The sequence below is a fragment of the Podarcis liolepis genome (genome assembly GCF_965112155.1).
Source record: "Podarcis liolepis genome assembly, chromosome: 12".
Taxonomy (NCBI): domain Eukaryota; kingdom Metazoa; phylum Chordata; class Lepidosauria; order Squamata; family Lacertidae; genus Podarcis; species Podarcis liolepis.
The window spans coordinates 46247005-46317579 of NC_139563.1; the positions used below are offsets into that span (position 1 = coordinate 46247005).

Consider the following 70575-nt stretch of genomic DNA (forward strand, 5'->3'; position numbering starts at 1 on the left):
AGGGAGATGGAATAAACTGCTGTGTGAAAGCAGCCCAAGACAGCATTTGTGCATCTTAATTGCGAAGCCTTTATTGCTCACTATTTTGCAGCCTGGTCACATGTGAAAGGATAAGGTTGTGTGGCATGGTCCCCAGACCACTGCCTGGAAAACAGAGTGTCTTCAAAAACAAATAAACTGTTCTAAGCAAAACTCATTCAGTGATGGGTTTGTTATCTCACAGCCTGGCTCCCGTTGGTGATCAATTGCCTATGGCAATTAGATACAATGATCTGCAGTGGCCAATCATCTTATAGACTATACACTTCCACTGAAGTGATAAATGCAGTTATCAAGTGAAGAACTTCCAAGTGTGAACTTAACTGAGTGTAATGAACCACTGTTCTGAATAGACAGTATGCCACAATCATTTTGCACATAATGGAAAGAAACGGTAGAAATGTACAGATGCTGTTTCTATCTCCTGTGACTTCCAATTAACTTTGGCTGTTAATCGTTGCTCATTTGATTAAAAAGAGTGAAGGAGAAATTAGGTATTTATGAACGTAAGGTACATTTTTAAAGAATTTAGGGGATACTAGTTATCTGACTAACCATTTCCTGTGCAGGCAAACGATTAGGGAATTTCATTGCTGATTTATTGTACTGATTAATGTGGATTTGTGCCAACATGTCCAACATGTCTTTTTAATTTATATTAATTTTTTGTTAAAGCAGTATTTGGCTCAGTATCTGCTGATAATAAAATTCATAACCATAATATCTGAAAGCCTTAATATAAATCTCTATTCTGACCAACATCTGTAAATAAAGTGCTTTGGGCACTTAGGAAACCTATTATTGTTGAATTATTACTATTAGATCAATACTGATGTGTTTTGCAAGGAATTTCCACCTAATCCAATTATCTTTGTTCAAACTTTAGGGGTTCTTCTGCGTTTATCACTGCTAAAACAACACAAATTTAGAGATGTGATTGAGCTGAAGCTAAGCACTTAAGAGTCTCGAGCCCAGTGCAGATGTAACATTCCCAATCTTGTATTTATGGCTAGAAGATAAGAGTGGTGGTCATTCTCCTTCACAAATTCTCTTCTCCCTTCCTGTGGTAGTTTTTTAACCATGGTGCATCCATCTGCCTGGATAAGAACTAGCTATGATGAATGGCAACCAGGGTAAATTTTAACCAGGGTTGGCAAGCCAGCCTCCAACCCTGGTTTAAAGCCAAACCATGGTTAGCACACAGCCAGATATAATACTACACCAGTGTTAAACCAAACAATTGGAAAGAGGGTGGTATCCAGGCTGAAGAGGAACAAGAGTAGGGTAAGTAGTGCTTGCAAGGTGCCTGATGAATCTCATTCCACCTGCACCGGGCCTCAACGATATCATAGTTAAAAGTATGTGTTTAAATCTTTCCCACTGAAAGCAAGGAGATTTTAAAATGCTTCATTTTGGCTCGGTTGCGCCCTTTGCTGGAACATTAACCATTCAGTACATTAACTAATAGTCTAGTTCTGTTTTTAAAATATATATATATAATAAAAAGAGAGATATCTAAGACTGAAAGTGCAGATTGCATTTATTCTCTGCATGGATGGTCCTCTGTAAGGTCACGCAAGTACTTAACACACCAACCAAATAGTTCCTACATTCAAATCACATTCACGTCAGTGAAATGTTAATTCTATACAAACAAATAAAAAAATGATAATAATTAAAACAAAACAAAACAAAAGACAAGTCAGCAGGAAGAAAAGAAAAACCCTAGTTCTAAGTTAACAATGGCAGAACGCTACTGAGACAACACCATAGAAACCTCACTGAAGCAGGAGTTAAATTCAGGCCACTTCTTAGCAAAGCTCACCACAGACTTTGAAAAATATTGTTGTTTTCTTTAAACTTTGGGTTTGGGAGTCAGATTTTCCAGTGTGATGCGTCATTCAAAAATGCTAATGCGGAAGCATAGCGATCCCACCTGGTAGGATAAAATATATTTCAATTCCTCTGAAAATTACTGCTGACTGACACCCATTTGCTGGTGATCGGCTTCCGCCTCTTCTTCTTCCACATCTGCATTGTATTCTTCAAACGCATCATCGTCTACATCTGGAAGCCCCAATAGCTATTTATAAAGACGACAGAAATAAAATTGTGAGTGTAATACAAAAGGGCAAAACAACCAGGCAACAGCACTGATGTTCCAAGTCCAAGAACAAACTGAGAATGTGGTTATTTGCAGCACCACATATAAAAGCATTTAAATTGGGGGAAAGAGTGTAGCAGCTCAGTGACTCGTGGGCCAGAGAGGGCCAATTCACACATTAGGCAGCAGTTGACTTGGTTTGTTCCTAAGATACTTATCAATAAAATGAGGCCAGCTCCAGCTCCATGATTGAGAACACCTGTAGGATGCTGAAGTTTGTAGACACCTCTGGTTCATTTAGTTTTCACACATCTTTGGTGTTAATAATAATTAAAAATGTGCAAAAAAAACAGGCACACAAACCTCCTTTCTTCACAGCAATGGGGGGGTGCCATGCCTGTTGAGGGAAATCTTCCCTTCAAGAGCTTTAGATACCAGAGTTAGCTCTGCAAACCTGGAGATCTGTTGATAATACTGGGCCATTAGTCTGACTCTAATGCATTCATGCAGCCTTGTAAATAAGCCTGCAGACATTACTAGCCTGCTAGGTGCTAGGCTGTGTCTCCAGCAGAAGTAGGAGGAGGAACTGTTATGCTAGCTTCCCAGCAGCTGAGTTCACTGTTGCTTACCAGGAGGGAGACAGGTGGAGCAGTTAGCAGAGTGCAAATGCACTATATTGCTTCCTGTAGTGCTCTTGCACTGTGCTGACCTCCCTGCCGCCTTGCCCTCCCCCTCCCAGTAAGAAACACTGACTCACCTGCTGGGAAGTTAGCCAGGAAGCCCCCTCTTCTGCATACAGCAAGGAAACGCAGCACACTTAACAATGTAGTGAAAAAGAAAGATGACATCTTTCAAGGGCTGGTGGAGAGAGGACAGAACAGAGGGTTGGATCAACAGGCAACCAGGAAACCAAGTGGACTGGAGGAAGAGGAAGAGAAATCCCTTTGCCGACGCCGACACCAGCCTGTTCACTTGTTCCGTGTGGAATTCCTGGTTGCCTGTAGCTACCAGGTAAGTTGTTAAAGGCAAGGTTGTGTTCAGAGCAGGATAAAAGGTGAATGTGATGTCTGCCCTTAAATGGCACTGCTGCCCATTCACTTTTAACAAAACTAACTTCCACGTGAGTGAGTTTTGGGGTTGTGATATTTTGATCACCAGGCTGGAAGCAGCCCTATGGAGAGCATCTAATGCAAGCCCTACAATGTCAAGATTGCCTAGGGTTAAACCATAACTGAGAGATGCACATTCGGGGCCAAGCTGGACTCCAGCTCCCATCAGCTGCAACAACATGTCAGCAACATCTTCAGGGCACCCCTGTCATACAGGATGGGTGCAACTATGGCTCCCTCTGTGCTTCCATCCTGCACTACTCCAGACACATGAGAAGCAGGGGAGATCACATGGCAGGGGCTGACAAGAGAATCACTTCTTGTGGCTGTGTGCACCTAGGGAAGATGCCCCTATGGAGAGTAACCACAGTTGTCCTGCTGACCTGAGGTTCCTAGTTTAGCATTACTGGAGCAGTGCAGGCAGAGAAAGACTGGGGAACCTGAAGCTCCACCTGTGGTTGTTGGACACCAAGTCCCATCAGCCTCAGCTGCCATGCCCAAAGGTCAGGGGTGATGGGAGATGAAGTCCTACGGTCTCTGGAGGGCCACTGCTTCCTCATTCTCTGGACGGAGGAGCAACACACCTGATTCTTCTTAGTGTAATGTTGTCTCAGGGGGAAAGAGCATGCTCAGTTCTCCACCCTTTTCAATTTCAGTAGATTGTGAAATTTCACAACAGAGGTGCCAGGAAATAATTCCACATCAGAGTCTGCCAGCACAGCCAACTACTCTAGTTCTTTAGATGCTGCATGCTGAAATAAAAAAACAACGTGTGTATCAATTCTCATATGGGATGGACGGGCCCTTTTGAGTTGCTTTCCGTCCCAGCTGGGAATGTCTGTTTGGAAAACGGGAGACAGAAAAATAAAGCTCTTAAAAATAAACTTATGTTTATACACATTTATGTGTGATGATGGGAAACGATCATGGAAGTGTGTGGTGTTTGTGGTCTGGCGTGTTGAAAACAAAACCTCTTAATGCAATAAAGCCAAAGGGTAAAAAAATGGGCACTTACAGGTCTGAATGATTTGAAGACTTTTTCCAGTATTTCATGCAGTGTCTTTTTACCACAGGAGGAGATGTAGTCCTGCGCCAACTGCAGGAAAGGCAAGCAGTCCTCGCTTTCACTCCAGACGTGCTGCAAAGGCAAGCCATGACAAAGCAGGGGTTAATCATGCTGGCAGGCAGTGAAGTTTAAAAAGCAATAAAACTGATATGGAGAGATTCTGGAGCTGTAGAGTGATCTATAGAGAGCTGTGGTGAGGAACAGGTTAAAACCCAGGGGCCTTAACCCAATGGCAGCCCCCATCTAACTCTCTGCTGTCCAGTGGCTATGTGGTTGCATACAAATCCTCCCTCTGCATAGACTCAGTGTTGCCACAAATGTTTGAAGGATTTCTACTCTGCTCTCCAGCCACATGGTGATTTACAAAGAGCAACAGGGAGAGGGTCACTGCCCTCAGGCTCATGACACAAAAGGAAAGGGGATGGGGAGGGGAGAGGAGAGGAGGAAAAGCAAACTCAAGCACCAAGTCAAAGTAGCAGAATTGTTATATTGGGTGGTGCCTCCAGACTGTCAGCATTTTGGAGGAAGGAGTCAAGGGCATACCAGAATTTTAGGTTTGTGCACCTAAAACGGATTAAAGTGCTGTGTCACCCTAGCGCAGAGGTGCAGAATCTCTCACCCACTGCCCAAAATTGGCTTGGCCCGGATCCCAATTTGGCCCATTTCCCCAGCCCATGTTGAAATTCCCTGGCCCTCTTCATGCTTGCTGTTACCCCAGAGGTGCAGGAAAAGCCACCATTGATCAATGAAGCCACTGCCCATCAGCTGACAGGCAGTGACTTCAAGTCTGATCAGTGGCAGCTTTTTCTGCATCTCTGGGGTAACACAGCAAGCAGGAATTTGGACACACTTCCCTCGTGCAATGCAGAAGTGCCTGCCTCAGTCCTGGACCTGCCTTCCTTCCTGCACTGGCAGCCAGGTGTCTTGGTGAGCAACGCAGCTAATGAGAGCTGAGGGCCAGCACCAGAGGTTGGCACTGACAGGCACCTGCAGAAGCCACAAGTCTCAGGATGTGGACCGCTGCCCATCCATGGAACCAGCAGTCCTGCTGCACCTCCACCTTGGTCTCAGTTACTGCTCACATGACCTCTGCAAGCAAGCAAGCAATGGCAGGGGCAAGGAGAATGAGCTGTAAGTTCTACTTGCCTCTTCAACCTTTGGTCCTTTGGTGTTGCTGGACTACGGCTCCCATCATCCCAGACTGCTGGGGACTGTGGGAGTTGTAGTTCAATGCTATATATGAGGAGCCAAGTTGAAGAACATTGCTTGCCATACAGACTGGCCTCCAACAAAGAGGGCAGGCAAATGGGGAGTGGTGTGGTGGACGGGAACTAGCTCCTTAAGTCTTCTCGCTGAAAGATCCCCAAAATTTGAAGGCAGCATTGGGAAATGACCAGGATGTGATCAGGCAGGAATGATTCCGCCCTCACAAAGAACCATCTTGATTTCTCCAGCTTTTTGATTACACACACAACATTTTACTCACATTATAATGTCCCCTCCAGTTATCACACTCAACCACCCTTTTATTCCCTATGCAACTCTCGACTTCAGATATAAATTCACATCCAATATGTCTGGGACAACACACAGCTACAGCATTGATCTAACCACACCTGCAGTCTTTCAGAACAAAGAAGCAGGATGTTAATTAGTGCAGGCACTTAATTAGGTTACAAACTGACTTGCTGGTAGGGTTCAAAATGCAGAGGGGCTAATCAGAGCCAGTGCAGTTCAGTGGATAAGAGTGCTGGATCAGGACTCTGGAAACCTTGAGCCAGTCAGTTTCTCAGCCTCACCTACTTTGCAGGGTTGTTGTAAATGTAAAGCAGGAGTTGAGAGACATGTGCACCACTTGGAAGAAGGCTAAAATGCAATTAATACCGTCTATGAAATATCTATCCATCCATCCATCTACCTACACACACACCCTCACGTTTGTGTGTCTCCATCCCTTGGAAGCAGAAGGCCTGTCTTATGTAGGTCACCTCAACCTCTAACAGCCTCCTGTATCCAGGAGTAGCCCCAAGCTAAGTACCTGCTCCCTTAGAGGAAGTGTAACGCTATCCAGAACAGGCAACCACCCTACCTTCCAGATACGTGAACTACCTGTCCCCAGAGCCTCCATCTTCCTAGGCATTCAAACTCAGATGTTGGCAGATGTCAGCTAAGTTAGCTGAAAATATTGGCACTGCCTCTGCACCAGGGTGGCCAGCCCACCATAACCGGGTCGCATGTTGTCTCCAAAAGGAGGCAGATCTAAAGAGGATTAATTTCAAAGTCGTTTCCGAAAGGTTTGTTACATAAGCACATTTGCGATGAGATTCCCAATGATAAAAGCATATAGGTATAAATAGCTATTACATAAAATCTGTCCTGTATTGCCAGTATCAGCTCTATACAGTTCATACAGTCAGCAGAAGAATTGGGAAGCAGAGATTTTCCTAGACTGGACCATCTCATGTAATCTTTGGAGATTGCATGTCTGAATTTGCCTCCATGAAAAATGCTGCATCATGGATGATGCTGAACAGGTCTCCCTGAGGTGCTATTTTCAGTTTCTTTAAGGATTCCTCCACCCACCCTACCAGGCCCCATCCCCACTGGTACAATCTGGAAAAAGGCTTTATCACTGGCAAATGTTTACCCCTCAGTTTGCATAAACTGGCTCTAGGAGGAAAGCAAGCAATTATGTGTGGAAAACGAGACAAAAATCTCAAGACTATGTTTTGAACAATGTCAATATATTAACTTTTACATGTTAAGAACCCCAGATTTTAGGTCCAGGGCATCTGCACATAGAATATTACAAAGCGGGACAAATCAGGTTACCCCCACTCTTCCTGTAAGCGTTACAGTCTAAATACATGGCACGCCCCAGGTACTTCTTCAGTTTCCGGTTTCTCACAAGGAAAAATAGGTGTCAAGCTATTTTTTATTAATACTTCATTGTGAATATTAGAACATTTAAGTTTGCCAGCTGCAATATATGAGCAAAATCAATTTCATGTCTCAAGCAAAATCCAAAGAACAGAAAGAAAATTACACAAGGATCACATCAAAGACCTAACTGAAAGCACGTTATACAAGATCATACGCAAACATTATTTAGCAGAGTACACAAACCCACACAACTATGAAATACAACAAATGCCACTCAGTCTCCACCCCTAGATTACCATGGTTTGGAGGTCAAGAAATGCCCTTTACTGTAGTCTTATTTCTTTGTTCTCCCTCAGATCTAAAGTATTTCCGTCCTATTTTTTGGAGCTAACATTCTTATGCATTCGCAATGGCATTTTTGCAAGCCATGGTTTGGTCCAACCGCAGTTTGCAAAGTGGTTAGAAGTGGGTCTACAAATTATGCAATGCTAAACCATGGTTAGCTCTAAAAAGGGAAAGAAGGGGAATTCACAAAGTTGGAGGAGGGAGGTGGAGAGGTATGAGACCCCACAGACCATCTCTGCTTTGCAAATCATGGCTAGGCAATTAGAAGACTCACACTACACTGTGCCCAAGGTGAAATACCGTACCGTATTTTTCGCCCCATAGGGCGCACCTAGGTTTTTTTTGGGGGGGGGATAAAGAAAAAAAATCCCCCCCAGGCGCGGGGCTGGGGAAGCCTGAGCTTCCCCCGACCCCAGCCCCCAGAACAGGCTGCTATCCGCAGGGATGCAGGCAGCTCTCTGCAAGCCCAGCGCGAAGTCATGCTGGGCTCCCACGGCTTGTGCAGAGCTGCGCGAAGCTCGAAGCCTGGAGTGTGCTGAGCTCAGCGCACCCCAGGCTTCGGGATGCAGGCAGCTCTCTGCAAGCCGTGGGAGCCCGGCGGGAACTCCCGCGGGCTCCCAAGGCTTGCGGATAGCTTCCTGAAGCCTGGAGAGCAAGAGGGGTCGGTGCGCACCGACCCCTCTCGCTCTCCAGGCTTCAGCGAAAGCCTGCATTCGCTCCATAGGACGCACACACATTTCTTCTTCATTTTTGGAGGGGAAAAAGTGCGTCCTATAAGGCAAAAAATACGGTAAATTAGGTAAATAAATTAGGTTGTCTATTGTACAAAAAGTTTATGAGACGCCTTAACAATGACCCATATTAAGTACCCTGAAATACCTAGAGATAGTTAGAATTCTTCATGCTGTCTGCTTCCTGACCACCTGTGGCACAGAAGCTCTGCTAGAAAACAAACTGGATCCCAAAGTGACAACAGAAGCGGGAACTCTGTTAACATGTTGAATCAGACAAGCTTCATGCTACGTTGAAGTCTTTGCCCACTGTATGTCCCAGTCTAAGCTCTCTGGCTCATCTATCACCTGGGGGACGTGTGCAAAGGGAGTTTAGCTTCATTCACGTCCAATTCACAAAGGAAAACTGTCAACCCAGCGTCAGAAAGACTTAACACTACACGGATGTAACAGGAGGCAGTTTTGCTAAGCAACCCACTGAAAACTGAACACAACTGCAACAGCAAAGTGCGAATAAAATGAGGGTTGTGAGAAAACACATACACAACTTTTGGTCCTTTATGAGATCGCTTTTCCTCTTACAAGCTGTCAGATGAAATGTACTCTGCAAGACTACACATCTTGTTAACTTCAGCTGACCTGAAATTTGAAATAATCAGTGGTGCATGCCTCTGTTCCATAGAAAATCTTCCTTCTCTTTTCTGAAAGCAAGACCAAGACAGTTCCCTGGCAGCTTAAAGGTTTCTTCTCAACTCTTTCAGGGCTCCTGAGTGCTGTTCTTTATCTGATTACTTATTTCTATTAAGCCCACCTATCTAGCTTGCAGACAGCAGAGTTCTCTTCATGGTTCCTAGAGCATTTGTGCAGTGGTTCAGCACAAAGAACATGGGTTGGATACAGAATTGATCATGTCTGAAACACAGCCATTGAAATTAACAGGACTTAAGTTAAAGAAAATGCTGTGTGAAATCCAAATTGGTGTTTTCATGAATGCCAGTAACTCGGCTGTATAGTCTATATTGTACAAAGCATTAACTGCCAGTGGAAAAGGTAGTGGGGGGGAGGTGGAACCTAGACACTTGAGGGGAGTCAAACTGAAAATTGGGTGATACATGATAACCTTTCATAACTTATGTCACCCAACAGCAGGGTCAGAATCCAGCCATGTGTGTGGCTGGATATGAACTCCAAACCTTATTGGCCATTGGCTTGAAAACCATAGATGCCAAGACATAAGCAACATATGAGGCTTGTAATGTGCTATTAATTTTTACTGCGAATCTGTAAAATGATTTCCAACACCCCTGCTTCTGTTGCAATGCTGGCGTTTGATGGTAGACACCTAGTCTGTGTTTCGTTTTGGTTATTATTATTATTCATTTCATTTCTATATAACTTTATATTTTTGGTTGGTGTTCTATGCTTGATCCTGTTAGTTTTCTATTTTAGTTGTTTGCATACTTAGCTACTGAAACTTATTATTATTCACAAGACAGTGTTTCCATATCAACTCTCATGCTGCAAATGCACACTTAAAAATGCAAAGAAACAAAGCCTCACTCTTGGAAGCACTAATGTGATGCAGCTAACTACGCAGCCAAGGGCAGGAACAGCAGAGTTGGGCCAGCAACAATCACTATCCCATCTTGGCAGGGGGAAGAATGAAATTCTCAAATGGAAACACTTGGGTTGGGGAAGTCAGTAGCAACACCCGTCTACATTTTCATGAGCCATGGTTTATGAAGGTGCGGGCCAAAGTCCCAATGACACCAGTGAGCAAGAAGACGGATCTAGCATGGAGAGAATGAGTGATATAAACATGCAAGTGTGCATAGGACCCAAGATGCTGCAAGAATGGAATGTTTTAGAGCAGCCAGGTCCAGTTCCCAAGAGACTGCGCTCTACTCCCAGCCTTAAAAAAAACTGACAGTGACCTACCCGTTGTCACTGGAGGGAGGAGGATCGTGGGTGGGGTGGGTGGATTGCCCAGAGCTATTTTTAGGAGAATTGCACAGAGTTTTTAAGCTCCCCCCCCCATAACTTTTTGTACACGTTAAGGATGCCGCAGTCTACTGGTTGGACATCCCTGTTTTAGAGGGTACTTGTGGTAAAAAGAGCATCTGATCTAGTTTGGCACATACAATGCTTCAGGGACGAAGAGGAATAGCTCTTCATGGCTTCAACATGTACAGAATGGTTGTGTGAATTGGCAACGAGACATAAGCCTTCAAATCCATGCCTTTAAGAAACAAGGCACAAAGCAGCCCAGATGTCGTTCTAGCCACTCAGTTGATTATTTTATTGTAAGACTGTTAATCAACCAAATATTTATTTGGCCTGGCTGCTGCTGTTGGGTTTGTTTGTTTGTTTTTGTTTCCAGTTGCCAGAAAAGCAATGGGCAAGGCTGGTTTTCCACCCTTCAGGCAGTTAAAAACACACAACAAAACTATATAACTTAGATAGGATAGAGACAGGTTTTGTGTGAACTCCTTTGGACCTTCCAAAACCACAACATCACCCTTGGATTCACAAAACTCCCATTAGGCTTTCACCCACCTCCAACAAGGCCCACACTTGGCTCTGCCCCCTAATCCCAAAGGTCCACTTAGTGGTTGAACCTTCCCAGGAACCACAACTTTTTATATCAAGATCTGGCAACCCTAGCCAAATATGGAGCCCTAGTTCTTAAGGAAATCAACTGTAGGCTGCTTTCCGTTAAGCAGATCCAATGTTTCAAAACTTTCAAATGAACTTTACAAAGCATAACCCACTAGACAGAACTGCACGATCATAGCAGTAACGTTTTCGCCTGCTCTCCATTTTTACCCTGCAAAAGCCCTGGCAAAGTGCCTAGTGTCATTGAGAACGCTGTCCTGGGGCCAGTTATTATTATCAAAAAAATAAATTTTATTATCCATTTTCATGTATGAGTAATTCCTCTCTTTGGGAATTCAGAAGAGGTCTAGAAACTAGGCTGTGATAATTGGCAAAGTCTCCAATTACACTTGTTGCTAGCCGCCCTGAGCCCAGCTTCGGCTGGGGAGGGCGGGATATAAATAAAATTTATTATTATTATTATTAAAAAGCCAAGGGCAGGCACGCGAGAGGCCTCCCATCTCAGACTGTCACAAGAACATAGGAAGTTACCGTATTTTTTGCACCATAACACTCACTTTTTTCCTCCTAAAAAGTAAGGGGAAATGTCTGTGCGTGTTATGGAGGGAATGCCTACGGGTGGCATGCCTACGGATTTTCCTCCTCTAAAAACTACGTGCGTGTTATGGTCGGGTGCGTGTTATAGAGCGAAAAATACGGTAGTTTCTACTGAATCAGGCCATTGGTCCATCTAGCCCCATATTGTCCACACTGACTGGCAGCGGCTTTCCAGGGTTTCAGGCAAGCGGACTCTCCCAGAGCTACCTGGAGATGCCAGAGATCAAACCTGGGACTTTCTGCATGCAAGACAGATGCTCTACCATGAGCTACCACCTTTCCCCAACTGTGCTGTACTGTACAATGTTCCACAGAACTGGCCCAAGACCAACACTACACCATGCTAGTTCTCTGAGTTTCAAGCTCTCTTTTAATTATTTTGGCCTTGTCCACAAAGGGGCTTTCAATGATCAGCTTGTCGCGAAAAGAAATTGCAATGAGGTGCAGCATGGCTTCTGAGTCATGGGCATACTTACAAAGCGGCAAGCCCTGTTCCCCCACGGGAATGTACTTAAGACAGCAAGGCTTTTCCAGTGAAATTGATGTGGCCCACCTTAAGTCCATGGGAGATGGTGAGCTAGAAATAAAAATCCAGTAATTCCCCTTAATAGATTAGATTGCTAAATTAAGACCTAGTGAGTTCAATGGGTCTCTTCTATGCACAACTGAGTCTGGCGCCACCAGCTCAAAGGGCCTCGTTCATTCCATACATTTAAGGCACTATGACACCACTTTAAACCGTCATGGCTTCCCCCAATGAATTCTGGGAGCTGTCATTTGTTAAGGGTGCTGGGAGTTGTTAGAAGACCCCTAGTCCCCTCCCAAAGTTCCCTGTAAAGAGGGATTTATTGTAAAATGACTTGGAGAACTGTAGTTCTGTGAGGGGAATAGGGGGTCCTAAGTTCAGCACTCATAACTGGCTACAGCTCCCAGAATTCTCTGGGGGGAGCCCTGACGGTATCACAGCGCTTTAAATGTATGGTGTGATTGTGGTCCTAGTGAAGGCCCATTCATTATTTCTGCCAGGAAAAACATAAGAAGCCACCACCTGCCTGGCTTCTGCTGCAGCCAAGAGGCCGCCAAAAGGGAAGAAGAAGAAGCGGCATCCCCTCAGAAAAGAATTTTCTCTAGATCCTCCAGAGTAACAAATTTAAGATATTCCTCTCGGGAAGCCCCTTGTGGAACGAAATGATACAAGGGTGCCCCTTGGGGAGAGCACAGTTATCCTACTGACTCCATTTTATCACAACACATTCTCCACTGGATATTCTCCACTGGATAGGGTGATAGCAATTCACGCCTGCTATTAGCCAAACTTCTGATGGAGGTGAAATGGGGCAGACCTACCCTTTGCTGCCCCATCCTTTGGTACCTGCCTTCTGAGAGAAAAACAGCAGATTCTGGGAAGAGGTTTTGAATATGCTACCTACAGGGCTGGCTCTTAATTTCAAACCACCATCACTCAACTCACTCCTTTCTATTACCTCTGTGGACAAACACCGGCTCCCTCAGCCTGAAGCAAGATTGAGCGCCGCACCCCAGACTGGACTTCACCATCCAGCGATCCTTTACCTATTGCCTTTTAATTCTGGCCAACCTGCCAGTGACCACGGGAAGCAGACTCCATTTTACATATGATCTGGAAAGGACGATGCTCCCAGCAATAGGAATCCTAAGGATTGCATTCTCTGTCCTTTCCTTCCTACATCATCATCCCAGGCACCCACATTTGCTATTCTTCCTGTTTAGTAGCAGTAAGTAACCCCGTCCTTGCTTATATCGCTGCAACCCCAGGCCTGCTAGGAGGTCCTTTCTTCTAGCAAGCCATGCACAGAGCGATGCTTGCAATTTCCCCCCAGCCCACCCCCCAGGGTAAATGCAAGGCAGGAACAACATGGGAACTGTACCGTTCAAGGCCTGGCATTTCCTCTGGGGTGAGAAGAATGTGCAACGTTTTCAGAAAAAGGAGTACCTTGAGCTTCACTATCAGATCTCTGGAACGTCAACGCTCTGAAAGATGGAGATGCCCTCAACGGATCACGTGAGATCCGCCAAACACAGCCCAACCACGGGACTCAAGACTCCTGGTTTGCCAACCAGTTCCTATAGGTAAATTCCAAAATTGTCTAATATGAAAGGGGAACCGCCTGCCCTCATACCTAGCAGGAGGTTACATACTGCTCAGGGGAGAGGCACTCTGCAAAAGCTCAGAGATGCTCTTCTCTTGTTTACAACAGAAGATCAGTTTCTGAGCTCTGGGCACAGTCCTGTGCCTAAGATTTCAGGTTAAAACTGCAGAGTGGAAGGAAAGGAGGACCTTTTTCTGCCTCCCCACTTCCAGCTACTCTCTGAAGACTGGAGATGAGACCCTCTTAAGAATATTAGGGGGGCAGACAGGGAAAGGACTGGACCATGTGAAAAACAAACACAGTATTTTTGCTGCAGTTCATTCATTTTCAGCTTTGTATTCTTATTATTAAAAAAGCACACCTAGGCGTTCCGTTGTGCGCCCGTAACCTTGGTTTCAGGTGCCATTGGGCTCCTAGTTTTCATAGCTCCATTTCTAACACAGCCCTTGGGGTCCCTTCCAATGCTACAATTCCATGATTCTAGGAGGGGAGAGTAACAACGCAGGTTTCCTTGAGCTCCTTGGAGAAAAATACCGGCTGGAATTGAAATAAATAAACATAAGGCCTAGGGGTCAAAAGAAGCCCCAATGTTTTAATTGTTCTGCTGCCTGGGGGGGTTCCTTTGGGAGCAAGGACGAGATATAAAAATAAATTAAGCGAGGGGCCAGTGCTTGCCAGAATAAAAGGATGCACACCTTGAGGCAGATGATGCCAGCTCTGAGACTCCTTCCAGGTGGGGAAATCCATCACTCCCAGGCAAAGGAGCCAATGTTAACCTCCCAGCCCTGGCAAAGATGAATGTGAGGCGGAAATGCACTTGGTGACTTAAGCTCCCCCCACCCCCCAAAAAGCAGGTGAAATCCCAAGTGCTGTGAGTGTGGATGGCCAGACTGGAACCATCAGGAAGGCTGAAAGGCCCAGAAGGGCCAAGACCCCCCTTTTCTCTCTCTGTGCCCCACCTCACTATCAGGGGTGCCAACTTGAATTAAATATTGGGGGCGCAGGGAAGCCCTGCCCCACATATCTGATCCCATGCCACCACTCTAATAGCAATGCCCATCAACAATATTTCAGATATTTGGGGGGGGGGAGCGAAGACACCTCAGCCCCATGGTTCCCAACATGGGGCACATGCCCCACAGGGGGGCAATTTGATTTTGGGTTTGTTTGTTTTTAGGGGGGGCAATTTGAGAATGAGTTAGTAACAGTGAACGGCCTTTTAGGCTTCCTCCATATGAACAATTCACTTCTTGAATAAAAAGAATTATATGGGGGGGAACGCATCAGGATTTTAGAGATGCTTAGGTGGGGCATGGCCCAAATAAAGGTTGGGAACCACTGCCTCTGACCCTAGGTCTTGGCTCCTGTGCCCACTCTTAAGAAAGAATCCCCCCTAAAAGGTGGGTAAATAAATAATAATAATAATACAAAATTGTTATTATTATTATTATTTCATGGGGGCGGAGAGGAAAGCGAAGACACCTCAGCCCAATGGTAATATATATATTATTACTACTACTACTACTACTATTATTATTAGAAAAAAATCCCCCCAAAGAAAAAAAGGAACACAGTAGGGGACAGAAACAGAAAGGGGCTCCCTGGTCTTTCTCTCTCTCCCCCATTATTTTGTGTGCGTCTTTCTTAGGGGTCAACTCCATGGGGCTCAAATACGTGAGAGGGGCCCCAAAAGGAAAAAAAAGTTGACGTCCGCGGCCATTCAAAGCGTGTCGCGTCACCTGATGGGGCGGGGCTGGCCTGGCCTGCCCCCCCACCTCAATATTTTATTCCAGTTGTGGGGGAGGGGAAAGGACACCCCCTGAGGGGGGTCGCCGCCGGTGGCTACTTACGAAGCTGTCCCCTCCGCAGCCGTTGTCCGGGCACAGCACGTAGAAGGAGACGCCCGGGTCGGCGTAGAAATCCATCCTGCGCTCCGTCTCCTCGGTGGCGATGAGCTCGAAGGGGGTGCGCGAGCACCATTTGTCCGCCGCGTCCGCCAGCTGCTGGAAAGCCATCGCCTCAGGCCGTGTGGGGGGCTGACGGGACCCGCTTCCTCCTCCTCCTCCTCCTCGGGGTTTACTCGGCCGGAGCTGCTCCTCCCTCAGCCGCTGCTGCTGTTGCTGCTGCTGCGGCCGCCGGGCTTCGCATCCCCGGTTTACATGCTGAGGGGACGACGGCCGCTTTCCCCACCCGCCCTCTCTTCTTCCTCCTCTTCCTCTCTTCCTTTCCCGCCTCAGCAGCCCGGCATAGGGGCTCCTCGGTCGCTCCGCCTCGGCCGGATGCGGCCGGATCCTGCTGGATCTCGAGGAGAATGAGCCGCCGCCGCCGCCGCCGCTCGCCCCTTTCGGGTTCGGAGCCTGGCGGTGCGCACGCGCAGACGCGCAGATAGGGGGAAATAACGGGAACGAACGGCCGTTCGCGGCGGCGGCGGCGACGCGAGACTCGACGGATGTCTTTCGCCGCCTGAAACGGGAGACGCCCTCAGAATATCGCGCAGGGCGGCAGCCCAGTGGAAGGCGGAGCAGCCCGATCCTGCAGAAACGCCGCGGGGTTTTGCGGCCGGGCTCCGAAATTCTGCTAAGGCAGGGGCTGAAAACAATCCAGAGGCGAGCGGAACAACAAAAATCCCAGGCCTAGGTCACTTTTTTTTCCAGCCGTGAGAGTGTGTGTATATACATACATATAGATAGATAGATAGATAGATAGATAGATATAGTGTGTGTGTGTGTGTGTGTGTGTGTGTGTAACCTGAGGTACCACTGTGTGTGTGTGTGTGTGTGTGTAGAGAGAGAGAGAGAATGTATATGTGTGTGTGTGTGTGTGTGTGTGTGTGTATTGATCTATAGGTCAATTTGGTTCAGCCATATATATATATATATATGCAGTATGTATTAGTGTGTGTGTGTGTGTGTGTGTGTGTATATATGTACACCTGCAAAACCTGCATTCCTGTACCCGTGAAAATCTACGAAAGCATATATATATATATATATATATATATATGGCTGAAACAATATATATAGCTGAAACCAAAAGTAACCTAGGCCTGGGATTTTTGTGGGGTGTGTGTGGAACCTCGGGTTGCGAACGTGATCCGTGCAGGAGGCACGTTTGCAGCCTGTGGCGTTCGCAACCCGTAGCGCCATGTCTGCACACGCGCGGGTCGCAATCCGGCGCTTCTGCGCATGCGTGAGCACCGAAACCCAGAAGTAACCCATTCTGGTACTTCTGGGTTTGGTGTGGTGCGCAACCAGAAATCGCGTAACCTGAAGCGCCTGTAACCTGAGGTACCACTGTGTGTGTGTGTGTGTGTGTGTACACACACACACACACATATACATATACATATACACACACACACACACACACATGGGGTGTGGGTGTATTTTAATCCCACAGCTATATATAAATATATATATAGGTGTGGGATTAAAATACTTTCTCCAGAAAAACAGCAATGTATGTGTGTATTACATATTAAATAATATACCTATAATATATGCACATATCAGTCCTCTTTTTTGGGGGGACGCAGGGGTACGCATACCGCTAAACATTTTGTGAATCTTAAGTTTGGCCTCATTGAGGGGCAGTATTTCAATGAGTAGGAAAATGACAGTACCCCTAAACATTTTTAAAAGAAAAAAAGCACTGTATATAATAGAATATGTAACACACACACACACTGCTATTTTTCTAGAGAAAGAGGTGCTGGAACTCGCCATGAGCACCTCGTTCTCTTATAATGGCAATGGTGCCCACCTGAAAGGTGCTGGAACTGGTTTCTGGCAATATATGTGGGTTGTACCATCTTCCTCAGGAGGTTGTAGACTCTTTCCTTGGAGCTTTTTAAGCAGAGTTTGGATGGCCATCTGTCATAGATGCTTTAGTTGAGATTCTGGCTTTGCCGGACTGGAGGACCCTTGAGGTGCCTTCCAACTCTACAATTCTATGATTCTACATATAAATATGTGGAACATATGCAGCCCACCCAGTCTTCTCAGAATCAGTTGCCTCTGTGTTGAATAATATTTATTCCCAGCTAAGGACACATTAGGGACGCGGGTGGCGCTGTGGGTTAAACCACAGAGCCTAGGGCTTGCCGATCAGAAGGTTGGCGGTAAAGGCAAGTCCCTTTACCTTTAAGGACACATTGGTTTGCAACCCTGATCTCACATTCACAAGAGTGGGATTGTTCTGATCGCAAAAGCATTGAAAATGTCCATTTTTTGCAGGAAGGCATGTGGCAATTTAAGGTAGGCTCCTCTGCTGGAAGCAGTATGAGCTCCGTCCTGTTGAAAGAATGCGTTAAAATGTGCAGTGCCCCATGTTCGCTGGCCAAGATCCTCACAGTTCTAGAAGTGTGTTGGTGCGCATGTGTGCAGAACTTACAATAAAAATTCAAGTAGTAAGATGTGCTACTTAGGACACTTAGCCAATTTACTCCAACACCAAACTGGAGCCATTTAGGCGGTAGTGCTCAGTGTTGTTTTCAGTTGCCCCCACAAAATTTCGGCCGAGAAAGGGCCAATTTACAGACAAGCAGGTTGGGAAGCAAAGCACTTCAGGAATAAATTGACTAGGTTAATTTGGCATTGGCTTCCTTGGAAGTTTTCAAGAAAAATCTGGACAGCCAGCATGCTTTCAGAAGATGACATGCTTCACGAAAAGGCTATTCATAGTTTATTCAGTGAGTTGTGTCCAACCTTGCTGCACGATCAATTCTATTATATTTCTGGGATTTGCAAAAGGCACCTGTGCATAGACCTATAGCGGCTTGGGCCAGCACGACCCAACAATATATTCAGCTGACACAGGAACCTAGAAGCTTCCACAGTCCAGACTATCAGTTCTCTGTGCTTCCATAGTTTCTTTGACCAGGACCTCTCTAATGATACTTGAGTTCAGATTCTTTCTTTTTAAAAGTTTTTTATTTATACATTTCATTAGTTTTACAACCCATTTAACATTTCAAAATTTGACTTCCTTCCCCCTCTTTCTGCGGCTCCTTAAATTTATTTTTAAAATATCTTCTGCATATCCAAATCCATTTAACTTGCTCATTTAATTATCAACTTTAAATATATACTCTTATAAAACTGCAGGTTATTACAATAATCCTGCTAATGTTTTCACCTGTATACAATTTATCCTTTTTTCCTCACTGCCTTGAGTGTTAGCCCCAGGGGGAAGCTTTCCAAAGGAAAGGCATTTGGATCCTGCTCCCACTGATTTTCCAAGTCTTGCAATTGTCTTTTTTTAAAAATAATAATTTTATTTATGGTTTTCAGGTTTATACATTTCAATAATTTAAATCCTGCCAATGTTCTTATCTGTTTACAATTTGTCCGTAAACGTTCCATAAACCATTTCCATTCTTTTATAACAAAGTTTGTTATCTTGATTTCTTATTTTTCTGGTAAGTTTTGCCATTTCTGCACATTCCATATGTTTTTGTATTCATTCTTCCTTTATTGGGACTTTTGCTTCTTTCCATTTGGGGGCAAAGAACATTCTTGCTGCTGTAGTCGCATACATGAAGAAATTTCCATACAATTTAGGTAGTTCTGTCCCTGTAATACAAGGGACGCGGGTGGTGCTGTGGGTTAAACCACACAGCCTAGGGCTTGCTGATCAGAAGGTCGGCGGTTCGAATCCCCGTGACAGGGTGAGCTCCCATTGCTCTGCTCTTGGTATCAATATACCATTTTTGATGTCGTGTGCCTTTTCCCACAAGGGAGCCGCAGAAAGAATGTAGCTGGTCAAGGGAGCCATGGACTCAAAAAGGTTGAAAACCTCTTAAGTAAGTGATGTATGACAGCTCATTAGTCAGTCATTGAGTCTTGTGAAGTGAGCCGGGAGTTTGTGCTATGTCTTTGAATTGATAGAGCAACAGAAAAACTTTCTACTTGCATATATCTGTATCTGCAAAGACTATAAGCTGTATGTATATAATCAGCGTCCGGAACTGTATTACTGAAGCCTGATCTTCTGTAGCAGTAAATGATTTAGGACCTTAAGCTGCCTCTGTTTGGTGACTGGAACTAGCGGCAACTTCTGCTAGGTGGGTATCTCCTCTCAGAGGGAGGGGTAGCTAGATTTCTGGGAGTGATCAGAGTCCTTAAAAGCAATGTATCACAAATATACTGACACCAGTGGCCTTCATTCTGTGAAAACCAAATCCAGTTATGTGTTGGTTGGCACCTTGAGATCCCTTGCCACTTGGGAGTGTGCTGTGCATGCAACAATATATTAGAAATATGTGAGTTGTCGGTTTGGGGTGGACAGGTGGGGAAGTCTCTTGTTACTCAGAAATAAGCACACAACTTGCATGGCTGAAGTTCATTTTTTATTTAAATAACACTTTAAAAAGAAAAAAAACCCTACAAAATTTTACAAGGCAGATATATATATATTATTTACATATAAATGTAAACATACTATGTCTAAACTAATGATGCAGATAAATCTGAGGCACAAACTGCATCAAAAATAGTAGATCATACATCTGAGTTCAGTCTCATTCCTATTTTATTCCAGTAACATTTGAAATAGTTCTCAATTCTCTAAATAGTCCTGCCTGCTAACTCAGTTGGCCAACATGTGGCTTATGAGAAGCATTAGGAATCTATTCAATACAACAGCCTTTGTGCACAAGGTGTGGACCATAAAATCTCTGGAAGCCCCTCAGTCTTTCCAGCTTTGGGAGTACAGTCGTTTCAATTCCTTCAGATTACTAGATGCCATTACCAAAGCCTACGCCTTGCAGCGGAATCCATATCTAAGCCAACTCGGCCGCGAGCCCAGCTAAATTGAATCTTTCTTACTTCCATGTGAGTGCACACAGGACTGCAGCCTCAATTTGTTTGCATTTTTATTTTTCTTCTGTTAGTCACAAAGAGGGACAAAAGCTTTGCAAGACACTCTGAAGTACACCCAAGGTTTCATCTCAAGCAGTGGCTGCATATTTTCACGTCTATCTTTCTGCAGGCCACAAACTAGAAACTATCAAAGCAAGGTTCTGCCACATAGCATACTCCACTTCTAGTACCTAAGTTTCTAATTTCTGCAGAAATTGCGGTACATGCACAGTCCTCATTCCAAAAACATATGCTTTTTTCCTGCCCTCTTCCCTCAAATGCATAAGAAAGCCAAACGTGTGAACAGTGTTCATCTTCCTCCTAGTGGATTTAATTTGATTTATAGTTGTGTAACATTTTAAAGCGATGCATCCATCTTCCTCCAAATTACATCACATTTGAAAGATTACAAGAAAGGCAGTCAAAAGAACAACTTGCAACCCAATCCCACCCCTAGTTGTAGCCACAACAAAGGTTATAGCGTCTTTCCACACGAGGCAAGAAGGACAACCCTAGATGGTTCTGCTCTCCTCGTCTCTCAAAATCTCTCCTACCTATTAGCAAAATGATCAGCCTACTGATTCTCACAATAGGGGCTTCCTGCCTTGCTTTGAGAGAATGTTTAGGGACTCGCCTATTCAAAGACGGAAGTGGCTGAATTGGAGATGCAACATTTCTGGAAATTTTGAGGCCCTGGGCAAAAGCAGAAATGGAAGGGGTGTGGAATGACACATACACGATACTTTCCTATCAAACCCAAACTTACTTTACTGCTTTAACAAGATAAAATGTGTCATTTAGAAGGTAGTTAGCATCTAAAATGGTACTGCTTGACACATTTATTAAATTCGAACAGCAATCCTATGCACATTAACTCAAAAGGAAGACCCATTCTTTGAGCAGAGCTTACTCCCAGGTACGCAGCCTCAAAAGTATAAATAGCTTACAGTGCAATCCTACATGATATAGTTCTACTGAGGAGTAAGCCCCACTGAGTTCAATGAGTTGTAGTATCGCCAAGTTAGAACAAGGGTTGCCAGATATGGCAAGCAGCAATTCACAAGGAACCCAAGCCCCAAGTGCTCCTCTGGTGTAGATGGCAACAGCCTCTAGGCACAACTTCAACACAACAGCACCCTCCCCACCTGTGATTTCTAGCAACAGGGATTCAGAAGTATGCTACCTCCAACAATGAAGACAGCCATTGACTACTGGGCACCTGGCTTCTGATAATGCCAAAGCTAAGTCTGAATAAATCTAAAAAGCTTTATACAATTAGTTTTCTGCTTTTCACTGCAACTGTTGTACCATTTGCAAGGCAACTCTTCTGCGCAATGCGTGCCACTTATTAGGAACAAATACACAAAGGATTGTGTCCACTGTTCTCTGTTAAACCACACAGACTGGCAGGTGGAACTTTGGAGAGGCTAAATCCGGTATGCTATGGGTAGTTCTTGTTCTGGGGGATTCTAGGCTTCTCATTTTGAAAAGTTATGGGTCTCAACAATCCAGGAATTTCACCAAATGAGGCAAGTTTCCAACACAAGTATCACTTCTATAAGTAGGAATTAAAGTCCCCCACATGTGTACAGATCTGTTTCGCTATACAGTATGTTCACATAACATAAAGCACTGGATAGGAATGGGATTTCCTTAAAATCTCAATATCAAGTTTATGTGCACAGATTTTTCCCCCTTCTAATTTTCATCTTGCTCTTTAATCTTGATGGGGTTAGGTTCCCCCACCCCTGTGCCCGTCTTGCTAAAAATGCCAACAATTCTTGCCCATTATATGCATTATTATATGTATATTCACTCCAGATTTCCTAAGGCAAGCAGCACATAAACAAGTACATACAATGATGCATATAACCATATGAAATACATATGCATTAATTTACTTGTAAAATTATAAGTATACTGAAGCATAGAGATTGATGCTTTTATGTACATCATACTTTGATACACCTTTTTGGGGGCATATTATTAGTTGGGCTTGGCTTGGGCGTAAGTGGGTGCTCAAGGCAAGAGGCAGTCCAAGACGAGCAAAACTGAATGGGGTTGGAACTGCCCAAATCAGTGTATAAAACCATTCAAAAACATTCCTTCATTCTTAGCGCTGAGTGGTGTGGGTTTCTACAGTGCATACTGGTCAGCAGACCTATGTGTGATGGGGCACAGGTATGTGGAATTTCTTACATGGAAGTAATAAAAGGCATAGTTAGGTTTCCTATTTGTACAGTTGCAAAAACTTAATTGGCATACGATCTCTCAGCAGTAGTAAGAAAGCCTTACAAGCGAGTCCACAAGTTATTAGCCTATGCATAGTTCTACTAAAAACTCTGCCTACACATACCTCTATCAATCACTTGTGTCATACTGAGAATCTCAAAAGGAAAAAAACAAAGAAAAAACATCCCAGTTCTTTAAATTCCCTTGCCTGGGTGAAATTTGTATTCATCACAGGTGACAAGACTACTGACAATTAACGCCTGCCTTAATGCTATTTGACATCTTTGCATACAAATGCTTGAAATTTGTACTCCACTTCCTATTTTGTTTTTAAAATGGTAAACCTGAGTTACATCTACCCCAGAGACAGCTTTTGCTTTATCTTATTGGGGTACACAGCCTTTCCTAACAGCAAGAATCATACTGGAGTACACCAAAATTACAGAGCGTCAGCATGTTAAGAGCACAGGTCACTGAATTAAGACTGGTATATTCACATCCATTAAAAAACTTTCAAAAAGATATACACAACATACACAATTTATACATAAGTAAACAGAGTATAAGCCTTGCTTCAGGAATATTTGTTGCCCCCTTCACCTTCACCTTCAAATGCCACATACAGCTGTGTCCTGTGAGCCGGCTTCTATACTTGCATCATTCTTACTCCTCAGGAGATTTACATCTTCACGTATTTGCAACAGAAAACCAATGGAGAAACCTCATTCTAATCATCACTGTCACTTCCAGATTCACTCAACTGCAAGTCATTTCCTGTATTTAAAAAGAGGAAGTTAGAATTACTCGTTGGCTGTGATCTACATTGAAGAATTGCTGTATTTGACCTCAAATACACTGGGGAGAAAAATAGGGCGTTAGGATGAAACACACTTTCTAGATCATAAATATATTTATTTTAATGAAATTTATGTACAGGACTGCCACTGTCGTTGACCTCTGCTCAGCATTCACTGGCTTAAGATTCACTAGGAGTCTGGAGGTGGCAGTGACTCATCTGCCCTGCAAACTGGTAGCTTTCAATCTACTTGACTATTGGCTTCATGTAGCGTTTAACATTTAAAAAAGAATAAGCTCATCGCAGACTTGGTCCAGCAGATGACAGACTGGAACAGCAGCACCCATTTTCTGCAGCAATTGCTGGCACCAGTTTCATTCACAGCTGGAAGAATTTAGACCGAGTCTGCTTTGTGTTCATATGAGGCCAAGTTGCGAAATCATATCACTATTTGCAGAGAGGGGCCATGAAATCTATGTTAATTCTTAGTTATTATTAAGCATTTCCTTATTTATATTTTTAAAGCAGCACTTGGGCACCATAAAAGAGGCAGGAAGTAGTCTGGTTATTTCTATCCACTCACACCCCTAATATGCAGCTCAGTAAAGTCAATGGGTTGCTAGGGGACTTCTGAACTAAGCCTCTTTACAATGTGAATGAATGAAACAGAAACAAACCTGATTTTGTTAAACCCCAAAGACCTCCATCTGTGTAGACCATGCTTGACCACTTGCTGAATGATCTGTATTCAACTGTGGGCTAAATACAGACCCATACATATTAACTGAACCAGACACCATCTTTTATTTAAAAAACAGAAATGCTAGCTTCAGGAGAGAGCAATTTAAAAAGAAGGAAATTATGAGAAAGGAAAGGACTGGGTACCACATCCCCTTCTCTCTCAAAGCCGCTTTTAAAAGCCAGCACTGCGTCTCAAGTTACACACCTGTGTATCTAATGTGTATTTAGACCCTTAGAAAGTGCATGTGCTGTAATAAATACATGCAGAAGACAAGAAACTTACTGAGCGTGCTCATGAGCTGATTGCTTCCTTGTGGCCTGCTGGTTCCGTTGGCAACAGAGTTCTTGTTGTTACCCGGCTGGGAAGGGGAAGGGTGTGCAGCGTCATCCCCATCGCTGCTCGAGGTTTCATCATCGCTCCCAGAAGAGCTCTCTGAATCCGACGAGCTGCTTCCGCTGCTGCTACTCATCTGCTCAATTATTTCAACCTCGGCTCTCAACTCTGGAACAAAGGAACGTTTGCAAGGAGGTCAAGAAAGGATTCCACAGGCCGTTGACACAGACAGCCAAACCAAACCAAACCAAACCAAACCAAACCAAACCAAACCAAACCAAACCAAACCAAACCATAGCAGAACGTTGAGATCTGCCCCCCAAAATCTAAAAGCATCTTAGATGTCGTGAAGATCTTGGTGCAGAATGTGGCTGCCAGCATTTTGCCTTGCACCGAAGGACTTGCACATGTCACAACCGTTATTTCAGCAGTACGTTTGCTGCTTATTTGCTTCCAGGCCCAATTTTAGATGTTTATCTTACCTTTAAGCCCTTAAGAACCAAATACCTGAGGGAGTGCCTCTTCCCAGCTCCTGTCTGAAGATTTTCTGTAAAGGCCTTTCTCCAAATACTGACTTTAGCAGAGATATGGTATGAGTTAACAGAGAGCCTTTTCTGTGGTGACTCCCTGACTCTGGAATGCCCTCCCTAAACAGACATTGCATTTTTTTCAGCACAATGCTAGCTGTTTCCTGTTTGCCCATGCACTTTTGATGACATGTATACGCAGATGTCCAAGTGAACCGCATGAGGCTTACTCTCAGGTAAGAGAGGCTAAGATCATTTGGATTCCTTCCAGTCGGGATTCATGGGACAGAAACTGCCTTGGTCGCACTGGTTGATGATCTCCGGCAGGCTAGCGACAAAGGTGAGAGCTGTTTCCTAGTTTTGCTGGATCTCTCAGTGGATTTTGATACCATCGACCATAACATCCTTCTGGACTGTCTAGAGGGGGTGGGAAATGGGGACACTGTCATACAGTGGTTCCGCTCCTTCCTCCTGGGCCATGTTCAGAAAGTGGGGGCGGGGGGAAATGAGTGTTCAGACCCCTGGGCTCTCACTTATGGGGTGCCTTAGGGTTCTGTCCTCTCCCCCATGCTTTCCAACATCTACACGCAGCTACTAGGAGAGATCATCAGGGGGTTTGGGCTGGGTGTTCATCAGTACACGGATGATACCCAGCTCTACCTCTCTCTCAAATCAGAACCAGTGAAGGCGGTGAAGGTCCTGTGTGTCTGGAGTCCTGTGTGTCTGGAGGTGGTTGGAGGATGGATGGCAGCTAACAGATTGAGGTTGAATCCTGACAAGACAGAAGTACTGTTTTTGAGGGACAGGAGGCGGGCAGGTGTGGAGGACTCCCTGGTCCTGAATGGGGTAACTGTGCCCCTGAAGGACCAGGTGCGCAGCCTGGGAGTCATTTTGTACTCACAGCTGTCCATGGAGGCGCGGGTCAATTCTGTGTCCAGGGCAGCTGTTTACTAGCTCTATCTGGTACGCGGGCTGAGACCCTATCTGCCCGCGGACTGTCTCGCCAGAGTGGTGCATGCTCTAGTTATCTCTCGCTTGGACTACTGCAATGCACCTTTGAAGGTGCCCAGGAAACTACAATTAATCCAGAATGCAGCAGCTAGACTGGTGACTGGGAGCGGCCACCAAGACCACGTAACACCGGTCTTGAAAGACCTACATTGGCTCTCAGTAAGTTTCCGAGCACAATTCAAAGTGTTGGTGCTGACCTTTAAAGCCCTAAACGGCCTCGGTCCAGTATACCTGAAGGAGCGTCTCCACCTCCATCGTTCTGCCCGAGGGCCTTCTGGCGGTTCTCTCGCTGCGAGAAGCCAAGTTACAGGGAACCAGGCAGAGGGCCTTCTCGGTAGTGGCACCCACCCTGTGGAACGCCTTCCCATCAGATGTCAAAGAGAAGAACAACTACAAGACTTTTAGAAGACACCTGAAGGCAGCCCTGTTTAGGGAAGCTTTTAATGTTTAACAGACCACTGTATTTTAATATTTTGTTGGAAGCCGCCCAGAGTGGCTGGGGAAACCCAGCCAGATGGGCGGGGTATAAATAATAAATTATTGTTATTACTATTATTGTAAGATTGCTGCCTTTAGGATTACTGCCTTAGTCATAATGTTTAATTAACCTGCTTGTGCTGTAAATTGTTTATACAAATCTTATTTATTAGCTTTATTTTTGTATTTATGTATACATGTAAAGGTTTTATTTACACCTTTGCACACTACCTTGGAATCTTTTTAATGAAGAACAGTTAACAAAAAAATGTAGGGATATACCAGAATATGGTAGTCTGCCAACCACTGATTAGAAAAAATATATTAGAAAAGAAATGTATTACACATGATAGCTCTTTCCCTTTACTGCAAAAAGATGGACTAGGCAAGTATTTCTACAGGATTCTAACAGATCTGTCGACTACTTACCTAATTGTTTTACTCTGACAAATACTCCAGTGTATCAGGGAATTTGAATTCTTATGTAATGGGGAGTCTAAAATAGGATTATATACTTTTTCCACTGTCTGCAGTTCAAATAAGAGTGAACTGCATTTTGTTTTGCTCTGAGCACTTAAACTGGCTTACTAAGAAGGGCTTGTCTTTGGAAATGCCAATTGACCCGAAATACTAATGAGACTTAGATTTTACCATGGCCTGGCCACTAGTTTCACACTGACAATATTTGTTCCTAGATAGGCAAATCAGTAACAGAAGCTTCATTGCGCAGCTAGATATTTTGGGTGAAACCAATACAATAAATTAGCATTTTTATTTGTTTTTTTTAAACCTCTGAAATATAGGTGATGTATCATGACAACAGCATAAAATTTTATTTGGAAGGCTACTATTTAGGGGCAAACATACAGCGATCGTTTTATTGTCAATATTCTACCAAGCTTTTGAGTTTTGCAAGACTTTTTATACCTTCTTTCAGACACAACTGAAGTTCAGTGCCTTTTCAACTTTTTGCAGAATTAACTTTACACGAAGCGTATTTTAAAAAGGTAGATGATCATTTTTAAACCAGTGCAGAACATGTAACCCAATTATTCTCTCGACAAGCAGAAGAGAAATCACTGGACCCACCTTCACCTACTTTATGCAAGGACTTCAAAGTTCTGTAGACTAAGAAATGCAACTTTGGCCTCCCCAATTTGGAGCGAGGCCCCCTGCCGCCAATTTTTAGCTAAAAAGAAATTGCTGCGGTAAGGTCTACTGTGGATGCTGCCACATTATTCAGATTGAGAAACAAATCAATTTCCACAAATCTGTCTGAAATGGGACACAAAGAATAAGGAAAACTGGATTCACAGCAAATCCATTGAGAATTCTCAAGTATTTTTACCGTGAAGTTACAAAACCATACCTCTCTTAATGTCATCCAGCTGAGGCTCTGGGGAAGGATTGTCTTTCAGTGGGGAGGTCTTGGGACCGGCTGCTGGTTTTGTAGGAGCTCTGAACTGGGTAGAAGAAGGTTGTGAGGCTCGGGCCGATTGCTGTTCTATCCGCGCCTGAATTTTGCTGCTGCCTTCAGCTCTGAAACAGGATTTTGAGCACACAGATACAATGACACCTCAAACACCAACACCTATGCATCTTCTCAACTCCCTCTCTCCCCCTCACCCTCTTCCAAAATGTCTGAAAAACCCCAAATTCTATCAGGATTGTGTAAAATCAGTAACTGTACGATCCAAGCAAATTTAAGACCTGTATATATGTCAGCACTTTCGGGGAGAGAATGAGACCTAAGCACTTGCTCAAATCTACCAAGGAAATAAATGGTCCTTTAAAAAGTGAAGAAACAAAACGAAACACTGTCCGGATGTAACATTTGCATCTACTAATTTCTAAAGGCCCCCCTATCTACAGAATGGACCAAATTCAAATACCGTATTTTTTGCACCATAACACTCACTATTTTCCTCCTAGAAAGTAAGGGGAAATGTCTGTGCGTGTTATGGAGGAAATGCCTACGGGTGGCATGCCTACGGATTTTCCTCCTCTAAAAACTATGTGCGTGTTATGGTCGGGTGCGTGTTATAGAGCGAAAAATACGGTATGTAGCAATAGCAAATGACATGGCTCTTTTTTAGACTGTACCACTTTGAGGATTGTATATATCACAGGTAGGCAACTTGCAGCCCACGCTTCATTTTTTAAAAATTGACTTAAGAAAATCATACAGACAGCAAAACAAAGAAGCCTAAATTAACGTTGCCTTCTACCGATAAGAAATAATAATAACTATTACAATAATGAAAATATTACAAATACATTTACTACCCCTTTTGAACTTCTATTCTGGTTACAATATATTACTACTCTATAAGAATCTATTATATCCTTTGCTGTCCCATATTTTATTTCCCAAATTCAACCTAACCCTCTCCCCCCCCCTACTGCTTCCCTTCACCTGTGTGAGATCTTCCCATCCTAACCTTTTTTTCTAGTTGCTTTAATAAAATAGAATAACATGAAAACTGTTAAATTATAATGACTTCTTTTGTCCTTACACGCTTAACAATTGCCTATTAAGAGTTCTGCTTTAACACCATATTTCTTCATGTATTCCCCTATGCATTCCCATTCTGTATAGAATTTTTGATTGGAGCAGCCCCTGACTGCTGCAGTCATTTTTGCCATCTCGGCAAACTCACAAATCTTAACTTGCCATTCAGTCATTTGTGGTACTTTTTCTGTTTTCCAAAATTTTGCCCTAAGTATTCTTGCGCCTGCGGTTATATACAAAAATATATTCCATTTGTCCTTGGGTATGTTGTTTGTTAATAAACTCAATAAATACGGCACTGGTTTTTTTAAAAAATAGAGCTCCAGCCCACACTTCATTTTCTGTAGCCCTCAACACCTGAAGCTGATCAATTCCCGTATCTGATCAGAGTTCCTCCCTCATTGTTCTTTTCTTGGCTTTTGAAGTGTGCGCCCTACCTTCTACAGTATTTCATTTCAGAACAAAGCTGCAGGTTTTTTTAATTGATTATTAAAAATTGATTTTAAAAAACCCATTTTCCCTGGTTGTGCGCCTTGGGGAAAATAGCTTTTTCCATGGCTGTCTATTAATTGGTAGGCTTCTGCCATGTGTGTGTGTGTCACACTAAAGTAAGAAAGGAATTACTTTCATTTGTTTTCCAGAACAGTACAGTGGTACGTCGGGTTACATACTCTTCAGGTTACATACGCTTCAGGTTATACACTCTGCTAACCCAGAAATAGTGCTTCAGGTTAAGCACTTTGCTTCAGGATGAGAACAGAAATCGTGCTCCGGCGGTTCGGGAGCAGCGGGAGGCCCCATTAGCTAAAGTGGTGCTTCAGGTTAAGAACAGTTTCAGGTTAAGAACGGACCTCTGGAACGAATTAAGTTCTTAACCCGAGGTACCACTGTAACTGCATTGGCTCTCATATGGACTATACATTTAAAGCAGTATCATACCACTTCAAAGTCAAAGCTTTCCTCAAAGAATCCTAGTTTGTTAAGAGTGCTGATGGATGTTAGACCCCTATTCCCCTCACACAGCTACAGTTCCCAGAGTGGTTTCACAGTCAATCGATCTTCCCAGGAAACCCTTGAGAGCTGTACCTCCGTGAGGAGAATAGGGGTCTCCTAACAACAACTAACAACTCGGAGAATTGATGCTTTTGAATTCTGGTGCTGGAGGAGACTCTTGAGAGTCCCATGGACTGCAAGAAGACCAAACCTATCCATTCTGAAGGAAATCAGCCCTGAGTGCTCACTGGAAGGACAGATCCTGAAGCTGAGGCTCCAATACTTTGGCCACCTCATGAGAAGAGAAGACTCCCTGGAAAAGACCCTGATGTTGGGAAAGATGGAGGGCACAAGGAGAAGGGGACGACAGAGGAAGAGATGGTTGGACAGTGTTCTCGAAGCTACCAGCATGAGTTTGACCAAACTGCGGGAGGCAGTGGAAGACAGGAGGGCCTGGCGTGCTCTGGTCCATGGGGTCATGAAGAGTCGGACACGACTAAACGACTAAACAACAACAACAACTCGGAGCACCCTTAACAAACTGCCTACCTCTAGAGCAGAGGAGTATTTTCCAGGTTTAAAATTTCCTTGTACATGTCAGAAACCAGGGTTCTTGCCTTCTCTCTGAGATGCTGGTGTTCTATTTTATTTATATATGCATTTTATTTATATACCACTAAATAACAAACAAGCACCATGTATATACTGTAATATATACTCATCAATATATTATGTTAAAAAAAGAAAAGAAATCATAGCCAAGGGTTTGAAATATGCCACCTGCAGTGTGAGATAGGGCTATGCTGTGTGTTGTTTTCTCCAAATTAGAAGCGGCCCTGTGGGTTTGTGCCAACCATTTTTACCTTGTCTTCTTGACTTGAATGCTGCTGCTTAGCTTTTCAAGCACATATTCCCCAGTATCGTGATTGATAATAAGTACGCAGTCCTTCTGGTATGGTCTTTTATTTCCTTTGAACACCGTCATTGGAGGAGTAGAACCCTGGTTGTCAAGAAAAGCAGAGATTACCCTGAAGTCCGAACAAGTGCACAAGCTCATGCCAAGAAAAACTGACTCCTTAACTAAAATGCCCTATCTAGTCACTCATCTTCAAGGCTGCATTTGGATGCTTTAATAGGCTACCTCTGAATACGTGGTTACTGAACTGCACTCCAACAGTTTGCCTTTACAGTGGTACCTCGGGTTAAGTACTTAATTCGTTCCGGAGGTCCGTTCTTAACCTGAAACTGTTCTTAACCTGAAGCAGCACTTTAGCTAATGAGGCCTCCTGCTGCTGTCGTGCCGCCAGAGCCCGATTTCTGTTCTTATCCTGAAGCAAAGTTCTTAACCTGAAGTACTATTTCTGGGTTAGCGGAGTCTGTAACCTGAAGCGTATGTAACCCAAGGTACCACTGTATAGATGTAAGGAAAAACAAATGCCTGCATATTTAACATCTCCCTCTTTATGCTTCTTTGCAAAATGTGCAGTCTTGCAGATTTTTTGTTTTAGGCTTCAGGATACTTCTTGGTAGTACAGTAAGGAGTCAAAGAGAAAATAGAGCTCTAGCAATGCCTATAGGTAGAACTATCACCTGAAGCAATTCATATATAAGATCAGTATATCCTTTATATCCAGTGGTGATCTGCATTTTTAAAGGCAATGACCTAAGTACATACAGTGGTACCTCAGGTTACATACGCTTCAGGTTATAGACTCCGCTAACCCAGAAATATTACCTTGGGTTAAGAACTTTGCTTCAGGATGAGAACAGAAATCATGCAGCGGTGGCAGCGGGAGGCCCCATTAGCTAAAGTGGTACCTCAGGTTAAGGACAGTTTCAGGTTAAGAACAGACCTCCAGAACGAATTAAGTTCTTAACCCGAGGTACCACTGTATATGTAAAAGAACCTTCTATAAAACTCAGTCAGAAGAGACTGTCAAATGCAGGTTCCAGGCATACGCTGAAGTTTACCTAGAACTAAAATAATAAACATAGGCTATGAAAGAAGGGGTCCACAATTGTAGAACTAAAATCTAAATAGAAAGAGGCTACCTGGGGAGGGTAATAGAAATGTGCGCGAGCACACACACAAAATTTTAGAATAGATATATACTCACATCCCAGACACACTACATTATTGGTGTTAGATAAGGCAACACAGAACAGGTAAAGTTAGCATCTTCTATTAAATCACTACTAGCTGTTACCAGGTTCTTTTGAAAAACGCATACAGTCTTCTTCTTCACCACAAATTCAATAGTTCAGAGCAAAAAAGCATAGCTGGGGGAAGGAGGAGCAAAAATGGGACACAGAGTAAACTTACTGGGATGTGTGGTAATGTAATTGTGACTTCGTCTCCTTTGCCAACTTGAAGCTCCCCTTCACAAGATGTATCAATAGATGCTGGTTTGAAGTCATCTAGAGAGAACAATAGTAAGTATTAAATATCTATTGGGCTTTAAAGGTTCCTGATTAACATCCATCTGGGACAAATTCACTCCCTCTTTGCTATTACCGATGAAATGTATTATTGTGGTGGATATAAAGGGAATAAGGGAACCATGAAGTTTAGCTTAAAAGCTTTAGAAAACCCCAACAGTTACTGCATCAGAATATTTTATGTTGTTAAAAGCTTCCCCCCTGCCCCAGTCATTTTGCATAATCTACAAAGCTCCCTTTTGCTGGTGCCCCAAGAAACTTTTAATTCTCCACCCACCCAGCAGCAAATAATCATGCTGTAACACACTTTTAAATAAACCTTCCAAACTTCAAAAGTAGCTTTTCAAGCATCCTGTCTGCTGTTAAAGAAATAAAATAGCCCTGGCTGTTTTATAGTCCCTGCCTCTTGTCTCTTTCAACAGTAATGTGATATGCTAGGAAGCTTCAATTACTTAATTTATTCACGTCAAAAAAGTTGCTACTGTAACAGAACCAGTAAAAAAAGTGGGGGAATAGCACGACCTACTTAACTTTGGGCAACCAACAAGTGGTCCCAACCAAGCAACCAAATGATAACCTGCAGCATGTTTCAGGGCTGGAAAAAGATGTATCCATTATCAATCTCTGCATTATTTTGGAAACGCTGTTAAAAACCTGCTAGCAAGATTCCTCTGGCTATGAAAAATACAGTGGTGCCTCGCAAGACGAAAAGAATCCGTTCTGTGATTCTCTTCGTCTAGCGGTTTTTTCGTCTTGCGAAGCAAGCCCATTGACGGATTAGCGGATTAGCGCTATTAGCGGCTTTTAGCGGCTTATCTGCTGATCGGATCAGCTGATAAGTGGCTTAGCAAAAGGGGGGGGGGAGGAAAAAAAACCAGCAGGAACTCGCAAGACATTGTCGTCTTGCGAAGCAAGCCCATAGGAGATTCGTTTTGCGAAGCACCTCCAAAACGGAAAACTCTTTCGTCTAGCGAGTTTTCCGTCTTGCGAGGCATTCGTCTTGCGGGGCACCACTGTAGTATTTTTTAACTGACAAAGGCTCTGTGCTTTTTAACATCTGCTTGTAGGGTTCCCAACTTAAATAAAAGGCAAAGGCCTGGCCTGTACCTCTATCTATCACAGCTTGATGTGCAGAAATCACCAGCTGAAGCATTTCACGGTATGGAAAAAACGCGATGCCCTGATCTTTGCAACCAACTGTTAACAGCAGAAAGAGTTGGCAACCCCTGGTTGCTCACTGTGCCTCCTATTAAGGACACATACCCTATTGTCTGCAGAAATAGCTGGCAACCCTCCCAAGCATTCATCATGGGGCACAGAGGAGAGTAAATAGGCTTTGACCACAGGCAATTGGCCCAATCTGAATCTGTCCCCGATTGTGCACAGAAAGGGTTGCCAGCTTCTTAACTTGCTCCTGTCTCGGCCCATTTAACAATTGTTTGATTCCATAGGAATTAGTCAGGGATTGTGTTCAGTTTCCCTCCTGATGTCTGCATCTCAAACTCTGAAGGAACGGTTATAGGAAGGGTTTGTGTTGTAGCCATGCTATGGCCAACAAACAATATGTGTAAAAAGAGTAAGAAAGACAGTTAACTCTGCCCCCCAACAAGAAGTAGGGGTTGTCCCTGTGACCATGGGCGTAACCAGGATATATGTTTTGGGGGGACAGGACACCCACCTGTCATCAACTTCTGTCTAACTCTGTCTAGCAGTGTTTCCCCAAATTGGGTCTCCAGCAGTTTTTGGACCACAACTCCCATCATCCCTAGCTAGCAGGACCAGTGGTCAGGGATGGTGGGAATTGTAGTTCAAAAACAGCAGGAGGCCCAAGTTTGGGAAACACTAGTCTAGCAGCTTTGGAACGAAATGTCTCAACAACAGTTGTTGCAAATCACTTTCTTTTGACCCCACGTGCTCTAAGAAAAAGCTGTCAAAATCCTTCTACAATTTCTACTTTTAGTTAAGAATTTTTATTTATTTCCTGGATGCCTGTGACCCTAACACACACACATACAGAAATTTAGCAGGTGAGTATTTCTCCTGCAACTGCAGCTCCTTAATATTGATAATACTAAGAATAATTTTGTTATTTATACTCTGACCATCTGGCTGGGTTTCCCCAGTCACTCTGGGCGGCTAACAGCATATATAGTAAAACATAGTAAAACATCAAACATTAAAAACTTCCCAATACAGCCTTCAGATGTCTTCTAAAAGTTATGTACCATAGTTCCCAATGGAAAAAAAAGCTTCTCTTGCTGCTTTTCTTGCTGAGCAGCTGCTCTTAAGGGCACCAGAAGACCCGGACCAGTTAAGAAACAGAACAGAAATACTGACAACTGAAAACAGGGAGAGGGAGGAGAAGATGCTGCTTTTCTGAACTCTCAAAAGCACTTTATGGTGCAATCCTGTGCATGCCTAGTACAGTGGTACCTCTGGATGCGAACGGGATCCGTTACGGACCCCCGTTCGCATCCTGAAGTGAACACAACCCGCATCTGCGTGGGTCGCGTTTCACCGCTTCTGTGCATGCGCGTGACGTCATTTTGAGCGTCTGCGCATGCGGCGAAACCCAGAAGGAATGCGCTCCGTTACTTCCGGGTTGCCGTGGAGTGCAACTCAAACGCGCCCAACCCGAAGTGCATTCAACTCAAGGTATGACTGTACTGAGAAGGTCAACCCCACCAAATTCAGTGGATTATTTATATTATTGTTGTTGTTGTTGGGACGACCCCACCAAATTCAGTGCATTGTTCTTGTTGTTATTTTTATTACTACTACTACTACTACTACTACTACTACTACTACTACCACCACCTTTAAATGCCCTCCCTTCAGATGTCAAGGAAACAACTATCTGACTTCTTAGAAGACAGCCGAAAGCAACCCTGTTTGGGGACGTTTTCAAGGATGGATGTTTCTATTACATTTTTAGATATGTTGCAAGCCGCCCAGAGTGGCTGTGGAAATGCAATATAAATAACAAAATTATTAATAATTATTATAATAATTATTATTATCAGTATACCGAGGGCCGGATTTAGGTTTGATGAGGCCCTAAGCTACTGACGGTAATGGGGCCCTTTATATATCCAGCTGTCAACAATAAATTGTCACTGTTTTTTTGTGTTGAATACATGCGATGTGGTAATTTATGGACCTAATAGATATCTTTAAAGCCCTTTGTGGCCTAGGACCCACATACCTACGGGACGGCCTCTCCTGGTATACCCCACAGAGGACCTTAAGGTCCACAATGACAACACTTTGGAGGTCCCAAGTCGCAAGGTGGTTAGCTTGGTCTCAACAAGGGCCAGGGCCTTTTCAGTACTGGCCCCGACTTGGTGGAACTCTCTGCCACAAGAGACTAGGGCCCTGCGGGACTTGACATCTTTTCGTAGGGCCTGCAAGACATACGTCTGACCCTTATGTTTCCCTCCCCTTATGGTTTTGATCTATGGGCTACTAGTAAAATGAGGCTGCATTTTAAATTGTATTTTAACCCGTATTTTAAATTGGGTTGTTCCCCCCCCTAATTATGTTTTTATTGTAATTTTATTGGTGTTAGCCGCCCTGAGCCTGGCTCTGGCCAGGGAGAGCGGGGTATAAATATTATTATTACAGTCATACCTCGGGTTGAATATGCTTCATGTTGAGCGCATTCGAGTTGCGCTCCACAACAACTCGGAAGTAACAGAGCGTGTTACGTCCGGGTTTCGCTGCTCGTGCATGCGCTCAAAATGACGTCACGCGCTAGCGGCAAAAAGCAACGCGCGCGTGCACAGACGTGCCGTCGCTAGTTACGTTTGCTTCTGGATGCGAACGGGGCTCTGGAACGGATCCCATTCGTATCCCAAGGTACCACTGTATCATCATCATCATCATTAAGCCATTTGCACGTGTTGCCATGCAACCAGTCCATGCAGAATGTGGGGACCCTATATATAGAAATGAGCAAACCAGTGATGTTTTAGGGAGCAGGCGGGGCTCATTACTTACATCACAGGAGAATACACAACACAAAACACAGTTGCTGTATGTAGGTTTTATCTTATATTTTGGAAATTACATCCAGGGTGTTTTTTCCCTTTAAATTTTTTGGGGGCCTGCAAGAGAGAGGAGCCTCAAGCTATAGCTTGTTTAGCTTATACGTAAATCCAGCACTGAGTATACCAGCCTATACCCTCGACCCTCAGCCCCCCTCCACAATTGAGTTGTTTCCCCCCCCTTTAATTAACAGTGTAATCTCACTGTATACAAGTTGTACAAGTGACAATAAAGTATTTCAAATTATGTTTTTATTGTAATTTTATTGGTGTTAGCAGCCCTGAGCCTGGCTGTGGCCGGGGAGGGTGGAGTATAAATAAAAATTATTATTATTATTATTATTATTATTATTATTATTATTAAGCCATTTGCACATGTTACCATGCAACCAGTCCATGCAAAATGTGGGGACCCTATATATAGAAATGAGCAAACCAGTGATGTTTTAGGGAGCAGGCAGGGCTCATTACTTACATCACAGGAGAATACACAACACAAAGCACTGTTGCTGTATGTAGGTTTTATCTTATATTTTGGAAATGTACATGCAGGGTGATTTTTTCCCTTTAAATTTTTGGGGGGCCCGCAAGAGAGTGGGGCCCCAAGCTATAGCTTATTTAACTTATACGTAAATCCGGCACTGGGTATACCGGCCTATACCCTCGACCCTCAGCCCCCTCCACTAGGACGAAGCCCCCCTGGCCCGTCCTGAGAGAAGGAAGGGCTGCCATTCCCCCTCAGGCTCCCGCTCGCTTCCCCCGGAGTGGGCCCCGCTGGCGCTTGCTCGCGAGTAGGCCTCCTTTCCCCCTCAGGAGCCGCTTCCCTCGGGCCCGGGGGGCTGTGGGCGAACCGACCGTCCGTCCGCCCATCCCTCCCCCGCGCCCCCTTACTCACAGCGGATGGTGTGGAAGGAGGCCTTGGGGTGCCTCTCGAAGCTCTCGCCCAGCTGCAGCGGGTGCTCGTCCTTGTCCAGAAGCGGGTTCGCCGAGCCGTTCATGGCCGCCGAGCGAAAAAGCAAACGCGGCGGCTCCTTCGCCGGCAACCACGACGACCAGGCCCGCCCGGGCCCTTGCGCTGCTTCTCCTCCTGCTCTCCCTCTTCCGGGCTGCCAGGCGGCGGCGGCGTGTGACCGGGAAAGCGCTCCGCGCCTGAGGGGAGAGAGAAGGTAGGCCTCAGCCGCCGCTAGGCCCAGCACAGGCCGCGCTCCCTCGTGGCCGCCGAAGTCCCGGAGAGACGCTTAGCAGGGAGGGGAAAGGAAGGGACGCGGCCTCTGAGCATGTCCAGAGCGCCGCGGTTTTCGGAAATTATTCTTATTTTGCGCCCTTACGGCCCGGGGAGGAACGCGGCCTCTGAGCATGTCCAGAGCACCACAGACGGTAGGAAATTATTCTTATTATTTTGCGCCCTTACAACTTGGGGAGGTACGCGGCCTCTGAGCATGTCCAGAGTGCCGCGGACTTAGGAAATTATTCTTATTTCGCGCCCTTACAGCTCGGGGAGGAACGCGGCCTCTGAGCATGTCCAGAGCGCCACGGGCTTCAGAAATTATTCGTATTTTACGCCCTTATGGCTTGGGGAGGAACGCGGCCTGTGAGCATATCCAGAGTGCCCCGGACTTAGGAAATTATTCTTATTATTTTGCGCCCTTATGGCTCGGGGAATAATAATAATAATAATAATAATAATAATAATAATAATAATAATAATTTATTATTTATACCCCGCCCATCTGGCTGAGTTTCCCCAGCCACTCTGGGCGGCTCCCAATCAGTATTAAAAACAGTACAGCGTTACATATTAAGCAGCCTCTGAGCATGTCCAAAGTGCCACAGGTTTCAGCAATTCTTAACTGCGCCCTTACAGCTCTGCGTCCTTTGGGGGGGGACTGCCCCGCAGCGCTATTTGGACCCCTGACGGTAGGTTGGTGGGTGGCACTCAACACCCAAGGAGATGGGGAGTAAAAACGCAATAGGGTAATGAAGCTGCCTAATTGGGCCCCCTGTCATGGGTGCTTTAGTTGACATGCCTGCCTTGCTGCGGGTCAGACTAGATGACCCTTGGGGTCCCTTCCAACTCTACGATTCAGCGATTCGGGGACTATAGCCGCGCCGAGCGTAGCAGCTTGGGATTGAAATAGGGATGTGTTTTCCTGTGAAGTGGGCTGCAATTGGGGAATGGGTCTAGGAGGCCACTGTAAGCAGATGAAAACATTAGCAGGATTTTAACAACACTTCTAACGTAGCGAATATCATGGACAATTTGGAAAGATATAAAATAAGCATTATGAAATAATATGCGGTTGAGAGGGTGTACAATAGGACCCATGGAGTGGAAGGTTGGAAGTCAAGAGATTTGGTGGAATCTCGAAATATGGATGTAATTTGGATTGCTATAAACTTAATACTTGCAAAGCCAAATAAAAATTACTGTGAAAAAAGAGAAGAAATTGGGGGATGGGGAAGGCTCCGCAAGTGAGCTTCATGTGCCCACCACCAACAGGGATGTGTTTTCCTGTGAAGTGGAACAGTAGGCAGTTGATCGGGGCCAAGTTGGGACCATGGATCCACCTAGCTTTGTGTTTCCAGCTGTTTTTCAGACTACAACTCCCATCATCCCTTGCTAGCAAGACCAGCGGTCAGAGATGATGGGAGCTGTAGTCCGACAACAGCTGGAGAGCCAAGTTTGAGAAACGAAGGGGATGGAGAACCTGCAAGGCTCCAGATGTTGTTGGACTCTGGCTCCCTCCCAGCAGCCCTGTCAGTGGGGAGTTGGAGTCTGGCAACATCTGGAGGGCCACAGATTTCTGACCCCTATCCTAGATCAGGGGTTCCCAAGCAACGGTCTGTTTCGTTCAGGTGGTCCATGGCTTTGCAGTTGAAGACAGGCAACAGCACATCCACGGCATTAAAAACACATATTGGTTTTTAATTGCTTTATTTTTATTGCTCTTTTTTTGCATTGTATTTTATTGTGCTACAGTTTGTGGAATGCAAATTGCAATGCTATAAAATGCAAGATAACTCTAAGGAGTAAAAGTAGCAATCAGAATACAATTAAAAAAAACCTCACCCTGTGCAGTGCAGCTGCTGCAGCAAACAGATGGAGAAATTGTTAAGTGGTTTGCTAAGACCCTAGTTGAAGGAAAGATGCTTTGAAGGAAAGAAATCTTTAAACACACTGCAGCTAGCCAGCTCCCTCTGGTGTTACTGTAAAATACGCATGCCCACCCACCAAATCATAAAAACCTGTTATCTCATTTGCTGCCATAACTGCTTTGTGGCTCTGATGGACTCCTTCCATGTACTCTTCCTTTGCATTCCTAGATCAAGGGGGGAAAATATTTTATCTGGCCTGCTAGGTGTAGTAGTAGTAGGAAAGAGAGCATCTTCCAGGTGTGTCAAGCACCTTGATCTTCAGTTTCATATGAAAGTTGGGAAACTACATTCAGATGATAGGAAAACAGTGAGATTATATGGGTATTTGGAAATGAATCCTGGGACCTTTCCCATTTAGAATTGGTATTAGGTTTGGTGGTGGGATCCAGACATATGCAAGCATACACTAGCTCAGGGTGGAAGCAGCTGGAAATTTTTTACAATATATATGTCTGTGGCATGGATTAGCCTTCAGACATAGTAATTATTATTATTATTATTATTATTATTATTATTATTATTATTATTATTATTTTATTACTTATACCCTGCCAATCTGGCCAGGTCTCCCCAGCCACTTTGGGAGCTCCCAACAGAATATTAAAAACACGATAGAACATCAGACATTAAAAACTTCCCTAAACAGGGCTGCCTTCAGATGTCTTCTAAAAGTTGTACACTAATCTATCCTGGTAGGGATAGAGTTCTTGTACCTTGGCAGGGTTCTCGGATCTTGTTCTTTCAACTTTCAACTTTCTTTCAACTACATTTTCCAAAGGTGATGTTAGAGGGAAACGACACATTTCACGGGTCCCTTTATCGTTTTGTAACATGTCCAGCGAAAGATGAAAAATGCTAACCTTGTCCTTATTGTCCTTCTCAGTCTAGTTCTTTTCTGAACGGACAATTGCGGTAGTTGAAGAATAAAGCAACTCTGAATCTCCAGGGTCCTCCTTAATTAAGATGACCAACTCCAGGCCTCTGCAAGGTGACTTGCCTGTAGCTCAGCTTGATGTGACCATCTCAGCTTGTGAAGACGGGGCATTCCAAAAGAGAGGGCACAAAGCAAGAATTCTTAGCCCTGAAGAAGCCGAAAAACTGGCCAAAGAACAGGTCTTTGTCTCTGACTTCAAACAGCAGAAACTAGAGAAGGAAGCACAGAAGAACTGGGATCTGTTTTACAAAAGGAACAGCACCAACTTTTTCAAGGACAGGCACTGGACAACTAGAGAGTTTGAAGAATTAAAAGCATGCCGTGAAGTGAGTGTCATTATGCATGCTAGAGCATCAGAGGGAAAGCAAGAGCTACAGTAGAAATGTGGGGGGTTTTGTGACTGGAAAGCCCTAGCCAGTCTTTATTCCATCTTAATTAATGTAAAATTTTGCATGAATACAATAGGTACGTAGATGCACCTTGCTGTTTCCATGATGCTGCCTGGGCAGTTACTATGGTAAAACTAGATTTGGCAACTCCTCAGATATTTTTGCTGATGCCAGTCGGTTACTTAGTGTGCAAAGGTCCTGCTCACATAAACAGAACTTCCCATTTCTGCAGAAATTGTGCATTGCAATCCTTTGAACAAATGCTTCATTCAGCTCCAATGATCTCCTTGCTCTAGATGGTTCTGGTGTATTTTATTTAATCAGAATTACATAATATGTCATCTAACAAATCCTAGACATTGTACACTGGAGTCCCTGCAATGATTGCAGGATAAGTCAGTATTAGAATTACTCCCCCCCCCCAAAAAAAGTCAGTATTAGAATTACTCCCCCCCCCCCCAAAAAAAAGAAATCAGGACAACAATAGTATTCCAGATGCCTCCAGTATAGATTAGTGAATGACCTGGGAGGATCTGATGTTGACACTAAGTAGGGATAAATCTGGTTAGTGCTTCGATGGGGGACTGCTGGGAATCACAGTATTACTGTAGGAGACATAGCTGCCCATTTTACCCCCACAGAGGTGGTTTGGAACCTAATTTGCTTGGAAGATTGTATCTGTTGGGCAATGAAGACAGGATGATGATGATGATGATGATGGTGATGATTTTATACCCCGCCCAACTGGCTGGGTTTCCCCAGCCACGCTGGGCTGCTTACAGCAGATAAAATATATAATGCATCACAACAAATGGCAATCTGGGGGAAACCCAGATTCCTGTTAGCTCCAATTGAGCACTAAAGAGCAGTTTTTCCCCCAGGAGGGTCACTGTAGCAGCAGAACAAGGGGAGGTGTGGATAAGCCAGTCTGTATATACATATGTTTTGATTGTGAAATCGCTATGCATCATACAGCTTAAATCATAGTGAGAGATGATGTTCTTGTTGTGATTAGTAGTATTTATAATCTGCTCTTAATTGAATATTTCAGTTACAGAGCAGGGGACAATACTGCTCTGTAAACAATAAAAAATATACAAAGTAAATATAACAATGTGTAAAAATTACAGAATCTGTAAAAATAGGTCCAGCGTATAACATAAACAAATGACAAAAATAAGCACTCTTATTAAACAAATGACTTAAACAAATGACAAAAATAAGCACTCATCACAAAATAAGCACTCTCTCTTGGTCTGGCACATAAAGAGGGCCCACTCTGCACCAACAGACTCTTACTCAGTTGGCCTATGAACAACTTAATGCCTTTCACCCCTGCTCTCCAACCCAAACAGGCTGTCATCCTGAATAGCTGCCCGTAAGTATCTGCAACAGGGACGCGGGTGGCGCTGTGGGTTAAACCACAGAGCCCAGGACTTGCTGATCAGAAGGTCGGTGGTTCGAATCCCCGCAACGGGGTGAGCTCCCGTTGCTCGGTCCCTGCTCCTGCCAACCTAGCAGATCGAAAGCATGTCAAAGTGCAACTAGATAAATAGGTACTGCTCTGGCAGGAAGGTAAACGGCGTTTCCGTGCACTGCTCTGGTTTGTCAGGAGCGGCTTAGTCATGCTGGCCACATGACCCGGAAGCTGTACGCCGGCTCCCTCGGCCAGTAAAGCGAGATGAGCGCCGCAACCCCAGAGTTGGCCATGACTGGACCTAAGGGTCAGGGCTCCCTTTAAGCATCTGCAACAACAACCTTGTACCCTGTTTTTCTGCAGTAGCAACACAGCAAAAACACACACCCACAAATGAAGCACACAAAAGAGGATTGTGCCCTCATGGAGACCCCAAAGCGAAGACTACAGTGAAGAGAGGTGTCCCTTTCTTGGCTCTGTCTTTATTGTAAACAAATGATTTCCAGGGTGATAAAACCTAGCACGGCAACGTGAATAATATGTGTGGACCTCCTTTCTGAAAACATTGCAGCTTTTTAATGATGAATTTTGCTCTGGAAGATATATCAAATGCAATTGTTTCTCTTCCAAACAGTTTGAGGATCAGAAACTCACCATCCTTGAAGCAGGCTGTGGTGTCGGGAATTGTTTGTTTCCACTTTTAGAAGAGGATTTGAATATCTTTGCTTATGCCTGTGATTTCTCTCCCCGAGCTGTGGAATATGTCAAGGTTGGTGAGATGTTTGTCTTACTCTCTCCATTGTGCAAGAGGCTGTTGCCTCAATGTTCTTTGAAAAGGGAAAATAGTATATCCCTATTTTTAAAAAGTGAATGATAAAAGAAATGAGGAAAAAGAGGAGGAGGACAGATTGTGCCAATTAGGGGTTCCAACATATGTTGTGTAGGGTTTACTACACAGCTGTTCCCAGTTATTATTCATTTACACATTTGGCTAGCCCGAAATAACAATTTCTGGAGAGAGATTGCTACATCAGGCTAACCGAATAAAGTTTTTAATTCTTCCTACCCTTGTATTTGATTACATGATCAGTGATGAATACTTACTCTTGAATTCTACAATGTATGGCATTGAGTCCCAGTCATGGTTTCCTTTCTTCCCTATTTCACGTTGAGATCAGAAGGCATAAACACTGAATTGTTGTAAAAAAGTAGGCATCATATGACTGAAAATATTGAATCGGAGGCTGGAAAAGAAATCAGTCACCACCTGTGCAGAGAGACAGGGTAGCCTGGGCAACACAAGAGGACAGGGCTCCTGAACCTTTAGTAGCTGTGTAAGAGAGAAATTTCAGCAAAAATGGAAGTCTGAAAATCTTCACAACTACAACATCAAGTTTTCCATGGTCAACTTTGGTTAAGGCTGCTGTGGCAATAGTCTCCCTTGTTTTAGCCACATAAGTTTCTGCAACCATAATCAGTGAATAGCAGAATGTGCTCAGATAAACAGAAGAAAAATATATACAGTGGTACCTCAAGTTAAGTACTTAATTCGTTCCAGAGGTCCGTTCTTAACCTGAAACTGTTCTTAACCTGAAGCACCATTTTAGCTAATGGGGCCTCCTGCTGCTGCTGCCGCGCCGCCAGAGCACAATTTCTGTTCTCATCCTGAAGCAAAGTTCTTAACCGGAAGCACTATTTCTGGGTTAGCAGAGTCTATAACCTGAAGCGTATGTAACCTGAGGTTCCACTGTATTCCTGTGCTCTTTTATCATACTGCATATGTTGACTAACCTTAACTCATGTATATCTGTGACATTATAATGATTACATAAATTCCTTTCTAATATGAAAGTGTCAGGGAAGAGATTGTTGCAAGGTTTTGGGGTGCAGACATATCTTCCAATAATTTCAAAAACCGGAGGCAAAGATTCTATCTATCCTTTTTTATTATGGTTTTTAAAGAAAAGGTATTTTTGAATTTTGAAGATTTATAACAAGTCAGTCTAGCAAATTTGAAGACAGGTTTTCAAATGATCAACTTATTAAAAGTGACTTGTTCAAGATATTGACCATGACCCCAAAAGGCTGATGGTATGATAACTCCATGAACAGTACGGGACTTCCTTGACTATTCTTGCCACAGTGATTCTGTCCGCTGGTAAGGCTAGTTATTAATGAGTTCAAAAGCAGTTAGTTCTCAAACGTTTTGGCTCCCAAATGCTGCATCCTGTTTGCAAACTATTTTTGGAAGTCGAACGTCTGACAGGCCTTCCGTGGCTTCTGATTGGTGACAGGAGCTTCCTGCCGCCAATCAGAAGCTGCGCTTTGGTTTCTGAACGTTTTGGAAGTCAAACGGACTTCCGGAACGGATTCCGTTTGACTTCCAAGGTACGACTGTACTATACTATAATATACTAGCTAAAATCATGATTTAGTGACATGTTTGTGCCACAAAGGGATAGAAATGATTGTTCTCTTGCTGTTTCATGCTTTCCTGGGGCCCTTTTAAAAAAGTCTTCATTTCAGCAAGTGAAATCGGAGCATTTGATTGCAAATGTTTCTCAGAAAAAAACCTTTTCACTTCATAGCAAAACCCTTTGTATGATGCCCAGAGATGCAAAGCATTCCAGTGTGACCTTACCAAAGACGACATTTTGGAAAATGTGCCGTCAGATTCCGTGGATGTTGTGACCTTAATATTTGTGCTGTCTGCTGTTCATCCTGAGAAGATGCATCTGGTTTTGCACAATCTTTATAAAGTAAGTAAGATTGCATTTTAATCAATCTACCATAAAATCATCAAACATGTCTGCTCCGAAAAGTTGCCACATGTTTGCACGCTGTGGCCCCCCCTTCCTCCAAAATACATTGGTGCCCAGGTGAGCTACTGAAATGTGTAATGAGAAATACGGACATGGGGTAGCTTTGTCAGAGCTATGTGTACCTTCACTAAAAAGTAAAAAAATGGAAATCTGGGCAGTTCAAAAGCCCTATTTTGTTTAATTTCAGCTATGCTAGTTACTGAGCAAAGGCAACAAGATATGCAGGGCACCAAATGTCTTGTGTATCACTGGGGTCCAATCCCACTCCTATAAACCTTTACAGTGGTACTTTGGTACTCGAATGGCTTGGCTCCCAAATGCCGCAAACCTGGATGCAATTGTTCCTGTTTGCGAACGTTTTTCAGAAGCCGAACATCCGACATGGTTTTTGCTTGAGTGCCCTATGGGTTAAACCACAGAGCCTAGGACTTGCCGATCAGAAGGTCGGCGGTTCGAATCCCCGCGACGGAGTGAGCTCCTCTTGCTCGGTCCCTGCTCCTGCCAACCTAGCAGTTCGAAAGCACGTCAAAGTGCAAGTAGATAAATAGGTACCGCTCCAGCGGGAAGGTAAACGGCGTTTCCATGCACTGCTCTGGTTTGCCAGAAGCGGCTTAGTCATTCTGGCCACATGACCCGGAAGCTGTACGCCGGCTCCCTCGGCCAATAAAGCAAGATGAGCGCCGCAACCCCAGAGTCGGTCATGACTGGACCTAATGGTCAGGGGTCCCTTTACCTTTACCTTAGGAAGGTCCTGCAGCCAATCGGAAGCCGCGCCTTCATTTTCGGATGGTTTTGGGAGTCGAAGAGACTCCCGGAATGGATTAAGTTTGAGAACCAAAGTACCACTGTACTTGGATAAAACCAGTGCTTTTTTTCTTTTTTTAAAAAAAAGTTTAGGGGTACTCTCATTTTGACTCAAGAAAATCACCATTTTATAGTTCAAATCGGGGGGAAATATATACAGTAAATGGACAAAAGTACAAAGACTCACAAAATGTTTAGGGGTATGCATACCCCTGTGTCCCCCCAGAAAAATAGCACTGGAAAAAACTATGATTGGAGCATTCAGAGAAAAGTTTTTTCCAAGTACCTTGTAATGGTAGGAGTAAAATGACCAGTGCGTTTGATGTGCTGTAAAAAAATATCTGAAACAGCTGAGCCTCGTGACATGCAATATTCCATTTTTAGATGTAGCGCCATGTTTCTGTTTTATAATGTCCATTTCATTTTTGTGTTACTTATTTGTCAGGTGTTAAAACCAGGCAAATGTGTGCTGTTCAGAGATTATGGCCTCTATGATCATGCTATGCTGCGGTTTAAGTCTACTAACAAGCTTGGAGAAAACTTCTACGTCAGACAGGATGGAACCAGGTCATACTTTTTCACAGATGGTGAGTCCTTCGCCTTTGTTTACACTTTGCTTCCCAGAACTATTGCATTTTTATTTCATTTTCCTCCCAGTTACTTTATGAATCGCTTCCGGTGAAACATCTCAAAGCGATTAACAATAAAACTGTAATCAAAACAAATACAAAACCCATTTAAAAACCAAATACAAGCTGGGTTTAAAATCTCCACTTGTATGGTTTTGTGGCATTCCAATAAGTATAAGTCATGGGATTCAGTAGTCATTTCATATTGATACTGTGCATGGGGCTTTTTTGTGCTTCTCTAGTTACTTTTCACTATTCCTAAATTCTCTTGAGTCTTTCCTTCCCCATTTTACCTCAAACAATAAAATAATTTTACATCAAATTTCAGTACCCTGTTTCGACCTCCCTCCCTTTCTGCAGTTACCTATTTTTATACGTAATACATTTGTTGCATCTCCAAGTTAAACCTAGTTATTATTTGCCCAGAACAAACAATATTAGTTTTATATCACTGCACATCTTTACATTAACCCTGCTAACAATTTGATCTGTTTACAATCATTTTTAAAATATCCAATATACGATTTCCATTCTAAATTAAAAACTCTTTCATCTTGATTTCTTATTCTTCCGGTAAGTTTTGCCATTTCTGCAAATCCCAACAGTTTTTGCTGCCATTCTTCTTTGTTCTCAGGACACTATCTTCTTTCCATCTTTGGGCTAAAATCATTTGGGCTGCCATTGTCGCATACATAAATAAGTTTTTATATTGTTTGGGTATCTCTAGTCCTACTATTCCTAAAAGAAAAGCCTCTGGTTTCTTAGAAAAGGTTATCTTAAACATTTTTTCCAATTCATTATATAAATCATTTCCCAGTAAGCTTTTAGCTTCTTACAGGTCCACTACATATGAAAAAGGTACCTTCTTTTTCTTTACACTTCCAGCATACATTCAATTCAGATTTATACATTTCTTGCTAATCTGTTAGGTGTTTGGTACCGTCAAGTTCTGTGAGTCTTGGTGATGTGAGTTAGAGGAGAGCGTTGCAGCAAAACCCTGCCAGAGCAAAAGAGTAGCCTTCAAACTGTACACTGGGGTTCCAGCGATGCAGATATAATGAGGTACACAACCAAATAAATATTGTAGAACTGCTGCTTATGCATAAAAGGCCTTAAATCAAGGTCTGATTGATGTTACAATTTTGGGGAGGCCACTTACCAAATATGGATTACAATTTTGTCCGCTTAAAAGTTCAGCTAGTCAAGTAGGAAAGAACAACAAACTTAATCACGACAATTGTGATTTCTTCAGCAAATGAAGTCTAGGGGCTGATGCTTGAGAACTGCCCCAACGCTCTTACTTTTGACTTTTGAAGTCTTAGTTGCGTGCTGCAAAACCTTCTCGTTACCTGGGGCTTCTAATTCTATTAAAATGCAAAGGCTCTGGGCAGGGCTGCTTTGAGAAGAGGAGCCTGCGTCGTCACACACTGCCATCTCACGTTCGCGCTTCCACCTACGCTGGATGACTGCTTTATCTTTCTTCTCTTCAGATTTCTTGGCTGAACTTTTCCTATCCGTGGGGTATGAGCAGGTGGTCAATGAATACGTGCTGCGAGAGACGGTGAACAAGAAGGAAGGCCTGGCCGTGCCGAGGGTTTTTCTCCAAAGCAAATTTCGAAAGCCTCAAAGGGAGACGTGATTTTTGCTCCAGGGCACATGGAATATTTTAAGTTGGCATTTAGATGTTTCACAGAAGTGGCCTTCCTTTGGTGTTATACCAGGGTGACTGACCCTGTGCTTGCCAAAGCTGCTGTCCTGTTTTCTTCGCTGCAGGTGAATGGCCCGCGGAATAAAGGAACCGATGTGAGCAGCCACTACATATTGCCGTGACTCAGGTTCCCCCCTCCCTGTCGTAAAGCAAATGCATTTATTTTTTAAATCTTGGCATTAGATGGCGCCGTACACCAAGTTTCTGTATCATCTGTCCATGCATCCTCTTGAACAATTAGACTTGCCTTTCCCCCTGTAAATTGTGCCACTTAAATGAATTAAGAAATAAGAGGTGGAGGGGAAAGGGTAACATTTCTGAGCACATCCTGCAGGAGAGCAAGTCAAAACTCCCCTGAATTGTGTCTCTGTTTGTGATTGTTCACTTGCTCAGGCTGTTTAAATGTGTCTGTTGCTTCCAGCTTACAACGTCCTGAAGCAGTTTAGTGAGGAAGGCCTGTTTTCAGATGGGAAATCCGGCGTTTCATTTTGTAATGTTAGCTTATGGGAAATCAATACCATAGAGTTTGTGTGAAGCGACGCAAGCAGCATGATTGTATGGACAGTGAACATGCACACGAGAAGTCTAGCCTCTCTCTGATGTACTAGCTATGTAACAGGCATCAAATTGTGCTTCCACCAAAGTGGTGCTGTCCCGGAAGAACTGCGTCAGAACTGTGGTTTCAGGGGAGCTATAGGTCAGTTCTTATTTGACAGATTGGACAGGCTGGTGCCCCCATGTTCTCACTCGACCTTTGGGGCCAATTGAGGTTCTGCCCTGAATAAAGCCTATACAGCTTGTTTACTTTCAGCACAAGAAGGTCCCAAAGGAAAGGATTCCTGCCTTTTCAGAAAAGGAACCTATCTCTTGTTCCCAGCTGTGTGTTGCAGCACTGAAATGGGACCACAGAAAAGCACTTTGGAAACATCCTTGGCTCTGTGTACTTCATGGTAAAAACCATTAAAACTCAGGACAGATGTGCTGATTTCCATTATCTATTTAAATCTTGCAAATATGGGTCCAGAGCTACAGGTAGTTTGCCAGGTGGGCTGGCAGCACTTTCTAGTTCTCCGTAACAACAGCACTAGCACATGATACAAAGTGCTCTTGTGTGCTGGTCCCGTGGGTTAACCGTGAGGCGAGGTCCGAGTCCAGTCCGAGGTCGAAGGTGCAGGATGGAGGTAGTCCGTCAAAGCTGAGAGCAGGGCAGGGAGTTAGGTGAGGTCAGGAGCTCTGGCAGAAGGCAGGACGGTCCAGGCAGGAACTGGCTTCCAACAATGTTGCTCCTGCAACTTGGGACTGGGGCTGGCCGGCTTTTATCTGCCCCGAGGCATAGGGCGGTCCCGGTCCACAGGTGACTCGCCTCTCCTGGCCTGGAGGCGAGCACTCCTCCTGTGGGAACTTAGTTCCCTCCGCCTCTCTGCCCTGAGCCTCTGCAGCTCAGGAGAGGCTGGAGGGTTACTGGACCCAGAAGCAACCTCAGCTTCCCCTGATGGGGCTGAGAGTGGAGCACCTGCAGGCAATGGGTCCTCCATCAGCTCAGGAGCCAGAGCAGACTCAGCTGATGCCTGCACCTGAGGATCCAGCACAGGTGAGGACCCTTCAGGCTCAGGCCCCAGCCCCGGCTCAGCTGGTTCTGGAGGCGGGGAATCCTGTGCAGGCTGGGATTCCTCAGGTTCAGCCTCCGAGTCCGAATCCCAGGCCATCACATCTTGTCTTTTATATGCAAGCTAGGATGACGCAGGGCCTAGGCCCTAGGAGATGCTGGCATGAAGGGCTATGAGAAACCCAGCTAGCCTTACGCATGGACCAGCGTACAAATGACAAACTACTGCCGTTTCCTGTAATTCTGCCCTTCTTGCGACCTTTAAGGGTTCTGTTTGTTTTTAATAGTGCCAGCAGACTATTAAAGCCCAAACCAGAAAGATCATATTGCACTGATTCTGGGCAAAGGCTTTTATAAACACATTAAACCTTTTAAAAATAATAACAGCATGGAATATGCTTCGCAGAAAGTCTATGGGCAAAAAGAGAGGCAAGCACAGCTCCTTCTTCAGTAATTCTATGATGAGACTTATATTTGTTTGGCCTTTAATGGGATGGAGAAAGGTCTGCTGTTCTGTCCTCAACAGGTCCCAAAGTCTGCAACTGGGGTAAATGAAATCATTTGCAATTCATATTTGAGTGCTCTGCTTGAGAATGCTTCTCAGTGTGTGAGTGTGAAGCATAATTTTGTGCTACATCTGGTTGGAGTGTAGGTCAGGCGAAAGGTGAGGTGAGAAGTACATAACGGGGTAAGCACTTACTCCAAGTAAGGACCTGTTAAATTCTGGCACTTGGGCAAAGACTGGATACATGACTGGCCTTACCATTAGGCCAAGTGGGGCAGTCTCATACAGTGTTACAACCAGAGCATCACTAAAGGGAAGCAAAGAGTTAGTTACTGCAGAATTTTATGGTGAGGGGTGCAATTTGACTACTTTTAATCTTGGGTGCCAAAGTGGAAAGGCACACTGGGGAGGTTGGAGCTTTGGTGAATGAAGGTGTCCATTATTTTTCGTTTTTGAATATTTTTTACTGACAGTTTTTGAGATAAAATACAGTAAGAATCAAACTAGACTACGGAATGAGAATAATTTAAAAAAAAAAAAACTAAAGAGAGAGAGACCATATAACACCGGTCCTGAAAGACCTACATTGGCTCCCAGTACGTTTCCAAGCACAATTCAAAGTATCAGTGCTGACCTTTAAAGCCCTAAATGGCCTCGGCCCAGTATACCTGAAGGATCGTCTCTACCCCCATCGTTCAGCTTGGATACTGAGGTCCAGCTCTGAGGGCCTTCTGGTGGTTCCCTCCGTGCGAGAAGTGAAGTTACAGGGAACCAGGTAGAGGGCCTTCTCGGTAGTGGCGCCCGCCCTGTGGAACGCCCTCCCATCAGATGTCAAGGAATTAAACAACTATCCGACTTTTAGAAGACATCTGAAGGCAACCATGTTTAGGGAAGTTTTTAATGTTTGATGTTTTATCGTTTTTAATATTCTGTTGGGAGTCGCCGAGAGTGGCTGGGGAAACCCAGCCAGATGGGTGAGGTATAAATAAATTATTATTATTACATGTAGGGCCCTTCACCATATTTATATCCTATATTTATCCACATACAGATCTTCCCATCTCCCACCTGGGAGTCTACTTCTCCCAGTCTCTCACCCTGGAAGATACTGCCTTTCATGCAGGGAGTCCTCGCCTCCAACTTCCCTTTTTGTTGTGGGTCCTCCTCAGTCCAAGTTAAAGGACTTCTTTTGTGTCCCTCATCATTTGGAAAAGCCGCCAATTAAGTATCCATTGAGCCTTCAACAGAAGCACCTTTATGTTCTCCACTTCTGTCTTTCTTTAACCCTATTCATTAAAAAAAAATCACCCAGGGCTCAGAAAACAACTGCCAGATCATTGGTGTTAAAGGGAAGGTGAGTCCCCCCCCATTTAAAAATAGTTTCTTTGCCATAGCATACATTTCAAACATTCTCATAATCTTAAAAACCAGAAAATAACACATCATCTGCTCCAATCTCATTAAATGGAAGGAATACATTGTATCTGCAACAATTTGAAAGGTTAAAATGTATATTTCAAGTATTCCAAACTATGTTACCCACCCCAAACACTACTCCCCCATGTGCCTCACTATCTGTGTGTTCAATAAAATTGCCCCATACTGCATGGGGCAATTATCGTTTTTCTTTTGGCCTCTTGCTACCTGCAATTTCCATGCTAGCTTTTCCAACAAAGCTTTGTCTGCCAGACCGCTTCATACTACTTATCCATGTTCAAAAGTTGCAGTGTTTTCCATGTTCTGGCTATGGTTGTTTTTGTTGTGGTCAATAAATGGGTTACAAGATCTTTATTTCTAATTCTTGGTGAGTCCTGACTGAACAAATTAAGCAATGCCAGTCCTAGGGACATAGGAACAATCTGCCTTGGAATCCAAGATATCTCTGCAAAGACATTTTCCCAGAATTTTTCTATTTTTGAACACTCCCACCACATATGTCTTTATGTCCCAAAAGTGGGACACCCTCTCCAACACATAGGAGAGCTATTGGGTTTTATACAAGATAGACAGGTAAAGGTAAAGGGACCCCTGACCATTAGGTCCAGTCGTCTTGCTTTATTGGCCAAGGGAGCCGGCGTACAGCTTCCGGGTCATGTGGCCAGCATGACTAAGCCACTTCTGGCGAACCAGAGCAACACACGGAAACACCATTTACCTTCCTGCCAGAGCGGTACCTATTTATCTACTTGCACTTTGACGTGCTTTCGAACTGCTAGGTTGGCAGGAACAGGGACCGAGCAACAGGAGCTCACCCCGTCGCGGGGATTCGAACTGCCGACCTTCTGATTGGCAAGTCCTAGGCTCTGTGGTTTAACCCACAGCGCCACCCGCATCCCTACAAGCTAGACATCTATGTGTAAAAAACCAACCATGTGTGATTTGGAGGGCACTTTCTCTTGTTGTTGCCAAAATTTATACGGGGCTTTGATCCGCAGTCCATTCCATGCCTCTTCTGAAGGGGAGGTTTTGTTGTTGTTGTTAATAATTATTATCACAACTGAATTATGTAGAGTTCTAAGGTTATTAGTCTACAGCAGGTATTCAGGTCATCATGGCCAGTTCATTTCTTTAAAATACCACATTTATGGTGTTCTTCCTAAAGCAGTATAAGACAACGTTCATTCCCATTCTCAACAATTGGATCCAAGCATTTCCCTAGATATTGGGAGGGATAGACACAAAGCACTGGACTCCTGTTTCTAGCGGCAACCTTGCATTTGTTGTCATCCTGCCTGGTTGCAGAGTAAACTACATCACAGGAGTATTGTGACGTCATCACTGCCATCCCAGCCAGACTTTGGAGCAGATGGCCAGGACCCCACCCCACGGGCAGGAGCATCCCCCTTGAGATGGTGAGAAAGCTACAAACAACATTCTGCTTGGCGGTTGAGTTGGTATGGCAGCTAGTGAGGTATGGGGCAAGGCCAGCAATCGTGTATTCCCTTGTAATGGTATAAAATATCACTAAATAGGCATATAGGTACAGCAGGTTGTTGCAGTCCAATCTGTCCTGTGTTTAGGAAACGTTGCACCGAGGCGACACACTTTAAACCTAGATTGCTGTTCATTTAAAAACGCTGGTACCATTAATAAAAATTCAACAGTGTAAATATGCTTTGATGGATGTAACAATGAATTACTCAATGGTTTAGTTTATGTAAAATATGAAGGGATATAGGGTAAGCAAAATGAACCACCAAAAAAGGTAAGTTATTGATTTAGGGTTGTTTAAATGAATATTTTGAAATGTAATTTAGAAAATTTAATTTAAAAAATATATACAAATAAGCCTAGATTGCATTCCAGGGAAGGTGTCTCAATCAAGTTGCAATGGATTTTTTTTTTTAATTGTCACGGTTTTTTAATTCTCCCCCACTGAACTCGGCAGTACCTAATCTCACCAGGATAGAAAACTGTCCCGAGCGCTTGATGAACAACTGAACTAGCTGTGCACACCTGGGTACCAATTAAGCATGAGTCGTCAGTGTGAAAGCAGGAAAGAAAAGGATGGCAAATGAGTAAGGAGGTGAGATCACCCATTAAAACGGAATCTAAAATATAAGCCTTTCACACAACTATAGCCTTACAAAGAAACCAACAGCCTCTGCCTGTTATGAAAGTTATTGGCTTGTTAGGATAAAGACAAAAGAACTAAAGAAATAAGGAATTTGTTCGGTAAAGACACCTGTTTAGGAGTACACTCTTACCTTGGAAGACTAATGGAATCCATTCCGGAAGTCTGTTCGACTTCCAAAATTTTCGGAAACCAAAGCGTGGCTTTTGATTGGCTGCAGGAAGCCAATAAAGGTATTTGATTTGATTTGACAGTGCATTTAGCAGAACCTGCTCAGCTTTTGCTAATGCTTGCAGAACATTTTCTACACTACCCAGTGGCCAGAGTTCTCCCCTGCCTGCCACATCATGCCAATGTTATTGGTTAAACTTCTCTTGGTTTGGGACTCAGTGGAGGGAATGAGCTCTGGTGCTACCAAGCTGGTCACATGCCCCAGATAGTTGCGTGCCAAATTCAGAAACAGGCAAGAATTGTGGGGGTGTTTCAGTATCAAGTGGGCCACAGCAAGGAGGGAGAATAATGCTAAAAGCCAAGTCTCTAAAGGCAGTAGAAGTGAAACCAAAGATTGACAGAAACTGAGAGACTGTTAACACTCTCTTGGGGGAAGCACGCTGTGGTTTTTTAGATATGGGTTTCCCCTGCAGCATTTGTGTGTTTCTTCCTCAAACGCAGACCTCCAAGTGTCCCTATTTTCCAGGCACAGTCCCTGGATTTACAGAAGCTGTATTATTAGGCATATGACTGCATGTAGAGCTAGCCTACTGAACAAAGGTGCAAGTTACATTAGTTTCGCTTCCCTCTTTTGCCTTTCATTTGCCCTGTCCCACCCCAGAATGTGTCCCTTGGGGTGATCAAGATTAGCCAACTCTCGGTGTTATGTTGGAGGGGATGCCGGGAAACAGGGAATGATGTTCACATGTGGTGGAGGTGTAAATTATGTACATTTTTTTTTTGGCAAAGGGTGTTTTAAGGAGATAACAGAAATCACTGGGTTAAAGCTGACCGAAAGTTCAGAGGTAGCATTATTATCAATTCACGATGAGGTGGAAGGTTCACAGGCTATGAAGGACTTGCTCACAAATTTATTGACAGCTGCACAAATTATGATAGCTAGGAAGTGGAAGGGGCAAGCAGAATCTAAAATGGAAGAATGGTATAAAGAGATCTGAGATATAGCTATTAATGATAAATTAATGGGTGCCATTAAGGTAAGACGGGGAACACCAGGAGGAATGATTTTAAGGAGATATGGAGGGTGTTTGTAGAATTTGTACTGTTAAAATGGAAAGGGGTCAAACCATCGCAAGAGGTGTTGAAATTTTGGGAGGTTGGATAGTTGCAATGGAATGGTCTCAGTGGTGGGGTGCACATTTTTATTCTTATTTATGATTATTACTTTGTAAAAAAATGTAAAAAAAATGAATGGGGGTGGAGGAGATTTGCCAACTTCTGAAGTATAGGAAGGTGTAAAAGTGTTGGGGTGTTATGATGCAGGTGAGCCGAGCCAACAGATGGAAAATAAAGCTTTTGCAGAGCTGGGCTTGTGGTGGGGAAGAGAAAGAGTTAATGCAAATTGGCGGGTGTACCGGAACCAGGTGCTGCCCAAGTATCAAGGTTAGGTTGGTAGTGAATGAGGATGCATCTGGCAAGTTGGTAAGAGGAGGAAGAGGGATGGGCAGCCCCCCCCCCCGGACCTACTTTGAGCAGGCAAGAGAACAAAGACCTTCTCCACAAAGTCTTGTCCAACTTCTCTAGCTCTATCTCATCATTGGTCTGACCCTGTTATTATAAGAAAAACTGCTCCCTTTCCCTTATGGGGTATTCCAGAGCCCGTGTAGAGTCCTTAAGTGGGCTCTCTATCGGTAGGAGAAAATAACAGAGGCCAGGCAGAGTATATTGAGAAGCAAATAGGCTAGTTAACCTGATCTTTATTCAAGGAACTATTGCAACAGACACACTCGCCACACACAGGAGGGAGGAGAACCCTGAACAATGGTGCGCAAGCCATTCAAAAGTCTTTTGAAATTGCCCAACCTGTAGCCCAAGACCACCCCCAAAATCATCATACATACATCACAGAAGGAAATAGTCTACAGCAGAAATCCTGTTTGCCAGGATACCTGATAATGGTCACCGATTACATTACCTGGCCATTCTTTTGTGATGGTTCGTGAATCCTGGTCACAGGCTCACCCTATTCATGCACAAATACGCCTGTAAGACAGAATTTGTAAGCAAAAAGACAATGGGGAGGCTTTCCCCATTTGCCTCCCTTGCTGCAGAGGAATATTTGAGGTCATTGGGAGAGCCAAAATGGCTTCAGGATTGCTCTCCCACACTATTTCAGACCCATGGTTCGTATCAGGGCCGTCTTAAGCATATCCGGCGCTGTGGTGCAAAGAACCTCCGGTGCCCCATCCCCCGTTTCACAGAGTTGTCGACCTTTTCCCAACCCTCTGCGGGCATCACTCTCCTCCCGCGGAGGCTTGGGAGGCAAGCTGCATGCCCGTCAGCCATATGGTTGACTGGGCACAGCTGGTGGGCATGCAGAAGGGAAAGGGGAGGCCGCCGGCAAAGCCCGCATCTCCCCCACTCACTGGGGCGCCCCTGAGAGGCCGGCGCCCTGGTGCAATGCACCAGTAAACCCAATAGGAAAGATGGCTCTGTGAAATATACTCAGAGTTGAGAGTGGATTTCATGTTCTTTATTCAGCTCATAGTGGTGAGGAGGAATGAAAGTTCCCCCACGGTATCCGCTTTATATACATTATTCACACAATGGGCTGCACGTGATTGGCTAATTCCGGAATTCTCCTGTGGGCCAATCAGGTTGTAGATTCACTTCCATCTGGAGGTGGATTGGGTGGCTCCTGCAGACCAATCATACTGCTGCATTGTTCTAAGACGAACCAGACTGCTGCATTTTGGATCCTATTGTTCTAGGACCAATCAGACTGCTGCATTTTGGATCCTATTCAACTCAGTACATAACACTCTGGTTCATATATTTAGATATGTGTGCATTTATGAATATTTATTCTATATCTGAGACCTTAAAATTCTTATAACACTGGGCTGAGAAGCTTCTGATAATAACCATTTCTTTCCCCTGAAGGGAGAACCAAAAAACTATCTGCACTATGGTCGGTTCCCCCCCCCCCCTACGTTTCTCTGTGATTCATTTAGAATTCAGGCAATGAAATATGTGAAGGGAATAGCAGCGAAAGACTCCAGCTCAGAAATTCCTCAGACGGCTGATCCCGTTATTCAGGGAAGGGGAACATATTGCCCTGTAGATGTTGTTGAATTATCAAGTGGTACACCCTAGGGTATTGCGCTTGCGTCGAGGGAACTGCACTGAACAAACATGCCTTTGGGTAGCGGTGGCTTACTCAAATGTGCTTTCCCCACGTTAACGCATAGCAGTACAGTTATTTACTCAAATGTATTTGTTTTTAAAGCATGCATTCTGCTTTTCTCCATCATGTGAGCTCAGAGCGACTTGCAATGTAAGCTTCTTAGGAAGCCTATCAGTTGGAGTTGGGCAGCGAGAGGGATGATTAAAATAACAGTGTGAAAACAGCGTATCAAACAACCATTGTAAGAAAATCATGTTAAGGCAAAGCTAGGGAACCTTTGCCCAACAACTCCTATCAGCCCCAGCTGTTGTGTGACAACATCTGGACTGCCTTGATGTGCCATTATAACACTTCCCTAAAAATAATAATAATTCAGCAGAATCTTTAAAAACCAAGTTTGAATCAAATGTCCGAATGAATACAATGTTGGGGGGTCTGAGGGATCTCACCTGGAATGGATTCCACAGATGGGTGCCACTGCCTAAAAAGCCCTGCTCCTTGTAGTCACCAGCTTGACTGCCACTCAATGAGGGAGCTCAAATACTTACCGGAGCATGCAGAGGGAATGCAGAAGAGCATGCAGAAAAGAAAGCAATTCTATATTCTGACTAACTGGTGCATAAGTTTAATTTTAGATGTATTTAAGCACATACAGTACCAACCTAAACCTCATTTGTCAAACTTCCATTGTGGCACAATTATAGTTGATCTCTTGAAATAGCATTGGCAGAGTGTTTTGTGAAATAATTTAATTTGATCCTTCCCACCTCTCTCTTTCCCTTAGCTTTATGGGGATATAACTGTCTGCTTAGCTTTATGGGGATATAACTGTTAAAAAGCAGAGACATCACCTTGCCAACAAAGGTCCGTATAGTTAAAGCTATGGTTTTCCCAGTAGTGATGTACAGAAGTGAGAGCTGGACCATAAAGAAGGCTGATCGCCGAAGAATTGATGCTTTTGAATTATGGTGTTGGAGGACACTCTTGAGAGTCCCATGGACTGCAAAGAAGATCAAACCTCTCCATTCTTAAGGAAATCAGCCCTGAGTGCTCACTGGAAGGACAGATCGTGAAGCTGAGGCTCCAATACTTTGGCCACCTCATGAGAAGAGAAGACTCCCTGGAAAAGACCCTGATGTTGGGAAAGATGGAGGGCACAAGGAGAAGGGGACGACAGAGGACGGGACGGTTGGATACTGTTCTCGAAGCTACCAGCATGAGTTTGGCCAAACTGCGGGAGGCAGTGGAAGCCTGGCGTGCTCTTGTCCATGGGGTCACGAAGAGTCAGACACGACTAAACGACTAAACAACAACAACAACAACTACTGTCTGGAACTCCTGCTATGTCATAAAGGGTCCAGTGATATCTGATTCAAAGATATTGAACCGTCTTAAACCAAAACCCCAGACACACTCCTTCAGAATAAGCACCACTGACCTTGCCTGAGTGCAACTAGCTGTATAGGACATAGAAAATATAAGTGGAAACTACAACAAAATGCTGCAGTATGGCATATTCCTGGGGCTCCCAGCCACAACCTTTTACAAGCTGCCTTCTTCTATTCCTCCCCCTTTCCCCTAGAGATACTTAACAGTCAATAGGCCTGCTCATTCCTCATCAGGCTGTGTTTTGGGGGGAGCTTGTCCCCTTATATCACCCCAAAGTTTTGTACTTCTCTAAACTTTTTGTTCCTTAAAAGGTAAAGGGACCCCTGACCATTAGGTCCAGTTGTGACCAACTCTGGTGTTGCAGTGCTCATCTCGCTTTATTGGCCGAGGGAGCTGGCGTACAGCTTCTGGGTCATGTGGCCAGCATGACTAAGCCGCTTCAGGCAAACCAGAGCAGCGCACGGAAACGCCGTTTACCTTCCCGCCGGAGCGGTACCTATTTATCTACTTGCACTTTGATGTGCTTTCAAACCACTAGGTTGGTTTGTGGGTTTAACCCACAGCGCCACCCACGTCCCTTTTGTTCCTTAGTGCTGTCCTTTTGACAGCATAGCAAACGGAGGTGCTAGCCACTGCAAGCACTTCAGTTTTATGTTAGAGAGATCTAAGAACTATTTTTTAAAAATTGACTGAAGTGTTGGAGAAAGGGAATGTGTAACTCTCAGCTACACAGCATTTTTAAACAGGCCATTAACGTTTAAACAAAATTAAACAAGGAAGGTTCCCCATTCGCTTATCTTTAACAAACACCGGAATAGTTACTGGCAGCTGAATGTCAGAGGGAAACAAACCTTGGAACCAGAATTGCTTTATATGTTTTGTTTTTCTGCTATGGAAAGTGCTGTCTCATGGGAAAAAAGCAGAGAGGTTGACACCTTTCCCCCCTCCCCACAGTAGTATTTATTTCTTTATTATTATTTTTTAATCTTAATTGATTTTACAGATATAGAATTATAACAATACCAATTACATATCCATATTTAGAGATTTCTCTGAATCTCTGGACTTCTCTCCATGGATCCTATTGTTAGCCTTTTCAACTGCATACTATTTCATAGCCCATATTTTATATCTCTCCATTTTGTCCATAATATTTGCTGCCTTGCAAGTGCTATTGCAATCCTGCCAATGTTTTCATCTGCTTACAGTAGTCTCCTAAATAAATTATATTTCTCCCCCATTCTTTATTGAAGTTTTGGTCTTCTTGGTTCCTGAGCTTTCCAGTCAGTTTTGGCATTTCGGTGTACTCCAACAGCTTAGTTTGCCATTCCTCTCTGGTAGGGACTTTGTCTTCTTTCCATCTCTGGGCTAGTAGCATCCGTGCGGCTACTGTCGCATACGTAAAAAGTCTTCTCTGATCCTTTGGAATATCGGTACCTACAATTCCTAATAAAAAAGCTTCTGTTTTTTTAACAAAAATTATTTTAAACATTTTTTTCAATTCGTTATATATCATTTCCTAGAAGGCTTTTATTACTTTACACATCCACCACATATGGTAGAAGGCACTTTCTTTTTCTTTACATTTCCAGCATCTCCAGTAGTTTTTCTGATCTATTGGGGCTCAGATGCCTGGCCCTGAAGTCATTCCCATCCTACTCGTTGGAAACATGAAATGAACACGCGTGTCAATTTCAACGATGTGCACGTTAGCTGCTTAAAACACAATGAGATCATTCCCTCCCACTGTGTTTTGAGTCACCATTTGCAGGATACTGTTCACACCAGAAGGGTGGAATGGGGATGCCTTTGACCAGGCATGGGCAAACTCGGCCCTCCAGATGTTTTGAGACTACAATTCCCAGCATCCCTGACCACTGGTCCTGTAAGCTAGGGATGATGGGAGTTGTAGTCCCAAAACATTTGGAGGGCCGAGTTTGCCTGTGCCTGCCTTTGACCGATGCACGTTACCACTTTGGTTTCCGCATGCCAACAACCCCCCTCCCCTTTTTCCTGCCCATGAAGCTGTCACCTGTATCTCCCAGTAAGGGTAAGGGATGTTTTTCCCTACAAAAGGTTTGTTTAGTGCAGCTGACAGCAGGCAGAATTTGCAGTCTGCGCCATCCTACCCATTCTCTCACATGTGCATGCAAACACACAGTGGACGAGGAAGCAATTCTCAGAGGGTCAGTCCAGAACTCAAGTGTGGTCCAGTATATGCTGAGAGCCAGATGACATTGAGGGCCGCAGAAAATTGGGACAAGGGCCACACGCAACCGCAGGTCCTCACCCCAACTCTGCAGGCAAATCTGTCCCTAGTACAACATTTCCTTATTTCTGATTACAGTGGTACCTCGGAAGTCAAATGGAATCTGTTCCAGAAGTCGGTTCAGCTTCCAAAAGGTTCGGAAACCAAGGCGAGGCTTCTCATTGGCTTCCAAGGCAGAGCTTCCGATTGGCTGCAGGAAGCTCCTGCAGCCAATTGGAAGCCGCAGAAGCACCGTCAGACGTTCGGGTTCCAAAGAACGTTTTCAAACTTCGGGGTTGGTGGCGTCCAGGAGCTGAAACGTTTGAATTGCAAGGTGTTTGACTTCCGAGGTACGACTGTACTGCCCAACCCAAGTCAAATGGAACAGCTATTTTCTACAGTTTGCTTACATTGGACTATGGAGAAAAGACCTCCCAGTCCCGTAGATTGAGAGTAGCTGGTGTTATGGCTACAAATGTTATTGGGAGTACAGTTTCCATCTGCACCAACCAATATGGCCAGTGGTCGGGATGATGGATATTGGAGTCCAACAATATATAGCAGTGTGTTGGCAACCTCTGCTTTTTAGGTTTGTATTTGGAACTAAACTCCACCACCTAGTTCAGCGGTATTTTGTCCCAAAGCCTGCAGTCTTGTTTACTTTTCCACCGGTCTCCATTGTTTGCAATCTTTAGCTGCTTTATCGGGGAAGCCTGTTATCGGGGCGGGGGGAGGAGGATAGTGTATACGATCCCTTGTTTTCGGTTCTGCCTGTCAATGGCTTACTGGGCAAAGATAAGCTACAGCGACATTGTTTTGGAATGTGCTGAAGAAGTTAAACACTGGATGCAGCAGTTTTCAGCGTGCTTCTGGTGTCATGCGGTGTTAAGCAAAGCCGGAAGCCTTCAAGCTTTCTCCGATGAAAATAGGGATGTCCTAAGGAAAAGCAGGCCATGCTGGGATCAAATCAGAAACCAGGGCGGTTTATGTAAATCTGGGAGTGTCCCTGGAAAATAGGGACACTTGGAGGGTCTGCATGTCACAATTCTGAAGCCTTCTTGCTTTCTGTGCATGTGACAGAGGAGTTTTCCATCCAGATATTCCTATATATACCGTATTTTTTGCACCACAACACTCACTTTTTTCCTCCTAGAAAGTAAGGGGAAATGTCTGTGCGTGTTATGGAGCGAATGCCTACGGATGGCGGGGGGATCTGCTGCAGTTGTGAGCAGAGGATCCATGGTGCCCCTTCCTTTCCTCCTCCGTGGCTCGTAAATAGCAAACTAATCCTCCAAATGTAGATCCTTAGGCAGAGGTGTTACAATGCTTGCCTGGTCCCCTGGGCAAAATGCTCGCACTCCCATGCCTGAAAAACATGTCCTGTCATAATAGTAGTAGTAGTAATAATAATAATAATAATAATAATAATTTTATATAGTCATGCTGCCCACATGACCTGGAAGTTGTACGCCGGCTCTCTCGGCCAGTAAAGCGAGATGAGCGCCGCAACCCCAGAGTCGGCCACGACTGGACCTAATGGTCAGGGGTCCCTTTACCTTACTGTTTGGATCTTCACCCTGCTCCTATGGCAGCACTGCTCTTGCGGGGATTGCCAGCCATCTTGGCCCTGTCATTTAGTGGGGCTCAGGGCCTGTGAGCCCACCAACCTGCGCCCTTGTGATCCGGCCCTAACAGTGTCCCTGTGTAGTCAAAACAGCACCACACACACACATACGCACGAGGAAGGTATTAGTAGGCTGGGGGGAAACCCATGATTTGCAGAAGTACAGAAATAGATGGAGGAGCTCTAAAGGGGAGAACCCAGAATCAGCCCCATGAGGGTTGTGTTCAGTGGGCATGCTGAATTTTGATGGAACGGCTCACAGTTCTGAAGAATATTCTTCCTCTATGAATGGTCCATGTCACCATTAAGAAAAAGAATTTTCACCTGCTGTTATAATTGTTCTCTTTATGAAATGGATGTTTTATATTTATGAAAAAATAGCATGATTGTGGCCAAGTTGCAACAATTAAGGCTGCGCAGAAAAAAGCATTTTGGTTCCCGAAATTCATTCTGATTGTACAGATAAAATATAACTGATCGAATTCTACAGGGCATGGTAATAGTGTATGAAAACAGTCCAGCTCCCAGGCAGGCACCTCCAGATGGTGGAGATGTCTGGCACTATCCTGGCTCCCAGGCATCTTCACTTGGTTGCAAGTGGCCAATAGCCAAATGCAAAATGCGCCTGGCACCTGGCTAATTTCTAACACTGCTATAGGCACATATTAGATTTTGCTTATTGCTGCCAGTGCTTTTTTTCTTTAAAAATGTTTAGGGGTACTCTCATTTTGACTCCAGAAAATCACCATTTTATAGTTCAAATCAGGGAAAATAAATACAGCAAATGGACAAAAGTACAAAGATTCACCAAATGTTTAGAGGTATGCGTCCCCCCAGAAAAAAGCACTGATTGCTGCTATCATCCCCGTCTGCAACAACCCTAGTTACTCAATTCAGAGCGAACGCTGATCAGACGTTAACTGTTGGCTTTCCTCTCTCTGTGGGATTTAAATGCCAGTTTAAGGAGGGAGCCGGTAGCGACATATCAAGGTTAGCTCACTGCGTTGCTGCCTATTAATAACACACCGTCTAACGGGGTTTATTCTTACACATGCTGGGTGTGTTGAGGGGCCTTTAAAAACCACCACCACCCAGGCAGAGCCTTTCTCTCTTGGACTGAGCTGCGGCGACTGAAACGCACAAAGCAGCTCCAGCAGCTGCTCCTCCAGCGTCCAGGCTTGCCCTTGACTGAGTTGCCAAGGTCGGCGGAGGCGCTTCTTGCACACCCGCTGCTTCTGCCACCCTGCAGCCATCTAGCTGTTTCCTAGCACCCGAAGCCACCATCATTCTGGGGCAGCTTGTGACTTCACAGTCGGCTGTGTGCACATCTGCAGCTTGTCTGCAAAGGGAGAGAGGTCTGCTGTGGGCCTTTCTGGAAGCTCAGGGTTAGGATGAGCAAAGAAAGAGGAAGATAATAAACCACAAGATTATTACCAAGTGGAGAGAGAGAGAGCAGAAGCAGCAGCAGCAGCAACAAAAGCCTGGCTTTGCTTGCTCCCATTTTCTTATCAGAGGTTTGATATGTAGAAATTGCTTGGGTCCTTTTAGACTCTGGACTTGGTGGTCTTTCAGCCTGTGGTGTTTGGCTGTCAGCCGTTCTGCTGAGTAGGTCCCTAGATCTCTTCCTCCAAGTCCTGCCCTGATGGTGAGGCTGCCACTTCTCAGTGCAAGGAGCTAAGCAGAGACTGTTCCGCTTATTGCAGGGTGCGGGGAGAGGATGATTAAAGGGACAGAGACCGAGGTCAGCCCAGTTCAACAGCTGGCAATCAATCCTATTCAGTAACCACATAACACCGGTCCTGAAAGACCTACATTGGCTCCCAGTACGTTTTCATGCAGAATTCAAAGTGTTGGTGCTGAAGTGTAAAGCCCTAAACGGTCTCAGTCCAGTATACCTGAAGGAACATCTCCACTCGCATCGTTCTGCCCGGACACTGAGCTCCAGCACTAAGTTCCCTCACTGCAAAAAGGTGAGGTTACAGGGAACCAGGCAGAGGGCCTTCTCGGTAGTGGCGCCTGTCCTGTGGAACACCCTCCCATCAGATATCAAAGACATAAACAACTATTTGACTTTTAGAAGACATCTGAAGGCAGCCCTTCTTTGGGGAAGTTTTTAATGTTTGATATTTTATCACTTTTATTATTATTAATAATAATATTATATGGGAGCCCCACAGAGTGGCTGAGGAAACCAAGCCAGATGGGCAGGATATTAATAATAATAATAATAATAATAATAATAATAATAATAATAATAATAATAATTTCCTACAGTCATACCTTGGTTTTCAAACAGCTTAGTTCTTGAACGTTTTGTTTCCTGAACGCCGCAAACTTGGAAATGAGTGTTCTGGCTTGCGAACTATTTTTGGAAGCTGAACGTCTAACAAGCCTTCTGTGGCTTCCAATCAGAAGCCACGATTTGGTTTTCAAACGTTTTGAAAGTCAAAGAGATTCCGTTCGACTTCCAAGGTACAACTGTATATGCAGCAAAAGCACACCACTTTCCTCAAAAGAATCGCGGGAGCTGTAGTTTGCCCTGTACGGCGCTACAATTCCCAGCCCCCTTAACGAAGGACAGTTCCCGGGATTCTTTGGCAAGAAGCTGTGTGCTTTAAATGTAAGATCATGAGGTGTTTAGAAGTCATCCTGTCAGCTGCAGTGCCCAGCGGATGGAAACACAGTGAAATTTCCTGCAATGTATCCTGTCCAGCCAGCCTGAATTGAATATGGGTTTGTCTAAGGCATGGAAGACACCTGTGTCCCTGAGTAAGCCAAATAGGCGGTTTGGCAGTACGTTGGCCTGACCTTGAGATCACTGATTCAACACGCTCTGAACTGGTCACAATGTTCCCACTCTTCATTCAAAACTTCCCAGCAGTCATGCACTGAAATGTGAATCCAAACTTATGGCATTTAGTAGCTTACATTGAAACGCTGCTTGCGTTTAAGAAGCAGCACCATTGATTTAACCCGCAGCTTATTTCTCCCCCGTGGTACAGGCAGGGGGAACCTGTGGCCTTCCCAAACATTGCTGGACCACAACCCCAACATCCTTGACAATTGCCCGCCTGGGCGGTGCTGTGTCACAGAAGTGTGCTGGTCAGTAATCGCACAGTTCAGAGTTAACGCTTTATTAGGAAAAGCACAAGCTTCACAAACTTGGTTGAGTGCCTCAGCTTCAGGATCTGTCCTTCCAGTGAGCACTCAGGGCTGATTTCCTTCAGAATGGATAGGTCTGATCTTCTTGCAGTCCGTGGGACTCTCAAGAGTCTCCTCCAGCACCATAATTCAAAAGCATCAATTTTTCAGCGATCAGTCTTCCTTATGGTCTAGCTCTCACTTCTATACATCACTACTGGGAAAATCATAGCTTTAACTATAGGGACCTTTGTTGGCAAGGTGATGTCTCTGCTTTTTAAGATGCTGTCTAGATTTGTCATTGCTTTTCTCCGAAGAAGCAGGCGTCTTTTAATTTCATGACTGCTGTCACCATCTGCAGTGATCATGGAGCCCAAGAAAGTAAAATCTCTCACTGCCTCCATTTCTTCCCCTTCTATTTGCCAGGAGGTGATGGGACCAGTGGCCATGATCTTCGTTTTTTTGATGTTGAGCTTCAGACCATATATTGCGCTCTCCTCTTTCACCCTCATTAAAAGGTTTTTTAATTCCTCCTCACTCTCTGCCACAAAGGTTGTGTCATCTGCATATCTGAAGTCACTAAAACTCATGCCCCATTAAAAAAATAGTCTTCAAGGTGCCACAAGGCTCTAAGGCTCTTCGTTGTTTTTTATTGAGGGGGGAAAACGTGAAAATAGTTCCTTAGTGACTGGGATCCATCAATGTGTATGGCTTTAAAAAATGGATTAGAGAAATTCAAGAAGGGTGAGGCTATCAACGGCTCCTAAACGTAATGGCTCTGTGGTATTTCCACCATAGGGAGTGTTACTGTCTTGGAGTTGCTGGGAATCTCAGGACGGTGAGAGTTGTGGCTCTGCGGTCCTGCTATCGGGCATCCCAGAAACATCTAGTCGGCCTCCGTGAGAACAGAATGATGGCTCCAGCCCTTATGGCAGGGTGTTAACAGAATGCGGGCGTCCCTTGGCAAATTCCTGGTGACACTTTTCAGCGCGCGGCGCAAGAGCATTGGGAAACGAAGGTGACATTCACGGGGAATTCACAACAGCTAGGTGTTGGGGTGCAAGCAACACTTGCAGGAAGTCTCCCACTTGCGTTGCATCCCCATTGTCGTGGGTGTGCTTCTCCCTGGAAATAAATCCACCATAACCGGGTGTTTAAGGTGCATGCCTTTATCTCCTTAGTAGATTGCTGCAAATTACATCACACACACACACAAAATATCCCAGGAACATAAAAGCAGCAAGGACCGTGAAGCTTGACCTATTTTCAAACCCCACCACCACACCTGTTCCTATTTCCTTTTAATATAACAGAAGGGGAGGAACTGCTGAGCTGGGAGGGAGACTGCAAAGTGGATGATGGATTCCTTTTTTAAAAAAGCAGGGCCTCTGATTTAGCAGCGTCGGAAGGAGGCGGACCATGCCTGGGTGTCAGCGAGCGCCGCTTGGCGACGGCAGCCGCTGATGCTGCAAGCCAGGGGGCGAGGCGCGTTTCCTTTCCTCTCCGCCTAACGGAGCGGCGGCTGGCGACGAGCGAGGCGCGCAAAGCGCAGGCGGCGAGGGGGGCGGCTGCTGCTGCTGCTGCAAACTCCCCTTTTCCTTCCTCCGGAGGATACCGAAGATCCTCGGCAGGGAAGGAAAAAGAAAGCCACAACAGCTGCAGCTCAGAAGGATCAGCCAGATCCTCCCTCCTTGGGCACAGAAGGCTCTCCCACCCACCCACGTCGCCGCCAACAACATGGATCCTGCAACCCGGAGGACCAAGGCGGAGGACGCCGAGCAGCTCCCGCAGCAGCCGGAAGAAGAGGAAGAAGTGGATCCCAGGATCCAGGTAATAGAGGCGCAGGTTCGGGATCGCTTTCTTGGGGATCCGATTTAGCTCCCTCCCCCCCCACGGCTCACTCACGCCCCTTCGCGGGGAGCGCACATGGTGGGCGCATCGGCGGGGGCGAAATCGTCGTGCGCATTTTGGGGAGGTTGCAGGGCCGGGCGCCTTTTATTGGGAAAGTGTGCGTGCGTGGCGCTCGCTTGCGCCTCTCCGGCCGATTCTCCTCTCCCCTCTCCCCCCAAAAAGCCGCGTGTAAATTCGTGAAAAAGGGGGAGGGGGCGTTGCCTGCCGCCATGCGCTCCCCCCCCCACCCTTGGGTGCTTCATTAGATTTCTGCCAATGTCTTTCTGCAGGCGGCAAAGCCAAGGGGGTCCGCCGATCTCTCCTTCGCAATTGTGCAAAGGGTGCTTTGGGAGAAAGAGAAGCCGCCTCTCCTCGCCGCCTTCCCTCTTCTCCCTTTCTAAAAAGCTGCGGCGGCGACGTGCAAGCGGCGAGAAAAACCCACACCCTGTTCTGGTGGCGGTCTCTCTCTCTCTCTCTGGCTCGGTCGTTGTCAGAGGGTCGGGCTCCTTGGGGTTTGGGTTTGTTTTTTTAGGATGCCGTGCCAAAGGCAAGGGATCTGGCTCCGGGCGAGCGCTGGAGAGGAAGGGATGAGGGTGGAGAGGGGCTCTCGCCCAGGGATGCCACAGGCGGGAGCAGGTTGCACTAGAGCGCTTTTGAAGGTCGTGGTGGCGTCTTGCAAGAGAGAAAGGCGGGGGAGAAGAGAGCGCTACCTTATAGTGGCTCAGTATTCCTACACTGTCTGGCAGCTACTGTCCGGGGTTTAGCCCTACGAGGAGATGCCAGATTTTGAACCAGGAGCCTTCTGAATGCCAAGTGGATGCTGTGCCACTGGACTAAGACTCGCCCCCCATGTTGTTGTTATATTAATAATAATTTATTATTTATACCCCGCTCATCTGGCTGGGTTTCCCCAGCCACTCTGGGCGGCTTCCAACAGAACACTAAAATACAATAACCTATTAAACATTAAAAGCTTCCCTAAACAGGGCTGCCTTCAGATGTCTTTTAAAAGTCTGGTAGTTGTTTTTCTCTTTGACATCTGGTGGGAAGGCGTTCCACAGGCTGGTGCCACCACCGAGAAGGCCCTCTGCCTGGTTCCCTGTAACCTCACTCCTCGCAGTGAGGGAACCGCCAGAAGGCCCTTGCCGCTGGACCTCAGTGTCTGGGCAGAACGATGGAGGTGGTTTGTTGTTGTTTATTTATGTACCGCCTTTATCTTCCAAGGATCTCAAGGTGATGTAAATGGTTCTCCTCCCCCCCATTTCATCCACACAGCAACCCTGTGAGGTAGACCAGGCAAAGAGCTTCATGGCCGTGTACGGATTTGAATCCCGCTCTCTCAGGACCTAGTCCAACACTCTATAACCATCACACCACACTGGCTCCCTATAGTTTTAAAACCATTGACCACATTCCTGGCCGATATTGGCAACAGAATTGACCAACTGCAACCTTGTTCGCATACCACGAGCTCCAATTGTCTCTCTTTTACCAGGGTCAATCAAATGTGCAATCTTGCTTGGACACTAGCTTCAGCTAAGCGTTAGATGCTGAGATAACTGGTTACAACCAGAAGTGCATAAGTGCTTTGACGAAGATCCTGCTCTCAGTTTCAGTGACTGCTCCTCTCCTCTCTGCCGGTTCACAAATAGTGTCCCCTGCTTTAAATGTCCCCCACACCCGCAGTACAGGAAAAGACAGTTCCTTGCCCCATCTCATCCAACAAGCAAGCTGCTTTGAAAGGCTTTAGGTGCGAAGGTGGCCTATGGCTAAAATTGTAAATATATAACATCCCTTTTAATTTAAGTTTAGGTTTTCTTCTTCTCCAAATTAAGATACAGTGGTACCTCAGATTACATACACTTCAGGTTACATATGCTTCAGGATACAGACTCCGCTAACCCAGAAATAGTACCTCGGGTTAAGAACTTTGCTTCAGGATGAGAACAGAAATCGTGCTCTGGCGGCGCGGTAGCAGCAGGAGGCCCCATTAGCTAAAGTGGTGCTTCAGGTTCAGAACAGTTTCAGGTTAAGAACGGACCTCCGGAATGAATTAAGTACGTAACCAGAGGTACCACTGTACTACTATGTGTACTGTTTTGGTGTTTTGTCCGTAGAGACAAGAAAAAAACCCTATGCCCATGAAAACGACAATTGCTTCCTCTTGTCGGTTGTTTTTGCAGGGGTGAATGGGGTCATAGCACCATAAGATTATAGAGTTGGAAAGGGACCACACAGGTCATCTAGTCTTATTCCCTGCAACGCAGGAGTTTTTCATCCAAGGTGGGGTTCGAACCCACAACCCTGAGCTTAAAAGTCTTGTGCGCTACCAACTGAGCTATCCCAGCAGAGAAACTGTTTTCTTTCCCTCCCTCTCCTGTGACAGGTTCTGCAGATGTCCCTGTCAGGAGAGAGGAGCAGCTGAGCAGCATCGTCTCTGCCAGGAGGGACCAAAGAGATATTTCCATCCATTTTTAACACATGAAAAAGTTCTAAAAATTCCTCTGTGTCAACAAATCAGTTGGGGGGTGGGCAAAATGATGGGTGGAGAGTCAGAAAGGGTTTTTAGCTAAACAGGTAACATGAGCAGCTGTCCGTCTTCATTCCTACATAGCCACCAGTTGAGCTCAAAACCCGATTGAAGCGTGTTTAAAATGGCCTTTGTGCCTTTCCCATGCATGCATACCGACAACCAGAGAGATGCTGCCAGATGTTTGAAATGTCATGTTGTTAAGCTGATACGTGAGGCAGAAAGTCCCTGGCTCAGATATCTCCCGGCTCAAATGTCAGGAGG

General features: G+C 44.7%; 4 protein-coding genes across 8 annotated transcripts in view; 2 read left to right on the plus strand and 2 right to left on the minus strand.

The window, feature by feature from the left end:
• Window positions 1-1561: 1561 nt before the first annotated feature.
• Window positions 1562-16273, minus strand: MTURN (maturin, neural progenitor differentiation regulator homolog). Its single transcript, XM_083468646.1, has 3 exons — window positions 15470-16273; window positions 4268-4390; window positions 1562-2122 (listed from the first exon to the last, which is right to left on the minus strand). Exons 1-3 carry the CDS (start codon window positions 15632-15634, stop codon window positions 2012-2014), a joined length of 399 nt encoding a protein of 132 aa, XP_083324772.1. The 5' UTR covers window positions 15635-16273; the 3' UTR covers window positions 1562-2011.
• Window positions 16274-19949: 3676 nt separating this feature from the next.
• On the minus strand, window positions 19950-37702 carry EAF1 (ELL associated factor 1). Its single transcript, XM_083468565.1, has 6 exons — window positions 37483-37702; window positions 32426-32520; window positions 30966-31102; window positions 27967-28136; window positions 24532-24750; window positions 19950-23485 (listed from the first exon to the last, which is right to left on the minus strand). Exons 1-6 carry the CDS (start codon window positions 37583-37585, stop codon window positions 23439-23441), a joined length of 771 nt encoding a protein of 256 aa, XP_083324691.1. The 5' UTR covers window positions 37586-37702; the 3' UTR covers window positions 19950-23438.
• METTL6 (methyltransferase 6, tRNA N3-cytidine) lies at window positions 37642-48883 on the plus strand. Of its 4 annotated transcripts, none has more exons than XM_083468535.1 (6): window positions 37642-37753; window positions 40627-41003; window positions 43118-43252; window positions 45072-45242; window positions 46555-46696; window positions 48229-48883. In XM_083468535.1, the coding sequence occupies exons 2-6, from the start codon at window positions 40707-40709 to the stop codon at window positions 48375-48377; spliced, it is 894 nt and encodes a 297-aa protein (XP_083324661.1). In that variant the 5' UTR covers window positions 37642-37753; window positions 40627-40706; the 3' UTR covers window positions 48378-48883. The 4 variants fall into 4 exon arrangements, with proteins under 4 accessions (XP_083324661.1, XP_083324663.1, XP_083324664.1 ...); XM_083468537.1 differs by lacking the exon at window positions 48229-48883 and adding an exon at window positions 48061-48155; XM_083468538.1 differs by lacking the exon at window positions 48229-48883 and adding an exon at window positions 47668-47708.
• Window positions 48884-67290: 18407 nt separating this feature from the next.
• Window positions 67291-70575, plus strand: part of SH3BP5 (SH3 domain binding protein 5) — a 50858-nt gene continuing 47573 nt past the window's right edge. Inside the window, exon 1 of one of the 2 annotated variants that reach the window (XR_014517710.1) lies at window positions 67291-67721. Coding sequence is in view for 1 of the 2 variants with exons in the window: in XM_083468416.1 (XP_083324542.1) it covers window positions 67629-67721 (93 nt within the window). In the remaining variant the exon portion in view is untranslated. The remainder of the gene's footprint in view (window positions 67722-70575) is intronic. The other variant, XM_083468416.1, reaches the window with a different exon arrangement.

What these genes read in the sequence shown, in the direction of transcription:
- MTURN (XM_083468646.1), bottom strand. Translation starts at nt 15,634, where the DNA reads ATGGCTTTCCAGCAGCTGGCGGACGCGGCGGACAAATGGTGCTCGCGC. An exon ending in GCTGCGGAGGGGACAGCTTC is followed by an intron (nt 4,391 to 15,469) that starts GTAAGTAGCCAC and finishes TTGCCTTTGCAG; the next exon opens with CACGTCTGGAGTGAAAGCGA. An exon ending in TCTTCAAATCATTCAGACCT is followed by an intron (nt 2,123 to 4,267) that starts GTAAGTGCCCAT and finishes CTTTATAAATAG; the next exon opens with CTATTGGGGCTTCCAGATGT.
- METTL6 (XM_083468535.1), top strand. Translation starts at nt 40,707, where the DNA reads ATGACCAACTCCAGGCCTCTGCAAGGTGACTTGCCTGTAGCTCAGCTT. An exon ending in AATTAAAAGCATGCCGTGAA is followed by an intron (nt 41,004 to 43,117) that starts GTGAGTGTCATT and finishes TCTTCCAAACAG; the next exon opens with TTTGAGGATCAGAAACTCAC. An exon ending in GTCATACTTTTTCACAGATG is followed by an intron (nt 46,697 to 48,228) that starts GTGAGTCCTTCG and finishes TCTTCTCTTCAG; the next exon opens with ATTTCTTGGCTGAACTTTTC.
- EAF1 (XM_083468565.1), bottom strand. Translation starts at nt 37,585, where the DNA reads ATGAACGGCTCGGCGAACCCGCTTCTGGACAAGGACGAGCACCCGCTG. An exon ending in TTACATTACCACACATCCCA is followed by an intron (nt 31,103 to 32,425) that starts GTAAGTTTACTC and finishes CTTGACAACCAG; the next exon opens with GGTTCTACTCCTCCAATGAC. An exon ending in ATTCAAGTCAAGAAGACAAG is followed by an intron (nt 28,137 to 30,965) that starts GTAAAAATGGTT and finishes ATCCTGTTTCAG; the next exon opens with AGCTGAAGGCAGCAGCAAAA.